Below are 70,399 nucleotides of genomic sequence, written 5' to 3'. Positions count from 1 at the left end.
AACGGAGACGAGACGAACAGAGATGAACTTCCACGACCACAAAAAAGTCCAACGAGCTTCTGCCAACCCCAGAAACCCATGAACAAAAGAGAAAATATATAGTAAGCCTATCTCCTTAACAACTCACTAAAATTTGTAGCTTGTTTCTTATACAAGTTGTGTTTATTTTATATCCCCTCTTTCGTTCTCTGTTCTTCCTCAACCCTAAGAACGATGGGAGAAAAGGTTTATATAGAAGGAGATTAGGGCTAATTTAATGGGGGAAATGGGAGGGATCTTGAATGAATTTGAAATTTGAAATTCAAATCTTTCACAGAGATAAAGAATATGCCAGCTTGAATTTCTGTACGAAAATCGTACAATTCCTCAACTGAACAACGATTAGATGCGCTTGATTTCTTGAAAAGGATGATGAGGCAAGGCGATTATGAAACCTGGAGATTCTCGAAGCTTCCTCGCGCTACTGGGCTGCTCCTGGGCTGAATGTTGTTGGACTGCAATTTGGATCGCGAGTTTCTGGGTTTCGGCTGGCTACTGCTCGCGTGAAAGAAGAAGAAGAAGTATGTGTAACTGGGTCGGGCGGTGTATGTTGTTGGTATCGTTGTATGTATGGGTTTACTGATTGTATTGGGATGGGTTTGAGTATAATGTTGTGAGATTGTGATATGAAAGTGGGCTGCTAATGTAGTTTAGGCATTTAGGAATCGGCATAAGTTTTGGTGTTTGAGAAAAGGCCCAAATTTGATCTTAAATTGTGTGGAAGAGAATGTTAGATTTGGCTAAAATTGTAATAAAAATTAATCAACAATTTAGCCAAACAGATTAAAGAGGTAACCAAAAGAATTAATTTTAGAAGATTCGGCTAGAATTTAAATAAGGCGAATTAATATAATTAATTTATGAGCTTCTTAATCTTAATGAAATAAAATATTTAACTAATTTATTCAAAAATTATAATAATAACTTAAAATGAAATAATTTAATAAAATATTTAAGTAAAACAAAATCTTTTGAGACAATTCTTTGAATATTCTTAAAATATACTAATTATATACAAAATTATATAAAACATATTTATTATTTAAAAATTATAAAATGACTAAAATTACTTTAAAATAATTAGAAAAATATTTGAATTTTTGTAAAATTAATTATTCCATATCATTTGAAATTAAAGACGCCCCTGTCGTGGAGGGTCAAAATTGGGTGTCAACAATTGTCCCTCGTTTAACTTGGATTGATGAAAGAAATTTGAGGCAAATGAAATTGACGAATCCAATTTTGACCAACCACACCTTTATCTTTAGGAAAGAGATTTTGGTACGGACTTTAGGAATTATGGCTGAACCCCGGAAATGGGTTTCCAACATATCTCAGGCTATATGAGAATTCAGGATAGTTGTAGTTCGATACGCTTGATTTAATGCATGACTCTGAAAGAATTCAAAAGTTATCCCAACACTGAATTATGAAGGGACTGGAATGCTCGAGAATAAGATTTAAGAGTGAGTGTTGGAATACAACCGAGTTTTCAACATCGAGCCGGCCAGCATATCCTTATACCTTAGGAATCAGGTTGTTTGTAGTTCGACTCGATTGGTTGAAAAGAAAATCTAGCATGCAAGATAACCTTTGGTTTTGAATGAGTGACAAGTATTTCGAGTATGAAAAAGAGTTTTGCAACCTCTTAGCCATGTGGAGCTCTACACATCCATAAGTCTGAACTTACACAACATAATTTCCAAAGCTCGTGTCGTATTGCCACTCAGATTAGAAAGTTGCTCCTGGTGAAAATCAAATTTTTCCGGATGCGAAACTGAAACTGATAAACCCAAAGAAAAACCCACATGCCTTCTGATATGGGTGTGGTTTGATTGTGGTGGAAGTCGCACTCAGCTCACGTCCTAAGAGTTTGATACTCCACTTCGGACTATGTCCCAATTCGCTGCTAAGAAAAAGTTTCACATTGTGTTGCATCCTTGTTGATGTCGTCCGCACAAGTGGTTTGATTTGAGAATTCATCCTCTTGGATGCTCTCGACAGAGACTGAAATAAACTTGTTAGTAGAAACTGTAATTGAAAAAGTGGTAGCATCTCTTATGATGCTTTTCGGTTATCTTTTTGCATGTTTCTGTGGATACACCCTCGTCTTGGTGTTTTAAAATCACTCTTGCTTTGAAAGATATCATATAGGCATGTTCAGTGTATGTCTGCACACTCAAAGTAAATAATCAGTAGACATAGTGCAGCTTTAGCTAGCGGCTTGAGTCAAAAAATAAAGAAAGCTCATTCATATAACAAATGAGTATATCTTAAAGAATAGGCATAAATATCTTTTCAACTAGATGAGAAAATAAAGTAGTAGTGAGAGTAAAAGGTAATGGATACCATTTCTGAACACCGTATGTCCATTACAACTCATGATTTATTGAGGATATGGAGATGTCATTGCTTGTTTTGAGCATGGCAAACTTCGATGATCTCTGCAATGAGCCAGATGACTTGATAATGATCCAACTGTAACGAGGTGGATATCTCGATGAATGTCTAACTGTAACGACGTGGAGACTCGATAATATTCGAACTGTAACGAGGTGGAGGCTCGATAATATTCCAATTGTAACGAGGTGGATGACTCGATAGTATTCCAACTGTAACGAGGTGGATGACTCGATAATATTCCAACTGTAACAAGGTGGACGACTTGATAATATTCCAACCGTAATAAAGTGGATGGCTCGATAATATTCCAACTGTAACGAGGTGGATGGCTTGATAGTAGTCCAACTGTAACGAAGTGGATGGCTCGATAATATTCCAGTTGTAACGAGGTGGATGGCTCAATAATATTCTAGCTGTAACGAGGTGGATGGCTCGATAATATTCCAGTTGTAACGAGGTGGATGGCTCGATTATATTCCTATATAGTTCAAAATATGAACCTGAAATGGACAAACAAATATACGAACCACTTATGGGGTGGATCGCCCAACAAAACTATATACTAACTGTCACGACCCGAGCCTACACCCTGGACATGGCCGGCACTCGAAGACCATTGCTAGTCCCCAAGCGATCCCTCATCCTGACTGACTACAAGCGGAAGACTAACTTAAGCATGCAAAAGCTTAAAACTGAATAAAATTCATGAAACTTAAATAGAAAGCTTTAACTCAAAAGAAAACTCTGAATAAACTAAATTATTCAACTCGCCATAAAATAGGCAACTTATGTCTTTAAAACATTTAATAAAATAAATAATACAGACTTCTCAACTATACTGACTATCTATGAAGCCTCTAATTGACAAAGATGGAAGTCGGGACAAGACCCACAACATCCTGACTAAACTGAAAAGTAAATGAAATTCTCCGGAAAAAAAGAGGCTCACCATAGCTAACTCGAACTTCCGGATGTATCGAAGCTCTTGTTGATGACCCTGAATACATGTGTTTGCATCATGAAAAGATGCAGGCCAAATGGCACAGTACGTGGAATGTACGAGCATGTAAGAGGAATTCTAAAGCATAAACATAAGCTTGAAACTTGATAAAAAGGAAACATACTTCCCTCTTCTCAAACTTACTCAACTCAAGGAATACTCAAGGATATTTAAAACTACTCAAACTTACTCAACTCAGAAGTACTCAAGGATAAGATACTAAACTAAGATATTAGATACTCAACTCAAAGATATAATATTCGACTCTGGGTACTCAACTCAATATAAAGCAACAATACACATGCAATATATGGAAAGCTTTATAAAACAGTAAAAACAACTTAGTTCGTTAAAGAAAATGCAGTAACAAACTCAACTTTACTTATATAATAAAGTAATATAGTTTCTGTGGGAGATTCTCTAACCGACAACCACCACTATGAGCCTAAGTGGTGATACAGTGTCTTACCCATGCTGCAAGAACTGTCCTATACTTTGCCGTCATATAGAACGCTTAACTTAGTGGATCCACTAGCTTAACTTATGTGATCATCTAAAAAGTATGACCCATTAATACCCATGATGGCTACATGGTTTATTGAGACTTGAGTTAATATGAACTCGCATCCCCATATCGGTGCTCAATATTACTCTAAAAAATACACTTAGCTCATATGTTTTTAAGACAACTTCTTTCTTTTGTTTGAGATAATTACTCAAAACATAGCTTAAAAACTCTCTTGGAATCGATGTTCCCTTTCTTGCTCAAAACTCTTTTCGAAATCTTAGTTTCCTCTCATCTTAAATGTGAAAATATTTACTCTTGGGAATACTTAGTTCCCATATATCATTTTAAAGAAAATGAACTTTACTCTTACTCTTTACTCAACTTCAAAGCTTAAGTCTTAAAACAAAGTTTAAACATTTGTAAAAGACTTCTAAAAATATGGTTCACATCGAATTATGGACTTGAACGACTCAATGCAAGGTTTTCAATAACCAGAGATAGACTCAAATACTTGGAACTCAAGAACTTCAATAATACTACTCACTTCAAGAATGCTCAACTCAGAGGGTTCGTGCGGAATTTATGAGCATGAACTACTCAGCTCAAGGACTCAAAGGTACTTCTCTTTTCAAGACTGTTCGACTTATAATGTTCATGCAGAATTATGGGTATGAACAACTCAACTCATCGACTTCATGGGTAATAGGTAATAGTCCCATGATTAGGATTATAATCTTAGAAGGGTTAGGAACTCGATACTCAAGACTTAGGACTTGAAGATACTACTTATTTCAAAGATACTAAACTGATGGAGTTCATGCGGAAATTATGGGCATGAAAGACTCTACTCGAGGGTCTACATAATAAAATGGAACTTGTGAATACAACTCTTCTCATTCTCATACTTACTTTTTCAGAACCTAGTTCAAATCGATAGTTGATCTCAAAGGATTCACAATTGAACTCAAAGTTTTGCTTGAACTCTACTCTTAACTCTCTCTTGAATGTGAATTATGAATTCAAAAGTTATGGTTCATGATATCAAAGGTCTCATGATGAAAAAGTAGACTCATGAATACATTCTCCTCATCCTCATACTCACTTGCTCGAGTTTTGAAACAAGTTACTTAAATTTGTAGAAGGTTCTTCAAAGAAAACTCAAAGGGACTATCTCAAATGTTCGGAGGAACTCTCCAAGCTTAACTCTTAACTCTACCATGAATTTGAATTTATGGATTCAAGGTTATGATTCATGTTCATGGATGATTTCTAGCTGTTTAGAAGTCATTTAGAGTAGTTAGATCCAATGGAAAGTGTTAGGACACTTTAGAATAACTTAAATAGGCTAAACGATGAAAAACTGGTGAAAAACACCGATCCGGCGCCCCCAATTTACTAGGGCTCGTTTCTGGCGCACTGCTGGCGCGTCACCCCAGTCTTCCTGGTGCAACGGGGGCACGTCGCGCCAGCATTACCCCAGGCAAAACTGACGAACTCTTCCTCTCGTTTTCTGACCTTAAATTGCTTTTAATCGATTTTTTTTCTCAAGTTTTCCTTAGATTCAATTACCCAACCTAAGTACACACTAATCCACTCAAAACAATCACTTTCATCTAAAAAAAAATCATCAAAACCCAACAAAACAAGATTAAGGATGAACTTTAAGAACACCTATCAAGAACTTAAATCCTTCAACTTTTTGAGAATGAAACTTCGCTGAAAATAATATGGTTGGCGTGTGGGTGAACAAACCCAACACTATGAAAGCTTACATACCTCTTAGGGATCAAACCCATGGCGAAAATCTGCAACAACACGCAAGAATCTCGACGAACGCTTGATCCTCTCCTCTTTTCTTCTCTTCTTTCTTCTTCTTTTCTCTTCTTGAACTCTCAACAAAAACCTTACGCGTAAACTAGGATTATAAAACTGAACCTAGTCAGATTAGACCCCTAAAATATTACTAAAAATGAATTAAATCTGATTGGGTAAGGAAAAGACCAAAATACCCCTCTCTATTTTCGGCTAACTTTCCTTAACTGGACAGCCTATCTTCAAAAGGCCATATCTCACTCATCCGACCTCGAAACTTAGCAAAATTAGCGGCGTTGGAAAGATAATTCAAAGATATTCCCTACGGTATCTGGTAGCACAGCTAACTCATCCTTTGCTAGGAGTTATGATCATTTCAAGTTGACCCAAAACTCATAACTTAAGCATAACTTGCAAAATTTCAGATTTTGCTATTTCCAATTTAGTTCTTTTTCAAACTCAAGGTGCTACAACTAGTGAACTTAACACTTAAGATATTTTAATTCCTCGGCAAAATCCTACTCACAACAAAGGATGGTTCAAATCTTAGCTCAAAATTTTTTTGGGGTGTTACACTAACGTCTTTGATCAGCCTATCAAAACACATAATCCACTTATGGGGTGGGTACCCAACAAATTTTGAAATCTTGATCCTGACACTGTCAAAAAACACATATGCCAAAATTGCTACGTGACAATCATACTACAAAATAACTATATCGACGTACACTTCGTGACTATGACTCTCTCTTTAAAACAAAGAACTATCGAGGTGAAGGACTTAATATTTTTTTGCACGAAGTTAAAGTCACTCCTTCCTTCCTTGACAAACTCAACAAAATTTGAGTTTGTTGCCGACATCTTCAATCGTTATCGAAAACTTGTAACTGTTTGATAACTTCGACTGTCATGAGGATATTTCAATCCCCAACATCTTTTCTGATGTGATGGACTTGGTGATTTTCCCTTGCAACACTTCTAAGATAGTGTCGCTTTTGATCATCTTCAGATTTGATGTCGATTTCACAGATGATCCTGACTTTACCAATATTATCACCTGCAAAGCCTGACACCAAAAATTAGTATCGACGATGAAGTAAAGAATAAAATTAAAGATAAAGCGCTAGATTAAGTCATTCGGATTATCAAGATCAGGCTGTGGTGAGCCTAATTGTGACTTTGATCGTGACTCGTCACTAGCGATCCTCCAACATGTTGTCACTTAAAACTTTGAAATAATCTATTAGCGTTTGTCTTCAATATTCCTAGAAAATAAAAAGAAACTGTTTATAAATCACTTGAGGCAACATAATGAAATGAAGATAAAATGAGATGGAAAGTTTTCTAAGTTTTGTCGATGAGGCCATGATGGGTGTAAATGACGCCTGTTACGACCCGATTTCAAAAACTAAGATTTTGAAATCATTTTCGCATCTGTGGCAATTTTGGCCATGATGGGTGTAAATGACGCCTGTTACGACCCGATTTCAAAAACTAAGATTTTGAAATCATTTTCGCATCTTTGGCAATTTTGTTAATTTTTGGAAGAAATTACAATTTGGAAGTCACCACTTAATTTTTAGGGAAAAATTAAGAAAACCATTTTAAAGGGGAATTTTTGAAAGAAACATATTAAATAAAACCAGAGTGGGTAAGGGTTCAAATTAATTCTCTAAGGAAGGGTTTAGGCATCTTAGAGAATCCGCTAACACACGATTGACTGACGGATTTAAAAGTTTGGCTAATTTTATAAAATAAAAGAATTACTTGTAAAAAATCTTGTTTGAAACTTAGATAAAAAATCTTTTGATGCTTGTAAAAATCTCAAAAATAATCCTAACTTGAATTTTTTATCCATAGTCAAGTTTTGAACCAAACAATTAATTCAAACTCACCAACATGGATCAAGGGACCTTGTTTAACAACTATGAAAGGATATAGAAAATCCTTAAGTCATTCATACAAAGTCTTAAGTTATTTTAAAAGAGAACTAATTTAGTTTAAGAAACTTAACAACTCCATCCTAGTCAAAATTTGAACTAAATAGTTAATTCAAACTCATAAACATGGATTCAAAGCTTTTCAATAACTATGAAAGTACATGAAAGGTTCTTAAGTTATTCTATAAGCTTAAATTACCCAACTTAAAAGAGGTTTTGAAAATTTGATTACTTAAAAATAAATGAGTAATGAAATATAACAGTCATTAAAAGCCTCCCAAGGATTCATCCAAGTTATTAAGAGGGTTAAAAATCACGATAACACAATCAACGGGGAAACAAAGAAAAGTTGCACTGAACAATATGAAAAATTAGGCTTTTAAGCCTAAATCGCTTCTTCCTGCTGCCACGATCAAATTGAACTCCAAAGTCCAAAAAAAAATTCCATTCTCTGTCCTTTGTGACTGCTGCTGTTCTAATTGAATTTTCAAAGTCCAAAATCCCATTGTTTTAGTCTTTTGGGACTACTGCTGAAACCTGTATAAATTGGACTTTTTATAGTCCAAAATTCCCAATTTTAGTCCCTTGGGACTGCTGCTACTGCTGACTTCTAGGGTGTTTAACCCAATAAAAACTATCTTTCCTTTCACGACTTGATAAAGGTTGACTCGAATAGAGAAGGATACAAGAGATAGTCTGGCTATGCAAACAATATCATGTAAGCTCAAAATCTCTAAGTGACATGCTTATAACTGCTGAAATTATACTAATCAATTAACTATAATTATCTATCAATGAAAATAAAATAAAGATAGAGATTTTCCAGATATTAGTTTAGACTTGATATCCCACAAATATGAACTAAAGAAAAGAACTACATCAAATAAGTATGGACTCATTGCTTAAGGAAACAAGCTAATGCCGACACTAATTTAATTTAAAACACGACACAAATGACCATATTTAAACACAATCAATGAGGAAATTCTACCAAAAGCAGTAACACGAGGGCTAAATTTAAACAGAACCCTATCAGGAGTTATCGAACCAGAATTGTAACAAAGAATATCTAAGAGTATTCAAGGATAGCACTTTGAAGATTTATGGCATTTTGAGAATAGATTAACAACAAACTGGTAAAGAAAAAAATCGATATCTTTGCACATACGAATAGTAAATGAACAGGGGAACACATCGTAATGTAGAAACTATTTGAACGTCATACCGTTTCATAAACAATTCGCAATTAGTATAAGCAAAACAACAACGACAATATGCAGCCACAACTTAAAATAAAGCAGCAACTAAACAGAGGCTTCTTAGCCCATTTTTCTATCAAGTAACCTCTTACTAAATACCGCTTTTGCTCAAACCAAAAAGGAATTTGAAATAGATTCAATCAAATGTCACGCAAAGCCAAAGCCCAACACTACTCACAGAGGTGTACGAAATTCAATCTCCTTTAGATTTAACATTTAAACATCTGGTAGGACTATGAATGAATAAGGCAGCATAACACAAAAATCACATAAGACTAATTGACATGTATTAACATAATTATGTCTAAGGTAGTGGAAATAACAGATCATAGCAAAGTACTTTAGGCTAACATGCTGAGTTTATTTAAATTGACAAGAAAATTATCCAAAAACAAGTGAAGCAAAAGCTATATCATTTTAGAAAATGAGCAAATCAAGAAATGATCACGATTAGTAAAGCAACACATGACATATGAGCTCTCAAATAACAACAAATTTAAATGAATAACCAACAAATAAGATGAATTCCAAACTGAGCCAGTGCACGCAATTTAGGATCTATAGCTCAAAGGAGTGACATGAGGATCTAAGGAATTTAGGAGCAACCAAAGAGAAGTTGAATTAAAACTCAACTTCATCTAGAGCTCAACTAATCCTAGGATCAAATCATGGCTCCTGAAAGAATAAAAACCTTAACAGGACAAACAGTGGCAACAATGGCAATAAACACTTGATGACACACAACAAACTCTTACAAATAAAGACGGTGAAACTCATAGTAAAGCAAGGCAATCAAACTAAGCTTACCAAAACCTTTAAACTTCTCAAATCAATAACATGATAAAAGCCAAATCTATAAACCCAACAAAAGACTAATGAACAACTATATACCAAACCCAACAGAATAACAAGATCACATATTTTGATATAAAAGCTAAAGTAACTTCCAAGAGAATAACAACATACATAATCAAAGACAAGGGAATCTAGCTTGAAACAACTGAACTAATCCACATGGAATAGTGTGAACACCATATTGAGATGAGGGAACCAAGTCTTCATGTGACTGACCAGAAGTGTAACTTTAAAAAAATGCTCATTAAACACGTAAAGGAATAACAAAACATTGCCAAAATACTCATAAAATCACGACCAACTTAGGCATTCAGCAGAAAAAGGATTCATCAACATATAGAAATCAGGAAACATAACTAACCTTAAATCGGCTCTAACACATAGACTAAAGTTAAACTAAATAGAAAAGGAAAGGAAAGAGTTAACTGGTTATGGGCAGCGACTGGAACTCGAATATAAACGTGACAAACTTCACCACCACTCCGACTCAAAATAGCTACGAATCAACAGAATTTCAGTGATGAAAATAAGAACTCCCAAAAACTTAGTGGGGTGCTCTTTTCTTCGCCTTAAAAAAAACTCCCTTTGAACAGTGAATGGGGTGGGTTTATATAGAGAAACTTCTGGGAGGAATTTGGAGATGGAAATCGATGTGGGAGCACTCACAATTCAAAATTCTTAACGGATAAGGTCGGGGACCTGGAATTTTTATCAACGGAATTGAAAGGAGAGTCATCGATTTGAGGAACAAGGACAATCGAAGCAACACATTTTCGACACCTATACCATTCGAGTACATTGCTCGTACGAGAGGATAAGGAGAGAGAGACTGGGTTTCGCACTTGGATTCTACCCATTGAGGAAGAAGAGAACGCAGGGGTCGGGTGGGTGTTGTTCGCTGGATCTTTTGGTCACTGCTCTGTATTGTATTGTTGCTGGATTTGTATGGGTCGTTTAGGATTGAAAGTGGGCTGGATATTGTTTAAGAGTTGGGCTGGAGGAAAAGGAAGAAAGAATGGAGTGGGCTGAAATGATTTAAGGAAAAAGGCACAAAATGATCTTGCAATTGAATTTAAAGGGATGTAAAATAGTGGCTAGATTCGCAATAGAATAATAACCGAATGAATTTCAATTGTAGCCAAAATAAACTTAATCGGTGAATTCAGTCGAAAGTTAAATATGATGAACTTATACAAATTAACCAATGAACTTCTTAATCTTAACGAGATAAAATAATAAACTTGATTATAAAATAATAAATTTAATTACGAACAAATTAATTCAAAATTATAACTATAATTGAAACCAAACTAAATTAGTGGAATGTTTAAAAAACTAAAATCCTTTTGAGATGGTTTTCGAATATTCATAAACTATACTAATTATACACAAAGCTATATAAAACATATGCATTATTTAAAAAATTATAAAAATGATAAAATTAGTTAAAAATAACTTCAAAAATATTTTGAACTTTATAAAAATTAATTATTTCAAATCGCTGGGAATTTAGGAAGCTCGATGATCAATACATATTGTGGAGGGCCAAAATTGGGTGTCAACAACGCCTTTTCTCACACTTGACAGCTTTACATTGCCATTTTTGTGACCTTGATGTTCCTGCATCCAAAGAAAAATTCTTAGTTTGAAAGACTGATTTGTGTTGGTCTTGTCTCCATGCTTCTTCATGCAGTTGACTTCCACACTCGTTTATTCTCCGAAATGTAGTCTTGGTGGAATTTTTTAGGACCTCCCTCAAAAATTATGTCACATTCTAAAATATAGAAGAACTTTTGTAACTTGCTTTGTTAACCATGAGGTTGCTCATTCTGGAATTTTGAGGTCCCTCCTTAAAATTTCCTCAAAATTCTTTCCCAGTTTGCCTCAATAGTAATAAGTATATAGTATTTTAACAAATGACATTTTTCTGGAATTTTTGAGAAATTTTGTCCCAGTTGAAAACTTGATTTTCTAGAAAACTTCATCTTAATTTTTTGAGATCCACTCAAAACTAACCTAGTTGCATTTTGATCTTCCGTCTTTCCTTGTTGAAGAAGTCCACCTTCAAATGAATTTTTGAGATCCTCTAAAAAATTCTATACAGTTTCCATTATAAAGAGAAATGAAAATCTTACGGAGAAAATGACCAAGCCATTGTGGCGGCTACGTAACCTGTTGAGGCAGGAATCAGGTCAAACGTAATTCCCCCTACTCAAGGATTAACAAAAATAAGAAATTTTGATAAGGAAACGATCGAGGCCGACATAGACCGCCTACGTATCTCAGTCTTGAGAATTCAGGTCAAACGTAGTTCATTACAACTAATGTGCGATAAAATGGGAAGAAAGAGATAAAATATGCATTTCAGAAGAAAGATAACAATAACTTCATATGCAGAATTTTGGCCAATGCTGGATATACTTCTTTTCGACCTTTGATGACGAATATCTTCAAATGACTCAGTTCAAAAATGTCTTGTTCTCACTCTTAATCATACAATATGTTATCCCTTGAGGTGGTTTCCTCAATATTGATCAAATTATTGTTGATCATGTTTTGAATCTTGTGCTTGAGGGTTGAACAATTTTTTGTGTTGTGTCCAACAACCCCTGAATGATAAGCACATCTGTGGTCAACCTTGTAAAATTTCCCCAAACGATTGGCTGGTCTTCCTTTTATAGGATGGAGCATACCCATTGTGTTTAACATTTCGTAAAGTTGAGTTTGAGATTCCCTTAGTGGTGTAAATACCATAGGAGCCTTTCTAAAGTTTGGACGAGCGATTTTTTTCTGATAGACATTGCGATTTTGATATTTCCTTTGTGGAGCTGACCACATTTGGGTAGCAGTGACCACAAATACCGCTTCTTCTTTTCCTTTTGACATATCCATATCACTAATTCTGATAGTTTTGTCATTAGCACGCAAGGCAGTAAGGTTTGTGATCTTTCCAATCTTGAAACTGTGTTCCAAACCTTCTCCCACCTTGACGATCTCGACAAATTTTTGTCCCATCATACACAACATTCTTTCATAATACTCAGGCTCTTGAGTTTGAATAAACATTTCAGTGATCTCACGTTCAGACATGGGATCTTGAACTCTTGCGGCCTCTTTTCTCCAACAAAGAGCATACTCTCGATAATTTTATGTAGACCTCTGTTTGATTTTCTCTAAATAGTAGCGATCAGGAGCAATTTCTACATTATGTCCAAATCTTTCAGTAAAATCCTTTGCAAGTTCATTCCAACTCATCCATTGTTTTAATTCTTGTGATGTAAGCCACTCCAGAGCTTCTCTATTTAGACTTCGACTGAAGAGATGCATCAACAATGCTTCATTTTTGCCAACTCCCACGAGTTGATCACAATAAACTTTCAGATGTGTTAGAGGATTTCTAGTTCCATTAAAAGTGATGAATTTTGGCACTTTGAACCCTTTCGGAAGGTCCAAATCCGGATGAATGCATAAATTTTTGTAGTTCAGCCCCACCTCTTCTGAAGAGTAATCAAGTTCTTTTATCACTTTCGCAATCTCTTCCTTCATAGTCTACTTAGTATTTTCCTCTTTGGCCCTCCACTCCTTCTCCTTCTCTTCAAAGTGATCAAGTTCAGAATAGGCAGTATAGTGAAGGTGTGGTTCGGTTTGGACTGGGATATCAAAAGTGAATTTTGGAGGTAAGGGTAGAGCGTTTGGTAGATTTTGAGTGCCTTTTGCAGGGGTCTGGTACATGAAATTGGATGTTTGAGGATTGTTGACATTTAAGCTTTGAAATGGATGGAATATTTGAGAGTTATTTGCATTTTGGTTTTGAAGGGGAGGGAAAACTTGAGGGTTGGTATTTACGTTTTGAAAAGGAGGCGGTGTTTGGTATGAAATGTTGGAGTGATGAAGATTTAAGGTAGTTAAGTCGATAGTTGATGGATTTTGAGCAGGGTTGGAGGGTTGGTTATTCAAGACATGTTCCGAGTTTGAATTCAGAGGAGGAAAATGGAGTGCAGGCCTTCCATCTCCTGGAGTGTTGATGGCGACAACCAGAATTGGCGAATCTTGGTTTTTCTGGAGCTCAACCCTCAACTCACCAATCTATTGCATCAACTGTGCAATTAACTCATTTGTTCGACGGTAAGGGGATGAACTATAGCAACTTCAGTCACGCCAGTATTCTCACTATACTGGGTCATTTTTCTTTTTCCTTTCAACAAATTTGATTGAGGAAGGAATCTTTGAGAACTTTGAATGTTCAACCAATTTCTCAACACAAATCAGTCTTGAATACCTGACAAAGAAAAATAACTCAAAAGACAAATGTGTTAATTTTTGTAGGTAATAGGTAATACAAGATATCACACACAACGTATTAATCACACAAGAGTCGCTTCATTTGAAGATAAACTAGGCCACAGGTATAGGACATGCTTAAATAGACAAAAATTTGTCTATTTGATTTTGGAATTAGTGAATAATAGGAAGGTTGACTTGGGTGGAGCCAAAGTTCTTTTGATACTTCTGATTTTCGGTTGAGATGAAATTTCAATCTCCTTGTAAGAGTTGGAAAAGATAAAAAAAAATTAAAAAGGGGACCGACCCTTGAAAGGTTTCCTACGTATCTCACGAGGGAGAATTCAGGTCCTACGTAGTTCGACCTTCCTTTTTGTCTTGAGGCGAAGAAAAACGACCCTTTTTTAGATGAGAGAGTGAGGACTTAGGGGTTTCTAGAAAATTTGCAAAAAAGAGTAGGCTAGAAAACCTCCAAATAAAGCAACATAATCACACAAGCAATTATAACACAAACATTTATTGTGTGTTCTAAACAGATATGTGACCCTTTTATGCCAAGGGTTGGCCTAGCGAATTGAAGGATGTATAACGTCAATTGAAACATTCTATTGCCCCAAAAACCCAAATTTATACAAACTCATGTAAAAAATTGAACGTGGATACATAATAGGGAAAAGAGGATACAAATAACCAGTCCCACACAGGGGTACAATCCTAAACTATAGTCCCATGGCAGGTTCTTCGATCTCGAACTTCTTTGCATCTCCAAATGTCGACGTCAGTGGATGGACTAGTAGCTTGTAAATCTCTTTTTTCGATTAGAATAAATTATAATCTATTCATTACCGCAAGGGACAATGGTTCTTTCAAAAAGGTATACAACCTTCAAATTTAATCACGTAAGTATGGTCGTCCTTTTAGGCCATGAGCCGTTTTGGACTCAAGGTAGTCTCTCTAATAGACCCAACACGCCTTGGGTGTTGGGTCATCTTAGGCCAATGCGCTAAATTTTGGAATTGGATTTCGTTGTACACAAGTTTGACTAAGAATGGGCTTTATTTATAGTGGATTGGTGACCCAAGTGGACTACAAGGGCTGGGACAGTTAATAACTGTTGACTAACCAATAGCCAACTACATTCGTCAGGGTGCCTCGAGAACAATTTGGTTAACGAACGACTGCGGCCTACATAATCGTCCCTTAAGTGAAAAATAAAAGAAGTGTCGTTTGACAGAATATGTTATGCCATGAATGCAACAGTTTAATTTTGCAGAAATTTAAACAAATAAGCAAGTAAACAAACAAACATTAGCCAAACAAATTAACTTTAAGGTTAGAATCCAATTCAATTCTCCAGCAGAGTTGTCATTCTGTTCTATTTTTTTAAAAACGACGGGTTTTTAAGAGTAGCCACTTAATTTTTAAAGTAAAATTAAGAAAATAATTTTTTCAAAAGATTGAAAATAAAAGAAAATCTAATGAAAATATTAAGGAGGGTTCGAGATTCATATTAGCATTTCGGAAAGGGTTTGAAAGCACCCGAGATGCTCGCTAACATATGGTTATCCAACAATTAACTATTTGGCTAAATAACTTAAAAAGATAAGCATGAATGACTAGTTTAGAAAATAGACAAACTTTAAAACTAACAATCATTTTTAAGGGAGAAGGAGTAATATTAAGGATATTACTAAATGATTAATTTCAAAGTAATTCAAGGAATAAAATAAGTATAATTATTTAGTCTTTAGAAAATCTCGAAATGACTCTTTTGGGGAAATCAAATTAGAAAAACCTTAAAATTGACTAGCAAATAAACAATTAAACAAATACGAAACAAATAAAATGAAGAGAGAGAGAGTGTTTTGGGCCCAAGTCTGGTTTTCTGTCCACCTGGGACAGTACTTGGGATTAATTAAATTTTGGGCTTTAGGCCCAATTTCACCTGTCCTAAAATCTACATCTAACATGATAGTAACACTCTAAATAAAAGGGCTTAGACCCAATAATAACAAAATACAAAGCTGAAAATTTGGGGCTCTTTTAGCCCATTTTCAATGCAATATACAGCGTAAACGACTGATGTATACCGCGGTATATTGTGCGTATCCAGCACTTTGATGCGCTCCGAACACCTGTACGTCAATGTCAAGGACATGTTCTTCGATCTTTCAAGGCTGACTGACTCGATAAAGGTGGAATTTGAGCCTCTATGGATCGTCTCGAAGATGCAAGAGAATAGGAGTCCGCCACGAACTTCAAAGAGGTTCATAGGACAAAAGAAAGAAACAAAACTAGCATATGAATCGAATAAAACAAATGAGATAAAACTCAATCGAAGTAACAACAACTTGAGTATTTCAAAATCCAAAATGAGACCCAAACCACCATCAGATCACAAGAGAAGATGACTCAAAATAAAAACGCAATGAACTACTCTATATCAGCTCGCAAACAACTAGCACTCAATAGTAATAAGAAATAAGAAAACGAACATCTAAGGCCTATACGAATAACAATGTAAATAGTGACTCCAACCACAAGCTAATGTCAAATTACAAGTAACAAACAGGAGCAACAACATTATAACCTCAAACTGAACTTAAAATAATAACATGCACAACTATCCCAAGCTAAACCCAAATTCCAAAAACCCCAAAGCTACTGACAAGAACACGTAATAGACTAAAGAGGAAATTAGAGTATATAAAGGATTAGCAAACCATTCACAACAAATAATCTAAGAAAAGAGAAGACAAGGCTCTTGAGAGTTAAAAAAAAAAGTAACAGATAACAGAACATACACTTGGACACATAAATTAATTCTTGAAAGCTCCTAAGCTACTGGAAAACAACATAAATAGTAATAAACCTAGTGAAAACACATAAATGAAGGATCATTTCATCAAGCTAACACATGTAAACAAAAGCTCACAGCTAATAATCTCATTATAACAGGGAAGGCACAAGAAGGGCGCTAGCACAGAATTGAATATTCAAGCCTCAACAAGTCATCTTTTAAGCCATTTCATTCAGTAACAATCAAAAATAACAAAAAGCTTAACGGATATTCTGCTAAGTCGATTCAAACACACAATGAGCAGCCGACAAGAGAACCAACATCTCTCACTTATACACAAACATTCGAATCATGCCCACACGGAATAACTCAAATCTAAACCTCTACCGAGAATAAATGAATGAAAGAAGTGAAAGTCGTATACCTTTTGAGGAGCAGCGAACGGAGACAAGACGAACAGAAACAAACTTCCACGACTACAAAAACTCCAACGAGCTTCTGCCAACCCCAGCAACCCACGAACAAAAGAGAAAATATATACTAAGCCTATCTCTTTAACAACTCACTGAAATTTGTAGCTTCTTTCTTATACAAGTTGTGTTTCTTTTCTATCCCCTCTTTCGTTCTCTATTCTTCCCCAACCCTAAGAACGATGGGAGAAGAGGTTTATATAGAAAGAGGTTTATATAGAAGGAGATTAGGGTTGATTTAAGGGGGAGGAATGGGAGGGATCTTGAATAAATTCAAAATTCAAAATACAAAATTTTCACAGAGATAAGGAATATGCTAGCATGAATTTCTATACGAAAATCATACAATTCCTTAACGGAACAACGATTTGAGGCGCTTGATTTCTTGAGAAGTACGATGAGGCAAAGCAATTATGACACCTAGAGATTATCGAAGCTTCCTCGCACAACTAGGCTGCTCCTGGGCCAAATGTTGTTGGACTGCGATTTGGATCACGAGTTTCTGGGTTTCGGTTGGCTGTTGCTCGCCTGAAAGAAGAAGAAGAAGAAGAAGAGCGTGTAACTGGGGTCGGGCGGTGTATGTTGTTGGTAACGTTGTATGTATGGGTTTGCTAATTGTATTGGGATGGATTTGAGTATGATTGTTGTGAGATTGTGATATGAAAGTAGGTTGCTGATGTAGTTTTAGGCATTTAGGAATGGGCCTGGGTTTTGGTGTTTGAGAAAAGGCTCAAATTTGACCTTAAATTGTGTTGAAAAGAATGTTAGATTTGGCTAAAATTGTAATAAAAATAATATTAAAGAGGTAACCAAAAGAATTAATTTTAAAAAATTCGGCTGGAATTCAAATAAGGCGAATTAATATAATTAATTTATGAGCTTCTTAATCTTAACGAAATAAAATAGTTAACTAATTTATTCAAAATTATAATCATAACTTAAAATGACCTAATTTAATAAAATATTTCACTAAAACAAAATCTTTTGAGACAATTCTTCGAATATCCTTAAAATATACTAATTATATACAAAATTATATAAAACATATTTATTATTTAAAATTATAAAATGACTAAAATTACTTTAAAATTATTTGAAAAATATTTGAATTTTTTATAAAATTAATTATTCCAAATCGTTTGAAATTAAAGAAACCCGAAAATTAATTCTTATCGTGGAGAGTCAAAATTGGGTGTCAACAAATATATTGCAGATTTTTTTGTGAATGTTCAATGTGGATCATCATATATATCTTTTATTCACGCGAACCTATGAAGATGGTCAGTGAAATTTTTTATTAGTTAAATGCATTTAATTATTTCAATTTGTTAAGGTTCAATAATGTAATTTGTCGTATCTCAATAATATTACCTTATAGACGATATTTGTTGTATATTTTTCTTGTCATCTTACCCGATGTGTTTGCACGTGTATTTCACGTTAAACTATTCAGATGTCATATGAACATGTAAAGAGAACAACAACATTTTATTTTTTAGAACTATTTTCTGTATATTAATTTTAATTTTATAAGTTATAACATAATAAATGATGTTCTTGTTGTTGGCTCGCATATTTGACTTCTCAATTGACTGTGTAAATAAATCAAAGCTAGTTATCTGACTGTCATAGTTAACTGAGAAATATTTCCTTTTTTTTATCGGAAAAACTAAAAACTGAAATTAAAGAATATATTCTATCTATGAAATCATATATATAATCACATTTTATCTTACACCCAATTACAAAGATGTAGTGCATACACTTGTAAACGATTTTCAATGTATAGTATGATTCGTCCAATGAAAAATAACAACATTGTGTTATCACATATATAGGTGCGGTATAATAATATGAAAAATGATTGGTCAAAAGTTAAGATAAGAAAAGATGAAAGAAATAATTAATGTAATAACTATGAGAATTCATAATCTTATAACTAAAGAATGTTAAAGAGTGTGAATAACATTTGCAACAATTAGTAATAACTAAGAGAAATTATAATGTTATAACTAAAGAATGATTGTGCAATAGTTGTATTTCTAATAAATTTTATACTAACATAAATAAATAGGAATTTTAATTAGTGTTGCTATATTTTTATATAGTTAATGGATTTTAATTTAGTGTAGGGACAAAATAAAAATGTTTATTCCATATTATTGTAAATAAATTTATTTTGTAAATGATAATATGTAAATGATTTACATATATTCACATATTTTCACATTTGTTGTGAGTTTTTTTTTTAAAAAAAAAAAAAGAACTCGGAACAATTTGAAATAATATATTTTGAAGTTAGAATATTATCTTGTTAACTTGATAATACATTTGTGACATATATAATACTTTAATTTAAATACAAATACCTACCCAAATATATATATATGAACTTTTCTTCGTCTAAAATACGGTAATATTAAGAAATAGTAAATAAGTAAAACAAAAGGGAAATGTTTATATAGTAATAACTTTTTGAAGCAAACTTCCTAACATTCTAAATCACATAATTAGTAACATTGATAAATAAAGTCATTATTTTGTCTTGAGCATCAAAAAAACAAATTGTGACAATTCTCTAACTCTTGAGAAGTTTAATAATTTTGGAAAAAGATATTCAGAAGCATGTATTCACATCACAAGAGATATTGTTAAAAAAAATAAACGAATTTAGACTACATCATGTTGACTTCATATGTTGGAAAATTACATACTAATGTATATATTATGCAAATTGATGGCCTCTCGGTAGTGCCAATCGAGAAGTTCATCGGTCAACAACTCTTAGGAAAAAAACAAGGCAGTTCACTTGTAACATCACACAAATTGAAATAACTAGGAAGAAGTCAAGAATTGGAAATAGTGATTTTAGAAAATAATGAAAATCTGGAAATTTGTTTAAGTTAAGTTAAGGATGAGTTTTGGGCAACTTCAAATGACCATAACTCTTAGCTCAGAATGAGTTAGGCGTATTTTCAGATATCGTAGGAAATATCTTGGAATAATATTTCCACCGTCAACGAGTTTGCACGATTCCGAGTTTGTATAAGTGAGATATTCCCATTTGAAGTTGGGCGGTTCAATTAAGGAAAGTCTAAACTGGATTTTGAAAGGGTAGATTAGTCTTTTCCTTACCTAATATATTAAATCCATTTTTAGTAAATTACTTGGGGTCTAAACTGAGTTAGTTCAGTTAACACAATTAAGAAATACGCTAGGGCTTTGAGAGAAGAGAAAAGAAGAGAAAGGAAAAGATGAAGAGCAAGATTCATTGCTTCGTAAGGAATTGATTTCGGGTTTCTTCAAGGATTTGATCCTACAAGGTATGTGAGACACTCATAGCGTTGGGTTTGTTCACCCACGCGCCAAACATTGTTTAGTTCAGCGAAATTCGTTCTAAAGAGGTTGAAAGTTTGATGTTCTTGATATGTATATCTTGAAATTGTTTTCGTTCCTGAATTGGGCTGGATTGAGAAGTTCTGAGATCTTTATGTCGAGTTTTATAGTTGTTTTGAGTTAGGTTCTTGGGTACATACGTTGGGTATCTGAATCTAAAAAGATTTTGAGAAAAGTAGTCGAGTTTAGGCGAATTGGGGCTGGAAAGCGAAGAAGAAAAGAGTCGAGCAGGTTTTGGCACGGACTTGCTCCCCCAGTGAACAAAAATTATCTCCGCGTCGCGGTTGGGACACGGACTCCTCTGTCTCAAAATTTAATTTCGTGATCAAATATTTAAATACATCTCTGCGTCGCGGACTTGTTTCCAAACAGTGATTTCTTGATCTTTACTTATGTTTAACTATCTAAAAACACTCCTAAACATCATGAGATCTTACCTATCACAAATCACAATCCTTGAATCCATAATTCAATTTAAGGAAAGTTAAGAGTCAAGTTAAGTAAAGTTAAGAGTCAAGTTAAGAGAAGTTTATAAAGTTTTCACAAGACTTTTACAAACATTTTAACTTTGTTTCAAGACTTAAAGTTCAAGTTGAGTAAAGACTAAAGAGTAAAGATTGAAGTTCATTTCTTCAAAGAAGTATATGGGGACTATGTATTCCCGAAAAGTTTTAAAATGTTATCACATTTGAACAAGAAATGGAACATCGATTCCAAGAGAGCTTTTAAGCTAAGTTTTGAGTAATTATCTCAAATCAAAGAAAGAAGTTTGTTTTAGAAACATATGAGTTAAGTATATTTTGGGAGAAGTATTGAGCACCGATATGGGGATGCGAGTTCATATTAACTCAAGTCTCAATAAACCATGTAGCCATCATGGGTAGTAAAGGATCATACTTTTTAGATGACTCCTTAAGATGCTTTTAGCATAGACTAGTGGATCCACTTATTTAAGTGTCCTATATGACGACAAAGTTTAGGACAGTTCTGGCAGTGTGGTCAAGACGTTGTGTCACCACTTAGGCTCATAGTGGTGGTTGTCGGTTAGAGTAACTCCCACATAAACTATAGTACTTTATTATATGAGTAAAGCTGAGTTTGTTATTGCATTTTCTTTAACAAACTAAGTTGTTTTGTACTGTTTTAAAAGCTTTTTATATATTGTATGTGTTTTATTGTTTTATATTGTGTTAAGTTATTCAGAAGTTTAGTAAAGCCAAGGTAAGTGTTTATTTCAGATTCTTTTCAAGCTTAAGTTGTGTTTAGCATTCCAACTCGCATACTCGTACATTCAATGTACTGATGTCAGTTGGCCTACATCTTGTTATGATGCAGACGCATGTAATCAGGATTAGCATCCAGCGCCTCGTTGATCCAGTTGAGCACTCAGAGTCAATTGGTGAGCCTCCTAGCTTTCCAGAGGATCCTTTTTATTGCTTTCAGTATTTTAGTTAATTAGGATGTCGTGGGTTCGTCCCGACGTCCATCTTAGTTGTTTAGAGGCTTCATAGACTGAGTTAGTGATGTTAGTTCATGAGTCTTTACTTTCACTTTTCAGTTAAGTTGAGACTTGAGTTGCCACTTTGGTAGTGAATGTTATTATAAAACATTCTAAGTTATATTTTGAGCAGTTCAGTTTACTTGTTTTAAAAGCATTTATCTTGAGTAAAGTCTTCTGTTGAATAACTAATCCAGGCCAAGGGTTTACTTGGGGCCAGCAATGGTTCTCGAGTGTCGGCCACGTCCAGGGTGTAGGCTTGGGGTGTAACAAATTTGGTTATCATGGCACAGAGTTCAAGAGTCCTAGGGAGTCTATGAAGTTGTGTCTATAGAGTCCTAGTTATCAGTGTAAAGCGCACCACATCTATAATTAGGAGGCTGCAACATTTAGAAAATTCCTTCATTTTCATCATACTCACTTCATGCGATAGAGTTTATTTCTATAAAAGTCTCTTTCTAACTCGTGCTTATGTGTAACTGATTTTGACTGGCTTATGGTCGAGAGTGCCTTCATGAGGCGTTTCTTTCCTCGTGAGCTAAGAGAAGCAAAGAGATGGTCTGTGGCATTCTTGGGCCATATAGTTTTCGGTGGAGGAATTAAAGTTGATACTCAGAAGATAGAGGCAGTGCAGAATTGGCCTAGACCCACATCTCCAACTGATATTAGGAGTTTCTTGGGGTTGGCTGGATATTATAGAAGGTTTGTCGAGGGATTTTCATCTATTTCGTCTCCTTTGACCAAGTTAACTCAGAAAATAGTGAAATTTCAATGGTCTGAAGCTTGTGAGAAAAACTTTCAGGAATTGAAAAAGAGATTGACTACTGCCCAATGTTGACCTTACCAGAAGGTATGCAAGATTTTGTTGTATGTTTTGATGCATCTAGAGTTTGTTTGGGTTGTGTACTCAGAATGGCAAAGTTATAGCTTATGCCTCCAGACAGTTGAAAGTTCATGAGAAGAATTACCCAACCCATGATTTAGAGTTGGCTGTTGTAGTATTTGCTTTGAAGATATGGCATTATTATTTGTATGGTGTTCATGTAGATGTATTCACTANATCTAGAGTTTGTTTGGGTTGTGTACTCAGAATGGCAAAGTTATAGCTTATGCCTCCAGACAGTTGAAAGTTCATGAGAAGAATTACCCAACCCATGATTTAGAGTTGGATGTTGTAGTATTTGCTTTGAAGAGATGGCATTATTATTTGTATGGTGTTCATGTAGATGTATTCACTGATCACAAGACCCATCAGTATGTGTTTACTCAGAAAGAGCTTAATTTGAGACAAAGGCGGAGGTTAGAATTACTCAAAGATTATGACATGAGTATTCTTTATAACCCAGGTAAGACTAATGTTGTTGTTGATGCTTTGAGAATGATGTCTATGGGTAGTACCTCCCATGTTGAGGAAGAAAAAAGAGAGTTAGCGAAAGATGTGCAGAGACTTGCATGCCTGGGAGTTCGACTAATGGATTCCACAGAAGGAAAAGTAGTGGTGATGAATGGGGCTAAATCATCATTAGTGTCAGAAGTAAAAGAGAAGCAAGACCAAGATCCCATTTTACTTGAGTTGAAGGCAAATGTTCATAAGTAAAAAGTAATGGCTTTTGAACAAGGGGGAGATGGGGTATTGAGCTATCAAGGTAGATTGTGTGTGCCAAGGGTGGATGAACTCCAAGAGAGGATCATAGAGGAAGCTCATATCTCCAGATATTCCATTCATTCGGGTTCCACAAAAATGTATCGCGATTTGAGAGAGGTTTATTGGTGGAGTAGTATGAAGAAGGGCATTGCCGAGTTTGTTGCTAAGTGCCTGAATTGCCAACAAGTTAAAGTAGAGCATCAAAGGCCCAGTGGTTTGGCTCAAAATATACAACTTCCGGAATGGAAGTGGGAGATGATTAATTTGGACTTCATCACAAGTTTGCCAAGGTCTCTCAAGCAGCATGATTTTATATGGGGGATTGTGGATCAAATGACCAAATCATCCAACTTTTTGCCGATAAATACTACCCATTCAGCAGAAGATTATGTTAGGTTATATATTCAGGAGATGGTAAGACTTCATGGAGTCCCTGTTTCGATTATATCAAATAGGGGTGCATAATTTACTGCACAGTTTTGGAAGTCATTCCAGAAAGGCTTAGGTTCAAAGGTGAACTTGAGTACTGTTTTTCATCCTCAGACAGATGTTCAAGCAGAGCGCACTATTTAGACCTTAGAGGATATGTTGAGGGCTTGTGTGATTGATTTCAAAGGTAATTGGGATGATTACCTACCTCTTATTGAGTTTGTTTACAACAATAGTTACCACTCCAGCATCCAGATGGCTCCTTATGAGGCTCTTTATGGGAGAAGATAAAGATCTCCTATTAGATGGTTTGAAGTTGGTGAAGCTGGTTTGATAGGACCAGACTTGGTTCATCAAGCTATGGAGAGGTGAAAGTGATTCAAGAGAGGTTCAAAACGGCGCAGAGTCGTCAGAAATCCTACACTGATGTTAGGAGAAGGGAGTTAGAGTTTGAAGTAGATGATTGGGTGTATTTGAAAGTTTCACCCATGAAGGGCGTTATGAGATTTGGTAAGAAAGGGAAGCTTAGTCCTCGGTATATTGGACCGTACATAATATCCAAGAGGATTGGCAAAGTAGCAGCGGTTCATCCAGTATTTCATATTTCCATGTTGAAGAAGTGCATGGGAGATCCTTCACTTATCATAACAACTTATCATAACAACTGAATATATTGGGATCAAGGATAACCTATCCTATGAGGAGATTCCTGTTCAGATTTTAGATTGCCAAGTTCGCAAGCTGAGAACAAATGAGGTAGCATCAGTCAAAGTTCTTTGGAGGAACCAGTTTGTTGGGAAAGCTACTTGGGAGGCTGAAGAAGAGATATCCACATCTTTTTGAAACCGAAGAAATTATAATTCTCTTCTTAGTACTCTTTAATTTTTGAGATTGCATGTTATAATTGCATTGCTTGTTGGGTGTTGAAGTTGAATGTTAAATGTTACACCCTTAGCCTAGTAAGAGTAATCTCATTCGAGGACGAATGTTCCCAGGGGACAGATCATTTGTAATATCTCACAAATCGAAATAACTAGGAAGAAGTCAAGAAATGGAAATAGTGATTTTAGGGAATAATGAAAATCTGGAAATTTGTTCAAGTCAAGTTAAGGATGAGTTTTGGACAACTTCAAATGACCATAACTCCTAGCTCATAATTATTTAGGCGTGATTCAAGATATCGTAGGGAATATCTTGGAATAATCTTTCCAACGCCGCCGAGTTTGCGCGATTCCGAGTTTGTATGAGTGAGATATGCTCATTTGAAGTTGGGTGGTTCAATTAAGGAAAGTCTAAACCGGATTTTGAAAGGGTAGTTTAGTCTTTTCCTTACCCAGTTTATTAAATCCATTTTTAGTAAATTACTTGGGGTCTAAACTGAGTTGGTTCAGTTTACGCAATTAAGAAATATGCTAGGGCTTTGAGAGAAGAAAAAAGAAGAGAAAGAGCAAGATTCATCGCTTCGTAAGGCCTTGATTTCGAGTTTCTTCAAGGATTTGATCCTACAAGGTATGTGAGACTCCCATAGCGTTGGATTCGTTCACCCATGCGCCAAACATGTTTAGTTCAACGAAATTCGTTCTAAAATGGTTGAAAGTTTGATGTTCTTGATATGTATATCTTGAAATTGTTTTCGTTCTTGAATTGGGCTGAATTGAGAAGTTCTGAGATCTTTATGTCGAGTTTTACAGTTGTTTTGAGTTAGGTTCTTGGCTACATATGTTGGGTATCTGAATCTAAAAATATTTTGAGAAATATAGTCGAGTTTAGGCGAATTGGGGCTGGAAAACGAAGAAGGAAAAAGTCAAGCAGGTTTTGGCACGCAAGTCCGCGTCGCGGACTTTCTCCCCTAGTGAACAAAAATCAGCTACGCATCGCGGTTGGGACGCGGACTCCTCTGTCTCAAAATTTAATTTTGTGATCAAATATTTAAATGCATCTTGTTTCCAGACCGTGATTTCTTGATCTTTTCTCATGTTTAACTATCTAAAAACGCTCCTAAACATCATGAGATCTTTCCTATCACAAATCACAGTCCTTGAATCCATAATTCAATTCAAGCAAAGTTAAGAGTCAAGTCAAGTAAAGTTAAGAGTCGAGTTAAGAGAAGTTTATAAAGTTTTCAAACGTCTTTTACAAACATTTTAACTTTGTTTCAAAACTTAACGTTCAAATTGAGTAAAGAGTAAAGAGTAAAAATTTCAAAGAAGTATATGTAGACTATGTATTCCAGAAAAGTTTTAAAATGTTATCACATTTGAACAAGAAAGGGAACATCGATTCCAAAAGAGCTTTTAAGCTAAGTTTTGAGTAATTATCTCAAACCAAAGAAAGAAGTTTGTTGTAAAAACATATGAGCTAAGTATATTTTGGGAGTAATATTGAGCACCGATATGGGGATGCGAGTTCATAATAACTCAAGTCTCCATAAACCATTTATCCATCATGGGTAGTAAAGGATCATACTTTTTAGATGACTCCTTAAGATGCTCTTAGCATAGACTAGTGGATCCACTTAGTTAAGCGTTCTACATAACGACAAAGTATAAGACAGTTGTGGCAGCATGGTCAAGACGATGTATCACCACTCACGCTCATAGTGGTTGTTGTCGGTTAGAGGAACTCCCACAGAAACTATATTACTCTATTATATGAGTAAAGTTGAGTTTGTTATAGCATTTTCTTTAACGAACTAAGTTATTTTCTACTGTTTTAAAAGCTTTCTATATATTACATGTGTTTTATTGCTTTATATTGAGTTAAGTTATTCAGGAGTTGAATAAAGTCAAGGTAAGTGTTTCTTTTAGATTCTTTTCAAGCTTAAGTTATGTTTAGTATTCGAACTCGCATACTCGTACATTCAATGTACTGATGCCAGTTGGCCTACATCCTATTATTATGCAGACGCAGGTAATCAGGATCAGCATCCAGTGCCTTGTTGATCCAGTTGAGCACTCAAAGTCAGTTGGTGAGCCTCCTAGCTTTCCGGAGGATCCTTTTTATGGCTTTCAGTATTTTAGTTCATTAGGAAGTCGTGGATCTTGTCTCGAAGTCCATCTCAATTGTTTAGAGGCTTCCTAGACAGAGTTAGTGATGTTAGTTCATGAGTCTTTACTTTCTTTTTTCAGTTAAGTTGAGACTTGAGTTGCCACTTTGGTAGTGAACGTTATTATAATTCATTCTAAATTATATTTTGAGTAGTTGAGTTTACTTGTTTTAAAAGTATTTATATTCAGTAAAGTCTTCCGCTGACTAAGTAAGCCAGGCCAAGGGTTCGCTTGGGGCCAGGAATGGTTCTCGAGTGCCGGCCACGTCCAGGGTGTAGGCTCGGGGCGTGACATCACTCAAACATCAAAGATCACTATCAAAAGGGGAGGTAAAAATAAGCACATTTTGACAATAATAATGATGGTGTGTTCCTTCACAAACTTTTAAAAAAGAAGAGAAAACGTGAAGGTACAAAATACAACGTAGAGACACCAGAGAAATATTGACGGAAGGGAAAAGACAGATACATTTTCTGTAATCCTCAAGATAAAATTTCTCCTCTTTTTGCTTAATTCTTCTATTGTTGGTAGAACATTGAAGCATATCATCAAAGGGTAGTTAACACCACAACCATGCACTTAGCAAGTTACCAATGGACCACTATTAGCAACTGATTTAATTTTAATATAATAAAATTATTGAAGAAAAGGCAGAACCAGGTTGTCATACAACTAATGGCACAAGTAATACACCGACAAAAATGTACATTTTCTGTTTTCATCAAAAAAAAAATCTTTCTTTCCACTCACAACTCGATAGTAATCAGCATATACTAAGAGCAAAGGCATCACTTGCAGCCTTATTCGAACTCACTCAATGACAATAAATCACACGAAATCTTTTGAAATGCAAGAAGAAGAAGATGAGTAGAAGAGTAAAATAAATTGTGGTTGAAAAAAATGACAAGAAGCCCCTATATTTATAGTCAACAAAGGGTGGTATGAACAAATATTTTTTGTGTCTTATCAGAAAAGTCATGACCTTTTGAAAAGTCACAACCATTTGGAAAAGTCACAACTTATTGAAAAAGTCACAATTCTTTGGAAAAGTCACAACTCATCGAAAAATCACAATCCTTCGAAAAAAGTGACAACTTATCATAAAAGTCACAACTCATCGAAAAAGTCACAACCTAATTAGTTAGGGATATTATAGTAATTTAACATTCAAATTAGGAGTTCATGCTTTTAAAGTAACATAGATTTATTATTTTATTCTATTTAATCCATTAAGCTGTCTGCTTGATTTCCTTCTTCAACCTTCTAATTTAATTCGTTTTAGCTTCAAATTTCTTCATCTTCACACCAATTTAATCCTACATATAAAATATACTATTAAGCACAATCCATAAAATTTAGACTCAAAAAGGACATATAAATACTAAATGTGAGGCAAATAATGATTAAAAATATGTATTATGGCCTCACATCAACACCCCACAATTAAAATCTTGCTCGTCCTCGAGCAAACATTAAAGCTCATCTCAAATAATCATTGCTACAAACACTTAGGCCATATACAAATTTCAAAAGATCAAGTACACTTCTCAATCATTATGCAAGATATAAAATAAACAACAAACTTCTAACCTCCTAACCTCAAGGAAGGACTCTGAACTCATCAAATTTAAGTTTGATCACCTACTCTCATCAAAGAAAGCTAATAAAATCACCTATCTATCATGAAATAAGTGCCCTCACAAGAAGAAATAGTCCACACACTCAAATCAAAAGATTGAATAAAGTAAGGACATAGCATCAAAGAACAACTCAAACTCATAAATGAAATTCATATGTATGCACAAAGAACCATAGGCTTGCCCATTATGTACATATCTACTAATTAAACATGCTTGAATAGAATCAAATAGGACTTTAACGGGTTGTAATGTAAGTTAGGGGACGGGTAGGAAAACTATATAATAGTGACTTACACTTCCTTAAGCACTTTGCACTTTAAAACTTTATCACCCAATAAATTCTTCTCTTTATTGCCAACCTCTCTTCAACAATTATTTCACAAGTAATTCTCATCATCTCAAGAATGCTTCAATCATTTTTTTTTTCAAAGAATAATTTTTTTTGTCTTGTTTTTCTCTTTTTTTCTTCTTTTTTTCATGTCACATTCTTTCAAAGAGGGCTTTTTAATCACTTTGTAGCTAACATTGATCACCTTTTACACTCAACCATCACTTTTCTTCAGATTTAACAATTAGAATAAGTCTATGCTACATTGCTCAAAGAAGCAGGGTGCAAAAACTAGGGATACAACAAAAAAGTCAAGGAAAAAATATGGCTACTAATAAAAAGCTACAGGCTCAAAGGGGCTACTAGTGATATGTATTTGAAAAGGCTAAAATTTACAAGACAAATCAAAGAAAGTCTATTATCATCCCCTAAACAAGCAACGCTTTTTCATTTCGCTTCAATAACATGCATGGCAGTTCTAGACTAAGATGCAAAACATAGAATATATAAATTCTCACCACACATGGCACAAGTATCAATCAAGATGGATCAATTCCACTTCTAAGAGAGACATGATCATAGTAAACTACAAAATAAAATGAGCTATGTACAAAGTCACTACCATGAGCTTAGGTGTCAAAAAGTCTACAATTTCCTTATCAATCAAACATTCCCAAGAAAGTACTACTCAAAAATTAGGCCTGAATAGCAAGTATCACACCATCAAATGGGTCTTTTCTTTTCTCTCAAAAAATTAAAAGAAAACTTATTCCTAAAGTATAAAACACACTCGGTTCAAAGGGACTATCCTCAGGAAAAGAACCGAAAACAAAAGCCAAGGAACCCATCCTAAAAAATAAAAGACTCAATAAGACAGTAAAAACTAGGAATTCATTCCCCCGCCCCACACTTAAAAAGATGATATATCCCCAAAGCATCAAATAAAATTTAAACAAGGGTTATGAAAACTCCCTTAGGCCTTGAGGCCTAGCTAGTAGCATGTTCTCTTAATTTCAAGGGTCATCACCCCACACTTAAGATCAAATATGCTCCTTTGCTTCAAACTTTTGGGTACTCAGACTTCCCCTAATCTGAAAAAATAAGATCAAAAGAAAAAAAATGACACTAACAAAATAAGATAACATAAGAAATTATTTTTTTATTTTTTTTATAATTTTATTTTTGTAAAAAAAAAACTAAAATAAATAGAAAAACTTGTTGCTTCCAATTGCACACTCAAGTGTACATGGTCGTGCAAGTAATATAGTGGCCCTAAAAGAGCCGAATTATCGAACCCAAAAGACTTGTCAATCAACTATTTACTAAATTATATTAATTCTAATTATTTATTCAAGGGAGGATTTCAAAAGACGAATATATATTAACTAAACTAAAAATAAAGATAAAATAACTAAAAAGCAATTAACTAAGAAAAGATAGATGTTTACACAATCAATAAATGAATTGATCTAGGATTATAATTTAATTATCAATCATATTTAGCATCAATTTCATCAACTTATTTGATTATCTAGTTATTGATTCACGGGGTTGATAATATAGTCATGAGCTCCTGACTTCTAACCGTCTACCACAATTTTTAACTTAACTACATCGTTGAGCGGGGATAGACTGAACCAACTACGGAGCATTACGTTGTATTCCCGTATTTAAGCCAAGCAAGGCACCTAGGTATATCCCTATTCTAGACACAAATCAATTCAAGTGATGTGCAGGAAAAGATCATGCTCCTTATATTCCACGTTCTATCTCTCTGTTCCTCTCCCGAGTTCAAAAGAAGACAATAAATTTATCCTAATGGTGGTCAATCATCAAAATAGTAATCACAAGAATATAAGAACAACCAATATGATCAATAATTATGTCGAATCAAAATCACTAAACAACCATTTTATAAGTAAATATAATCCAAGAACGAAAAGTTTAACTCCACATAGACATAGAGCAATTACAACGAATCATTCAAATAAAAGATGTAATATAAATAAAAGATAAAGAAAAGATAAAATCGTATATCAAAGTTATTTTCTACATTGTATCTTCCTCCCTTAATAATTATTCTTATGAACTATTTATAGATGTAGGAAACCCTAAATAAAATAATTGAGTCCAAAACAAATTAGGAACTCAAAACCAAAAGGAATTAGAATTATGCTTGAACTGTGCGCCGCCTCAATTGTTTTCGTTGTTGCTTCCGTCGCTAATGACACATGGCATGACTTCTACGCCAATTCAAATTCTTTCCTTCAATGCACTTCATATATATACTATATATTATATATTATTTTATTCAATTTAATCCATTGAGTTGTCTGTTTGATTTCCTTATTTAACCTACCATATATAATTCGTTTTAGCTCCAAATTTCTTCATCTTCACACCAATTTAATCCTACATATAAAATATACTATTAAGCACAATCCATAAAATCCAGGCTCAAAAAGGACATATGTAAATACGGGAAAAAGGTTTGAAATATATCTGAACTTTGATCGAAATTGTTGTAACAATACCGAACTTTGGAAAGGACTTTTTACCCCCTGCACTATTTAGTAGTGTATTTTAAAGGTATATATGTGTCTACGTGGACATCATAAATGTTGCATCATTATAAATATTAATGTGTCCATGTGGGCACGTATATACTTTTAAAATACACTATTAAATAATGCAGGGGGTAAAAGGTCCTCCATAAAGTTTGGTATCATAACAACAATTTCGGCCAAAGTTGGAGTATTTTTCAGACCCTTTTCCCTATAAATACTAAATGTGAGGCAAATAATGATTAAAAATATGTATTTTGTCCTCACATCACAAAGATACTTAAGTTCATTAACCTTCGTCAAGGAAATATGAGTGTGAAGGGGTATGCAATGAAATTAACACAATTGTCTAAATATGCTCCAACTATGGTTGCCGATCCAAGGGCAAGGATGAGTAAATTTGTGTCGGGTGCTTCCGACTTAGTGGCCAAAGAATGCCTAACAGCCATGCTTGTTAAGGAGATGGATGTCTCCCATTTGATGGTTCATGCACAACAAATAGAAGAAGAAAATATTAAGGAGAAGACTAGGTCGAAGAGGGCAAGAAGGGATAATGGTTATTTCTCACATTTAAGGTCCGATTGAGGAAATCATCATCAAGGTAAGGGTTCTAGTGAGTAAATGGTGTCCGAGTGTAGGGAGTGTGGAAGAAGACATGAGGGTGAGTGTCTAGCCGGTTCAAATGCATGCTTTGGGTATGGAAAGAGTGGTCACAGGATGAGAGATTTCTCATTTCTTACTGCTAAGGGAAGGAAAGGTAGAAGAGTTCAATCTAGGGGTTCCCGTACAAGTGCCCCAAAGGTAGATAGGTTTTATGCTCTTCAGACTCAACAAGATCATGAGGGTTTCCCGGATGCGATGATTGGTAAGTTATGGTCTATTAGCTTGTGGTTATGCATTGTTTGATGTTGGGTGTTTTGTTGGATATGGTAAGACTCCATGTATGGTTATTGTGTTAGAATTAGACCTTGAAATCATTGTGGAAACTTCTTAAGTGTTTACTTGTATCAATGGCTCCGTGGTTGTTAAGACTGTGGTGTTATGCTTGGGTTGAAGGAGGTGGATTTGAAAGGGTTAGTGAGGTTTGATCACAAGGGGGAGATAATGTGTTTTATGGTTGAAATACGTGAATTGAACTTTGTTGATTTTCGAAGAGTTCTTTGTTATGGTTTAATATGTGATAGTTCGGAGGCGATGTGATGTCTTCGTCTCCCTATCTTTTCCTTCTATCTTTAGGTCTAGCTTGAGGCCTCAGCCCCTCATAGTTCACTTTTTAGGAATCACCGGTCTTAGTCATTCTCATGTTCCCTCATTTATGCATGTTCATGAAAAACTTAAATTTTGAGATCTTGATTTAGCTTTGATTGATTTCGTCATGATTATGTGCATTTTAGTATGAGTTGCATATAGACCTTATGAAATGATGTTTTGAACATGCTTTAGCTTGAATTTGATGTTTCCTCCTCAGATATGTGCATTATGTGATTGCATTCATGATTGGGCTATTAGATCTAGTTCCTACCCTTCTTAAGGTGTCTTGAGTTCCATCCAAGGACAAATGTTCCCAAGGGGAGATATTGTAAGACCTCAGATTTGAAAAAGAGCTAGAAAGGGCAAACAAGCAAGTCCACAAATCCAAAATGGACCATGGATCCTTCATGGCACCCTAGACGGGGCGTGTAGAGGTCCACATCCCATTAAGGGCATCTTGAAAGCCACCTAGGACTGCCCTAGGTAGGAGTCACCTAGACGGTGCACTAGACAGCCTATGGTGACTTGGACGGCCCATCTAGGGGTCAGTACAAGTCACCCAGTCAATAAGGTTCCACCCCAGATCACTGTGAAAGACCACAGAAGCCTAGACAGTCTGTGAAGCTTCACACAAACCGTGAAAGAGACTTAGTAGACTTTGAATTTTGGATCAACTTCAAATGATCATATCTTTCAGCACAAAATGAATTAGGTTGCCCATGACATATCAAATTAAATATCTTTGATTCCTTTTTCCAATGCCACCACGCTTGCCTAATTTTGATCCCAGAGTAAAAATTTATGCCCGTGTTAGTCAAGCCCTTTGGGCAGGGCATCACCGTGCTAGACGGCCCGTGAAGCCCCTTTTGAGAGGCACTTCGTCTGCTTTAAGTCAAATTCATTTTGGTCTTTTCCCAATTTTTTTAACTCAATACTATGTCATTTTAACTTCTACCCTATGCCCTATATAAACATTTGAACCCCCAAAATCACTCAATACAATTCACTCTCTTAAATTCCCAAAAGTTGATCAACTTCATCCTCTCAAATATTTCTCTCTCTAAGGAAGAAGAAGAAATCTAGGGTTTCAAGATCAAGTCTCCAATCCACCATAGCTTTTGGTCTTTGAACTCCAAGGTATGATAGTCTTCACCTAGAGAGCTCTTTCTTAACTCCAATTTTGTAAAGCTATATTCCCCAATCAAATTAAGGTTTTATTCAATATCCATGGGTTCGTTTCAATGTTGATCAAATTGATTGTTTTATGTCTTCTTATGCATGAATTAAAGTAATTACATGATTTTAAGTTGAATTACCATGAACCCATGCATGATCCATGATTTTGATTATGGAACCATGAAAGATGAATTTATGAAGATATGCATGCCTTTTCTTTGTGAAATTGATGTAAATGAATTTGAGGATGCTTTGACTTTGAAAACATGATGAAACTTATGAATTATTAAAAAATGCATGCTTTATGAAAGTAATGCTTATGACTCAAGTAAGCTTATAGATGAAGATATCTATATGTTCTATGAAGCTTGGTCACATGACATGAATGACATCTAGATTTGCTCTTAATGCTTTTCGAGCTATTTTCCTAAATTAAGTCTTGATTAGTATGGTATCTGGATATGCCATCAATGATTATAAATAACGCTTTCAAAACTCAATCCATTAGTTGTAGGGCATTTCTAGCATGAAGTGAATGACTATGGGCCTTTAAACCTATTATGAAAAGATCATAGATAGTAAAAGGTTTCTCACGCATGGTCTAAGGAGTTATCCTACGATGTTTCTAGCTTGGATTAGTATCTTAATTGTACTTTTCCATGCATGATAAGACAAACGACGATTACCCATGTCCCATAATTAAAAGATAAGTTAAGATTAATAACTATTCTACGAGATTTATGCTTAGCACCGAGTGGACAAGTGGTGACTACTCATGTCCCATAACTATGTGCCACCATAGGATGATTGTCTTAGATAGATGATGATGGTATTAGATAGACATTAGCTAGTGGATCCACGTAAGCTAGAAGTTCATCATCCTTACCTTAGCAAGTAAGACACGGTCTTCTCAGTGTGGGAGAAGTACACTGGATTCCATATCACTACAACAAAAATAACTTTTAGCGGCAATAAATAGATACATTAATAAAGAGTGTTAAAGTCTTTACCGACCTTAGTTAAGTGCCATTAGATCCAGTGTCGCTAAAAGGCTTTAGGGACATATACAAAGAGTGCTAATTGCCGCCAAAAATACATAGTTAACGACAGTTAAGATATTACCATTAATTAATTGTTGCTAAAGATCATTTTTGATGTAATGTGTTATAGCTCATATGGCCTATATCGGTTAATGGCTACTTCCCACAACAATGAACTAAGGTTACTTCAAGAAGTATCGCAGATGTGTTTTAAAGATGATTTAAGTTATATTGACCATGATCACGATTTATGTTTTCTAACCTTTTTATCTTATGTATTAATTTGGTAATTGCATGTCATGAAAAGTCTTTTTATCATGATTTCATAACTCTTATGCATTTCTATCATACTTGGTATATGATATGTACTAACACATACTCTTCCCTATATTGTTTCACTAATGTAGGGTCAACGCTCCTATTTTGCATCCTCGTGGCTAGTGATCTCCTTAGTAGCTTTTGAAGAGTGGTGAATACTTGTGTTTCGAGGACCAAACCCTTTATTTTTTATTGTTTTTACTTTTCCATATAGTATGTGATGTATCGGTTACGTCCCAATCACACTTGATGTAATAGATGGTTTTGAGACTATGTTAGACTTCCACTTCATTTTGTCAAATTCTTTGATATAAAACTGTCTTTTGAACTCTTTTAATTCTATTATCTTGTATTATGTATTCTAAGTGACTTGTGTAGGGCCTCTTGGGGTCCTATACGCTATGTCACATCTAGGGTATACTGTGGATCGTTACAAAAATTAATTGATACTTTCTCCCAATGGTGAGATGGTGTGCTTCGATATCAAGGTTGTTTGTATGTTCCAGATGTAGATGACTTGAGAGAGCAATTATTATCAAAAGCCCATAGTTCTTAATACTCCATTCACCTGGGAGCCACCAAGATGTACCGTGACTTGCGGTAGGTCTATTGGTGGAATGGGATGAAGAAGGCTATTGCAAAATTTGTGGCTAAGTGTTCTAATTGTCAACAAGTGAAAGTTGATCAAAAAAATTGGGAGATTTGTCCCAAGATATCAGTATCCCTAGTTGGAAATGCTAAAATGTGAATATGGACTTTATTGTGGGTTTACCCTGTACCTAGTGACAATATGCTCGATTTGGGTTATTATGGATCGAATGACGAAAGCGGCTCATTTCAGTCTAGACAAGGTTTCCTATTCGGCGGAGGACTATGCTAAGTTGTATTTGAGAGAAATTGTTAGGTTGCATGGAGTTCCCTTATCAATTATCTCCGATCTTGGTACCCAATTCACTTATTTATTATGGAAATCCTTCCGAAAAGAGCTTGGTACTCGTGTTTAGCTTAGTACGGCCTTTCACCCACAAACTGATGGGCAAGCGGAGCATACTATCCAAACTTTGGAAGATATATTAAGATCTTGTGTAATTGACTTCAAGGGTAATTGTGATAATCATTTGCCTTTGATTGAGTTTGCATATAACAATAGCTATTACTCAAGCATTGGTATGTCTCAATTTGAGGCTTTATATGGTAGGAGGTATAGATCTCCTATAGGTTGGTTTGAAGTGGGTGAAATTTCTTTGATAGGTCCCAAACTGGTACATAAAGCTATGGAGAAAGTTTGGCTTATTAGAGAAAGGTTGAAAATAGCTCAAAGTCGACACAAGTCATATTGGTGAGTCTGGGATTTTGACTCATTTAGGGCTTATTAATCATAGTATTAGTGTCTTCTATGCCTATTTTCTGCTCTGAACTAATATTAAAATGCTAATTTGCAGCTATGAAGGTAAAAGAGCAAGACAGGGACATTACCGGGCAAAAAGGAGCGGAAAAGCTGAAAAAGTTGAAGATAAGGAAACCTGACAATCGCCAAGACCACTCGCCGAGTTGCACTTAAGCAAGCCAAACTTTACAGAGTGTCAGCCCTGGGGAAAATCCAACTTGGCGATGGAAATGGACTTTCGATGAACCACCGAACGGATCGGAGACAATGACTTTGATCGCCTAAAATTATAGAGTTTGAATGGTGAAGAGACAAGACAAGATGGCGATGGAGATGGATACTTGGCACATCGCCGACCTGGTCGACGAGGCTCAACTAACTCCGCTGATCAGTTCAATGTTGAAAACCTGAAGAAGTATAAATGCAAAAATTTAAAAGATTTCAGGGAGTTCCGAAATTTGGATGAACTATTCTGAGTGTTTGAGAGCTTAGACCTTGAGTTTTTTTATTCCAAACTTTGTTTTTAGAGTTTTTAAGTAGAATTCTAATTTGGGTTTTGATTTCAAGTTAATTTCACTCTTCGAGAAGACTTGGATTTTGTTACCCAGTTGATGGAGAACATAGTTGGTAATATTTTCCTACATTTATAATGTGTGGCTAAAACCTTCATTCTTGGGGGTGTGATTATGTGATTAATTATCTCAATTAGCATATGGGTGTTAGTAAATATTGGTTTAATGGTTGTTTTGAAGTAGGTTCGATTGATAATTGAGTTTTAACTCATAAATTGTAGTTGCAAATGAAATTCTAGTTTAGTATTATTTGCTTGCTTAAGAAAGAGGTTTTAGAATTAAGGTTATCAATTGATGATTTTAGTGATTGGGTTGTTGGGGGTTTAGCTTGAGAGAGTAAATTCTAAATTCGATCCTACCAATCAAGCTCGAGAGAGTAGATTAATTAAGGTTTTGGGTTGTTCATAATTATCATGCTTGTCGAGGTTCGAGAGAACTCGCTTGAATCGTAATAGTTGATCGAGATATGGCTATTGTATCTAAAGTCTAGTCTACCCACTAAGACTAATCGACTTTTGGTAATTAGTAATCACCCGTCTAGCGGAATTGGCAATTAATCGATCACATCCCCAAGGATCTTTTTCTACTTGATTGCTCCCTTATTTTAGTAGTTGTTAATTGACAAACCTATTCCCCCCATTTGACACTAGTTGTCAACCCCTATAATTTACTTTAATGGTTTCGATAATTTCTATTCCTATAAATGATTAGAACATGCATGTCACTTTGTGATTGAATTCTTTACTGTATCACTCCCAGTAGGATCGACCCCAACTCTTCATTATGTTCATACTAGATTGCAATCGCCTACACTTAGAATTGGATGAAGTGTAGTTGAGCGTTATAAAAAATGGTGCCACTACCGGAGAGTGGTGTTTAGAGTTCTTTTAGTGAAGTATAGTTGTGATCTAATCTTGTTTGTAGTTGAATCGACTTACTTTGTTTTGTGTTTGTTATTGGTTGTTTCTGAACAGGTGGTGAAATGAGTGTGAACGGAAGAAACAGCAGCCAACTTGGGCATCAAAATGACATCGGGAACTTAAATAATGTCAATGAAGCTCAATTGGATGGTGTAGCAGCTATTCGATTACCTCAGGTTGTGGGAAATGTTGTATTCCATGTGACTAGCATGATGTTGCAACTATTGCAAATGAAAGGATTATTCGGAGGGCTAGCTCATAAGGATCCCCATGACCATATCAGAAACTTCGTGGACGTGTGTGGTCCATTCTCGTTCAAGAACATCTCACAAGAGTCAGTCCGACTCTGGTTGTTCCCCTTTTCTTTGATGGTGGAAGAGACTAAATGGTTAGCTGATTTACTGAGGGAGTCGATTACATCTTGGAAAGAGCTTATCGAGACATTCTACATAAGATTTTTCTCACTTTCCAAGATGATAGCATTAAGAGACAATATTCAAGGCTTCAAACGTTTTGATGGTGAACCAATCCATGAAACATGGCTGAGGTTTCAGAAGATGTTACTTCAATGTCCAACCGATGGACTCCCAAACAACGTGTTGTTACAACATTTCTACCGGGGTCTTGATTTGGTAAACAAAGGTGTGGTTGATCAGCTTGTCCGAGGAGGTATTATGTAGCAAGCTTTCGAAATCGTTAACTCTTCTTGATGGGATGACGAAGATAAATCGAGCTTGGTATACTAGGGAGGATCAGGTGTCTCCTTTGACTTTCAGGATGAAAAAGGAACAAATAGAAAAGGACCAAGATCAAGATGAAAACATGGCTAAAATGATGACCCAAATGGATCTTTTGTCAAAACATGTCATGGGTACTGGGTCTAAGGTTGTGAACGTTGTTGGAGAAAGTGGAGTAAACCCTGATGATGCGCACTTTGAAGCTTTGTACAATAAAGAAGTACACTTTCTAGCAAATCAGGGAGGAGGTTTCCACCAAAATTATCTAAGGCCAGGTGGAAACCAAGGTTGGAATAGAGAGCGTGATGAAGGTTGGAAGGATCGTGATAGGGAGTGCCATGACCGTGGTACAAACTGGAGGGAACGAGACATCGACAAAGAGAGACAGTCCCTCCTCATCAAAAGCCAATAGAGCAAAGGGCTGACCCAGAAATTTTCCGCACTAAAGATATGTTTGCATGCATTCTCAATAAAGTGGAAGGGTCAGACAAAGTTCTTAAAGAGATGAAAGAGGACGTCTCAACTCTAAACATGACAGTTACTTTTCACTCAGTGTCCATCAAACAACTAGAAACACAAATGGGTTAGATTTCATCTCATTTCAACCCAAGGCAAAAAGCCGGCCTACCAAGTGATACATTGGCGAACCCAAAGAATGAACCATGAAAGCATAACCACGTCGTGCCACTATGTTAAATAAGGTGCTTCTTGGGAGGCAACCTAAGTTTTTGAGCTTTTATTATTGTTGTTTGAATAACCGATGTTGAATGTGCAGCTTGAAAATTTGAAATTTTGGGAAAATGAGCACTTAGGCGAGCCCAAGTACCGGTCGGCGACTCGTTGAACAGGTTGACGAGCCCGACCTAAATCGCTGTTTGAACCAGCTACCCAGCTTAACATTCTATAAAACTCACCGAGCTAAAAAGCCATGTGGCGCATCACCGAATGGGTCGGCGACATAAGTGACTATTGTCGACTAGCGCGCGAACTGAAGGGTCAAAAGGCAAAAACCATTTTTAAATTCAAAAGTCTTCCTCATTTCATACTTTTCGACCTTTGCATTTTTGCAACCGCATTTTATATTTCCATATTAGTTCTTCGTGCATTTTTGTGTGGGATCAATTGCTCAAGGTTGGACGTTGGTGCTTTTTGCTTAGATTCTTTAGCCTAGCACTTACATACTCGATATTGAGGTTGGTTAATCGAACCCCACCTTTAAATTTTGGTAAATTCAAATGCATGATCGTTGTATGTGTATAGTAATGATTGTTTAATTGTTTGTTGATAATGTCTGCCTTTGTCGTGTTTCATTTCGTAGTTTTAAGCTTTAATTATGAAAACCCGTGTGTTTGCATGATAAAATTGGGTGTTATGTTGACTATATTGTTGGGTCTAGTATTGGTGAAGTCTGAGTAACCCAAATTCTATCGATTGTGTGATTTTGCCTAATGATAGAGCAGGTGACGTCATTCTTAAGGGCAAAAGACGTCGATTGATCAATTTTGGCCAAATCGGGGGAAGTCTGAGTACCCCGAGGTCATGGGTAGTATGGGTCTAGGTTAAATTGCATAGAATAGGTGCTTAATTTTGTTCTTGTGAGCTGCGGGCTAGAAATAGAGGGTCGGGGCCAAAATATGGCACGTTGGACTATTCGGTAAGCTGAGTCGAGCTCGTCGAACGGTTTGGCGGTTCGCCTAAGGTCCCTTGGATTGCCTTTCTACCCTCCAAAATTATGGAAATCACTCTGTAACATTCAGCGATACGCTTGAGTTCGTCAAGTTCACTTGGCGACTCATCAAATGCCCCTTTAGATCGCCTTTGTGCGCCCCAGTTTTAGTAAATTTTCTATAACATTCGGCGGGCCACTTTTAGTTTGCCGAATGGTGTGGGCAATCCTCTGAAAGGCCCTAGACATCGCCGACTTGTGCTGATTTCTGAGTAATTTTATTTTGAAACATTCGGCGAGCCCGACTTGGCTCGCCAGATGGGTTCGGCGAGTTTTCCTGCACAGTTTTATAACTTTGAAATTTTTTGAATTAAGTCTAACGTATTTGGTTTTGTTTGGCAGGAATGGCTAGACCTAAGGTACCGGGAAGAAACCAACCACCTCGTAAGCGGGCTAGAGGCATATTCATCAATGAAAGGGTTGCACCCTCCCGAAACACACAAGGAAAACTTCCTCCAAAGGGGGGAAAGGGAAAAGGGAATGAGCCCATAGTTCCAACACCTGCGGTGGAGAGCTCTGATAGTGAGGGTATCTATGCCACCCACCTCACTACTTCTGACAGTGAGGGAAACTCAGGTGACAGTTCATCGGTCTCCACATCTAAGCCGAATGACGATCAGACTCTCCAGACTAGGAGAGCGGAGCTACTCTCCAAAGCCATGCATGACTCAGCCAAGATGCCAGTGCCACCTCGTCCACCTCCAGCTCCGATTGTTGAGTAGGTTCCTCCGATGCCACCGGTTCAGGCACCCCCACCCCGGTCATTGAATAGACTGAAGGCCGAGGGTTTGAGGGCCAGAAAAGAACATATGCCATTGAATTTTAAAAAAATTAAAGTACCACAAATAAGACTCTTCAAATTTTATTCGTGCCACATAAATTTGGACAGAGAGAATAGCATATTATTCAAAATTTATGTGAATTTTATAATTCACAATAATTAACAATTTAATTTTTTTGAAAATATATATTAAAAAATTGAGTAACTCTCCAAATTTCATTTGTGTCACATGAATTACGACAAAATAAGTAATATATGTTGGGCCCGTGCTGGCACAGGCTCATGTAGCTAGTATATATAGAGAGTGTGTAATGTCCTAAAATACTCATTCTCTCATAAGTATTGGGGAATGGGGGGGCACCTCTACAAGACTTTAATCTAAACATGCTGCCTGATTTGCTCATACCCCTCATTCATTAAGGTTGATAATTTTGGCGTAACTGATACTAAATCAGTCTCATATATTGTATTGGTATCATTAAGGCTAATAATTTTCTCTTAACTAATACTAAATCAGTAACATATATTGTATCGGTATCATTAAGGTTGATAATTCGCTTAACTTAATATTAAATCAGTATAATATATACTGTATTGGTATCATTAAGGTTTTTGTTCAGAAATTACTCATTAGTCAATGATACTATAGAGTATATGTATATTGTTGTGGTATCATTAAGGTTTATTGTTCAGAAATTACTAAATAGTCAATGATATTATAACAGTATAGAGTATATATATACTCTTATAATATCATATTTCTGAAAAAGAAACCTTAATGATACCAATACAATATATTATACTGATTTAGTATCAGTTAAGCGAAATTATCCGCCTTAATGATATTAATACAGTATCATATACTGATTTAGTAGTTAAGCAAAATTAGTTGGGGATATATAGTGTAATTATTTAGTGGGGTATGAATGTAAAGAGGTATATATTTGTAATTATTTTGCCTTTATAGGGTATTTGCTTAGTTTCCCCTTTAATATTTATGTTTTTTTAATTTTAATTAAGGAAAAACTACATAAATTAGCCACAAAATCCAAAATAATTACAAGTTCATACCCAAACTCAAAGTAATTCCTGAAATACCCATTCTCTCATAAATAATTACAGCACATACCCCCCATTCATTAAGGCTGACAATTTTCACTTAACTGATACTAAATTTGTCACGACCCAAAGTATACCCTAGGCGTAACATGGCGTATAGGATCCCGAAAGGCCCTACACAAGCCACTTAGTATGCATAAACAAGATAATAGAAAATCAAGAGATTTTAAAAGACAATTCATATCATAAAGAGTTTTGTAAAAACGAAGCGGAAGTCTACATAGTCTCAAAAGTCATCTATTACATCAAGAGTGATCGGGACGTTACCCGTACATCACAACAATAGTGAAAGTAAAGACAATAAGAAACAAAGGCTCAGTCCTCGGAATGAAAGGACTCACCGATCTTCAAAATCTACTAAGTGGTCCCTGGCCACGGAGATGGAAAATTGGAACGTCGGACCCTACATTTGAGAAACAACGTAGGCAAGAGTATTTGTAAGTACAAAAATGTACCAAGTATGATAGAAATTCATAGAATTATAAATCATGCTAAAAAGGACCTTTCCTGACATGCAAACACCAAGTTAAAACCATAAGAGAAGAGGTTAGAAAACATAATCGAAATCATGGTCAATGCAAGTAAAACTCATCTTTGAACACTTTTGAGATACTTCTTGAAGTAACCTTAGTTCATCATTATTGTGGGAATTAGCCTTGACCGACAGAGACTATGTGAGTTATAACATAGAATTCGATGTCTGCCCCACACTAAAAAGGGGTGTCCTTACTTGCCAAGGCAAGAACCTTAACTTCTAGCTTACATGGATCCACTAACTAATGTCTATCTAAGTCAATCTTCCTATGGTGGCACATAGGTATGGAATAAGGAGATTGCTACTAGAAACCCGACCTCTAGCTACGGGAGAGACTCCATCTCAATATCATCTCGGTGTTAAGCATAAATCCCATAGAATAGTCATAATTCTTTACTTGACTTATTTTTAATGGAAGGCATATCAAATTGCCAATCCAAGCTATGTTTCATTAGAATAGCTCCTAAATCTTGATTCAAACTCTAGTTGAGCAAACCTTTCAACTCTAAGAATCCTTATGTGAGAAAACTCTTTCACATGCATGTATTGAGTAGTATGTGAGAAATCCTTTCACAACTACAACATTTATGCTTCACTCTTAGAGCAATCTTAAATCATTTTCATCACTTTCATAAAAAATATGCATATCTTCATAAACTCATCTTTCATAGTTCAAAACCCACATTATATCATCTTAGCTTAGAAAACATGATTTAGGCATGGGTTCATGGGGATTCATCTTGAAAACATGGAATTATCTTAATTCATGCATAATAATTTGTCGTTTGGCTGTATGTGGTCCTTGATCAAAGGCTAGGGGAGAAAACCCCTTAAAGTGGCAACTTGACGAGCCCTTGGACAGGCCGTCAACCTCACCACAGGTCGTCTAGGCTTTCGTGGGAGGGACACCTGCATGGGCAAGTTCTGGAAACTCTTCACGAGCACCCAAACGGACCGTGGTCCCCTACACGGCCCGTCTAGGGCTCCGTGGAGGGTTCCATGGTCCACTCTTGGGTTCTTGACTTACCCTTTTTTTTACTCATTTCTAGCCTTTCTCTAATCCAAGGTGTTACAAAATTAGTATCATATATTATATTGGTATCATAAAGGCTGATAATTTTCACTTAACTGATACTAAATAAATATCATACACTGTATTGGTATCATTAAGGCTGATTTCACTTAACTTGATACTAAATCAGTATATATATATATATATATATATATATATCATTAAGGTTTCTTCTTCGAAAATTAATCATTCACTATAAAAAGTAGGGGGTATTGCCGGTTTTTCATACGTAATACGACGGTTCGAAACCATCACAATTCACTTTAATGGCATTTTATAAATACGTCGATATTCCGTCTGTCACAAACATATTACGATGGTTTTTAAAAAAATCATCGTAAATATATATTATACCGTTGCACTATAAACTTGTTATTGCGACATTTTGTATTGAATAGAGTGGCGATTTACAACTGTCATAATTGTAAAAAAAATTGAAATCTTTTTTATGTATTACGATGTTTTTAAAACGCCGTAATGTTCAATTCGTGACGCCGTAAATAATTATGTTTTTCAGTTTTGTCAATCAATATTTACATCCTATTTATTGCATCTTATATATTTAAATTTCTATAATCAATAATTTAATCACAACATAAACGATCAAATGAGCAAAATATTCATTACATAAAAACATAAGTACTTCAAAATTACATCATCAAAATACTACTGTTTTGAATTGTTATTCAAAATTCCAAATTTACATTATCAAAAATATTAATTTCAAAGTATCATTCAACAAGAATATCCAACAGAAAAAACCCCAAAAATGCTTAGTCCATTATCATTGTTACTTTCATCTGAAGATTTCTAATCGATGCTTGGTCCAATTGATGATTGATCATTAGTATCACCTTCTATATTTGATGCCTGAAAAAGAAAAAAACATTAATTAACAAGGAAGCTAATGATCATACTTTAAATCTATAACAGAAGTATCAAAGAATGACTAGAAGTGTTAAAACTTAGATAATTTTGACTAATCAATTGGTAAGTATCAAGAATTGAATTATCATTTGTTTATACTAGTGTTGTGGGAGTATATCATCGATGTTGGCACACATCATTACAACAATAATGCCAACATACTTAATGTCATCCCACAAAAGTCAAAGTAGCACACCAAACATATTAAAACTGATTAGCGTTAAATACATTAAAGAAACCGAATATCCAAATTTACTTAAAAGTGGGTATCATGAATATTCTGGATACCCAAAGCCACAACAACCTCAAGAACCAAACTAAACGAAAAGCCTCTCCAACATACAAAAAGTGTTGCTGTAATATGCATTTTGTTGAAACTGATTTCACAAAATTGTTTCTTGTTATCATCATACAATACAAACAGGGGAAAGAAAATACAACACATCATCATCAAGAATGAACCTTTATTGTAATATGCAAATACCATATAGTTGTAACACCCCGACTTTTTGAAACGTCTAAATTAACTTGTACTTTCATGGAAAGACAAAGAGGGTGAGTAATAAATTAAGAATGATGTGGTATGTCATATTTTAAGTGTTCAAGGGTTGTATCTCAAGTTTTGAAGTTAGATAAGTGGCAAAATAAAAGTTGGCAAAAGTTATCGTAACTTCCTTTTGAAAGATTTCTCTGAAATTTGGGTCAAATGTCTCGGAGGTTTTCTCCCAATCTATAAATAGTTATGGGGACCACTTCCTAACAAATCGAAGGTCTACGAGTCTAGTGTCCAACGCATCAAACCATTAATTCATACAACTTTAGAATAGATATTTACATTTTTGCGAGACTGCGCAAGCAGGCACATGAGGTGGGGACCTAGGTCGGTAGAACTTTTTATATATCTTTGTCTTCGACTTTTTCTTCATTTTTTAGTTAAGAACCTGAAAACTTAGAAAACCCATTTCTAGGATCAACCAAATTATAGATTTTATCGACTTAAGTCCTTGAAGAAAGTTGTTCTACGCGTTGAGCTCGTCATCATGGTATAATTTGTTTAATTGATTTCGTAGCATATCATACTTTGGTGTTGGGACAGCAAGGGTTTTGACATATTTTAAGGTTTTGATGTGTATTACGAACTTATGATCTAGGTAAGACCCTTATTTCATCGACTCTAGCTTTGATAAGCCGCAAATAGCAATTTGCGACGGAAATACATATCTTTTATCGGATTATCGTGGTATCTTCTATTTTTGTCTGTTGATTATGGTCCTGCCTTGTTGTAATATCGAAGGGGATTATGAGTAAAAGTCATTAGGCCACGTGAATTCAATGAAAAAGGTATGTTAAGCCTATTCCATTCTTACGTCATGTTTCCTTAAAGCTCAGGAGAAATGTAATTGGGTTGTTATCATTGTTATACTTGTAGCCATTATTGTTGATTGTTGGCTGCTCGAGTGGATATAATCCTCCCTTGTCGGGATTCTTATTCAGTTAGTAGCGTCCCTATGTTGGACACAACTTAGAGGCTATTCATATAGGTTGCTTATAGCTAAATTTCTCATTTTTAGCCTATTGGATTGTTATTGTTGCCCTTGGGGCTATTGTGGTTAGCTGAGGAATGTGATTCATGCCTAGAAGGGTTATGTTCTGCCTAAGGGGCTATATTGATGCCTAAAAGGGCTATGAGTTGTCTATGGGGCTATATTGATGCCTAGAAGGGCTATGAGTTGCCTACAGGGCTATATTGAAGCCTAAGAAGGCTATGTGCTTCCTACAGGGCCATGTTGTTGCCTAAGAGGGCTATGAGTTGTCTATAAGCTACATTGATGCCTAAGAGAGCTATGTGCTGCCTACGAGGCTATATTATTGCCTAAGAGGGCTATGTGATTTCCTACGAGGCTAGGGGACTACCGATAGGGATATATAGACTAATTGGCACCTTCTAGGCTTATAGGGACCTGGGTAGGTGGTCTTGTGTGTTGTTTGTACTTGCCGAGCTTTTGGGGGTTTGGTTAGGTTGTTGTTTTATTATTTTTTATATGTTTAGATTTAGGAGCAGATCATTACACTTATTTTATCCTTGATTTATTCATCGGATTACTCTAGTATGTTAGGATACCTGCTCATAGTCTATTGCCTTTCATAATCGGTACATTATTTCGTACTAATGCCTCATTGCCTGGGGTACTGCATTCATGCCTACAGGTCTCGACAGACGACCTCCTAAGCAGCAGGATTGACTTCTATCCGGTTGGCTAGCCCCTTTCCTCCGGAGCCGCCATAGTTGGTTAGTTTTTATTGTATATATTTTTATGGGTAGGCTGGGGCCTTGTCCCGCCAATATTTACTACTCTTAGAGGCTTGCAGACTAGTGTGTGGGGTGTATAGCTACGTTATGGTCATGCTAGCCTAGTTTGTTGGTTTGTTGAAGCTTGTTAGTTGTTTGATGTATTGTATTGATATATACTTGCTTTTAGTTTCAGTATAGAGATCATGGTGGCCTCGACGGCCCAATCAAGACTTCTGTGCTAGTTGGCTATTTCTTTATATGAACTCTTGGGAGTAGCTGTTTCTTTTATAGATCTATTGGCAGGGGCCTTGCCGGCCGAGAGCTTAATTTTAAGCCGAGATATACTTGTTTGTTTTCTTGATTGGGTGTGGTTGTCATGCGCTAGTAGCAAATGGTTCAGCAGGGTCGGCTCGGGCCTGAGTTTTGGCATGAGGAGCCAGTTGCCCCCCTTGAATTTGGGGAGTGACAATAACAAATTAACCATGCAATCAAAATGGTGCTGCTTCTCAACATATTCTCAAACACCACACACACATTGGTGTTGCTTCTTAGCATCACAATCACAACAGACACATGATAGTTCCATCAAAATATAATAGTAGTACTGCTAAACTAATTCTACTTCACCAAAAAAAAAAGCTTCACTCATGAATTCTTAAAGAACAATAGTAGCTCAGTCAGTGTGAAATTGGAGATATTACTTAACCAGCAAAAGCCCTCGTGTTTGCAAACTTTCACAGAGCCAAGCATAACAACCACACATTCAATTGCCTTCAATTACACAGTGAGGCATACGGATAGTTCAAACGTATATGGAAACACACATTATAGTTTCACGTACAACACAGTGAGACATAGTTCAAACATATACCACCAATTTCTAGGTAAGTTCGGACAAAAAATATGCAACATAAAACATACTGAAATAAAAGCTAAAAAATAAAAATTTATCAATTGACATAGCTAGAAAGGACAACATACCAATTCAACTTGAAGCTAAATGATATCAGAGTATTAAAATAAAAACAAAATCAACAAGTATCTATATGATAGTAACTATTTACATGAATTGTGAATCAATAATATAAAGTAATTTTATGCAAGTAAAAAGCAAATGTTGTTGTCAATTACTGAACATCTTATTACAACCAAGTATCTTAACCAACTTATGACATATGCAAAACTAAAACACTAGCATACATAAATATACAGTGAACTAATAATCATATTAGCAAGTTATGTCTACATATTAATTAAGTTATTTGCAAATCTGAAAATTAAAGTAAATAACTTACAAAAATAAGTACACTTGATGTCCAAAAATTTATTTTATTAGCGTATGCTTGGTTTAAACACATTACAGAACTATAGATTGAAAAAAGAGTTGAGCTAGAGTCTTTAGATAATCAACAATCCCATAACAGTCATAAATTCATTTCGTTCATCATTACAGGGACAACAAATTTAAAAAAAGTATTCGAATACTTCAACACAAAATTAAGTATTAGATAAGTTGTCATGTTTTTCAAACACACAAAATTAGTTGAAACATTGTATATGTGAATCAACAACAATCCATGAGTGTCATATATCTTATTTATACCTTCTCAAATATTTTCGAACTTAGTAACACAAAAACATCTTTATTTTAGTTCCATCAATAATATGAGTGTCCAAAAAATAGAGATGATAGACAAGTTTAAACAATAACACTTCTTCATCATTAAATCATCATCACATTAGTCACAAAAAATAAAAAATTATACTATCAACATTGATCTCAATAATAAAAGATACTTGTCAAAGGATTCCTACCAATGTTGATTTTAGTCCTCACCAATAATTTTTGATGCCTAAACAACCTATCAAGCCCATGTATGAAAATTAGGTTAATAGCAGTAGTAACTCAATATAGAGCATTATAACAAATTTAAACTAATTCACCCACAAAAGAGAAGTGAAATTTTCAAATTCTCTTGCAAAATCCAAATTCTCTTGCAAAATTCAAAAGTGAGATATCTACTTTGTTCTTATCCACAAAATGAAATATCTAAGAAACAGTGCTACTAAGGCAAATAAAAATTAATTAAGGTTTTACTCTATTACAAGCAAAAATCTAAAGACAACAATGATATTTCTCTTTAAGGCAAAACAAAGTTAAACTATGACATGCAAAATCACTTTAGTGGATGCAAAATCACAAACCCTATATTCATGATAACAACAAATCTCTACAAACTAACAACAACAGAGACATTTAAGTTAAGAACATGCATAAACAAATAGATAATACATAGATTCAGAAAAAAAAAATCAAAAAACTGAGAGCTTAACCTTAAAAAGAAACTTATTGAGAGCTTGCATAGAAAAGATTACATTGAATTAGAACTATTTAAAGTGAAAGGTTCACAAATAAACTTACGGATTGAGAGCTTACTGTAAATGTAGAAGCTTGATTTATGAGAATTTTATTGATTGAGAGCTTACCGTAAATGAAGAAGCTTGATTTGTGAGAATTGAGAGCTTACCATGAATAGATGAATCTCTCAATTCAGAGAAAATTGAGATATTTAAGCGATTTTGGGTTATGGGTTTCTTTGTATTTTAGGCGATTTTGGATTTCTTTGCATTTGTGAACAACTTTAATTTCCTGAATGACAACAATTTTCTTTTTATGTGAACTGTCCTAAAGCTAATTCAGGAGATTAATTAAATTGTCTTATTTTTAATTAAGAAAGAAGATTATTTTTATGTAAACAATCAATTAAAATTAATTTAATTGTTTTTTCTTTTAGTTAAGAAAAAGAGTATATATAATAAATATTTAATATACTAATACGTTTTAAACTATTAGTGGCAGTTCAAACCATCGTAATTTAAGTCTCAACCGTCATAATTAAAATATTTAATATGACGTATTAAAAAAATGTCGTATTATTTGTTAGTTGTGGCGGTTCATTGGAACCGCCGTAATACATTCGTCGTAATATTTTCGTTATTTTTTTAGTGATTAGTCAATGATACTATAAGAGTATATGTATATTGTTGTGGTATCACTAAGATTTCTTGTTGAGAAATTACTCATTAGTCAATGATATTATAAGAGTATATATACTCTTATAGTATCATTGACTAATGAGTAATTTCTCAACAAGAAACCTTAGTGATACCAATACAATATATATATATATATTGATTTAGTATCAATCAAGCAAAATTATCAACCTTAATGATACTAATATAATATATGATACAAAATTAGTTAAAGTATATAATATAATTATTTAATAGGGTATGAATATAAATGAGTATGAATATTTATAATTATTTTACTTTTATGGGTATTTGCTTAGTTTCCCCTTTAATTAACCCAAGTCCATAATCCATAGAGGAGGCGCTAAAAAGTAAGGCCCAAAATCTTATCACAGCAGAGTTTGTTGTTGGGAAAACAAAGAATAGCCACAGCCACACTCACTCCTCTGTCTCAGCCGTAAACTTGGCATATCTTTCTCCGGCGAATTCCTCGACGATCTTTGTTTCTCCCCAAAAACAGGGCTGGTAATGTTCCCTTCTCTCTCTCCTCTTATCTTTTGTAGATTTTTTTTTACATCTGTGTATTTGGACTCAGCTTCAGTAATCCCCTACAGTACTGAGTAGTTCTACCCAAACTCTTCAACCGCTAGGGCACCCCCTTAGTTCCAATCATTTTATGCAATTCTCTAAACATTTATTTATCTTTTGTATAAAAGAAGAAAATTGGAATTACACAATGAAACCCTAAAATGTGAAACTGATAAATTTTACACTTTATGTGAGTTTGTTTTATTGGGTACCAAGTTTAAGACAGGTCTATGAAACATGGTTGTCCAAAACAGGCTATACAAGTGTCTGTGGCTATAGATTACTATCTCATTAGGGGTAAATGAAAAGTTTAGAGTTTAATTCTTTCTAAATATAGACAAGTGTCCTCTGAATTAACCGTGGTGCACTTGCGGGAAACTCCTTGCCGAGGGCCTGTGCACCCCCGGGATTAGTCGGGGCTCAAAGAGACTCGGACACCCGGTGCAAATCAAAAAAAAAAAAAACAAGTGTCCTTTTTGGGACAAACTTAAAAGGGAAAGAGTATCACATAATTTGGGATAGAGAGTAATTCATTTTCCGTATCTTGTTATATAATACAAATAATTTCATGGCAATTTTTTTATTTTTTGGTAACCTGCCTATTTTCATTCATAACCAAAATTGTATCTTTACAAACAGAGTAGTATTGGACTAACTACTCACTCATCAATACAAACAAAATCTACTAACCTATAACCTTCTATACAAATACATCCTAAATAGATCAGCGATTCAATTATATATAGCTAATCCGAAACTAAGGGTAGATTTCATGTCAATTTTGGTCTTGAATGTTGAGCGTTGTGATGTTGTGAGATTAATGTATAACATGTTGTGATAATTATCACCTATAATGACCAAAAAATTTGTTGCCAACCAAGATCATTAATTATGAAGTATTAATAGCAGGGTCTATATTAGTTGGAAATGGAAATGTAAATGAAATTGAGATTATTCTTTTATAGGATTAGCAAAAAACCTCTGCTTGGGAGTTGAAATAGCCATTTGATAATATCTATAATGGATTTGGAACTTTATAGTTATTTTTCCTTGCATTACTTTGTAGTGTTAATAGTTACTTATCTTAATTTTTTTCTTCATCGCGCCTCTTTTACTAAAGTTCGTGCTTTAATTGAGTTTGAATTTAAAGCTGCAGCAAAACTTGGCACTATTTTACTCTCTTCTCCTTTGACAACATTTCTCAATCATCTCATCTACTTCAAATGTAAACTGTTTTTGCACACTTCCCTCTTTGAAAACCATGTCAATGTGTAACAATCATATGTTCCTTCACTGTAGAGTTATTGCCCAAATATAGTATGTGTTTCAAAACCTTATCCAAGATCCTTGGGTGATGCTTGTGCATATTGCAGACCTACTAAGCTGCTGGATGAGAAGAGGGGGGAGTAAAATGCAGAAAAAATGGTGGAATCTAGTTCCATCTTGCATATGGTGGTCAATTTGGAGGGAAAGAAACAATAGATGTTTTAAGAATATTACTAACCCTATGCAGAAAGTAAAAGAAAGCTGCATTAATACTCTTTTTTTGGTGTATAGAAGAGGGTATAGATGAAGTAGATCAGTTAGTAGATTTCCTAGGCTCTTTTGTAATTTTTGTTTGGTTGCCAGCATACCTTCATTGCCGATGAATACAACTTTACCATTCTCAAAAAAAAAAAAAAAAAAAAAAAAGTCAATGGGTAAGATTATCTAAGTAGGGTGCAATTGATTATTCTGTGCAGAATTTTAAACGGTTTTGATTCCAGAAAATGTGATTTGAAATAGAACATTAAAAATGTTTTTTGACACATCTCAAATGCAAAGCGGTAACAGAGATCATACAAAATGTTCATGCGATATTGCAATTTTTTTTGGCATGCCAAAATTTAGTATTGATTTCAATATTGTGAGCGGGAAGTATTTATCTTTTGAAAAGAAATTTGGTTGTTACCAACTGTGGGCATTTTTAACAATTAAGATTCACGTCTGCAGTTAAGGAATCTGCTTGTGGAATATGCCGTATCTGGTTCGTGATCATCTGTTTATTGGCAACATAGGCGATGCAGCGGAGGTTCTTCAGCATGGTAGTGATGAAATTACACATATCTTGTCCGTCCTTAGCTCAGCTTCAATCTCCTTTTTCTCAGAATGGCGTTCTGGGATTTCGATACCAACCAAGGAGATCCAGAAGGAATATGTTGGGTATTCGGGAAATGCAGATGCTATAACTGATGAGACTAAGAGCTCATCAACACCTAAGAAGCTCCTGTACTTGCTTGAGAATGCAGGGAAAGATTTGAAGTTTATAAGGATGGCTGTGCCCTTGAGAGACATGGAGAATGAGAATTTGCTGGATTCTTTAGATGTTTGTTTGGATTTTATCGAAGAAAGTAGAAAAGAGGGGTCTGTATTGGTGCATTGCTTTGCTGGTGTATCAAGAAGGTATTGCTTCTACATGGCTCGTATGCTCATTCTTTTAGGGGGTTGGTTACGTCCCAACTTCTGGGTGCAGTAAATTAGACGGGGCATTCTACTAAGTCCTGATGGACCTTCACCCAGTAGAATGGTCATATATTACAAAAAAAACATTTATGAATGAGGAAGCTTATACTACATCTTAGAAAATGGAAATACTCTTGCAAAGTATGTTGTGTGTGTGTATGTGACTTGGCATGAAGTTTTAAAAAGAAAGTAATACTTTTGAAACTTGTGGTAAAACAAGCCATTGAGGTTTGTGTGACTATAAATCATCTAACTAAGGATAACATGAGAAGTTTAAAGTTAAATTATTTGTAGATAAGAAAAGGTGATATTCTTTTTGTAATAGACTAAAAAGGAATGTATGCCACATAATTTGAGACTAAGAGAGTATTGTTTTTTTAAGAAGTTGCAGTTCCTTTCCTGTCCACACAAAAGCAATATATTCAGTTTTTCTCCAACCTAAATGTGGATTAACCAGCTTAATTTGGATGTGTACTGATTCTTGATGTTCTCAAGTCTCATTTCATATGGAACCCTTTTTTTTAAAAAAAAAACTTGCTGATATTATAACATGATCTTCACTTTGACTTCTAGTACCAATGCACCATCTGTTTTTGGACCCTATTCCGTTATCAGGATTCCTCTGTAATTGGATGTACTAAAATCTGTTTTAAGTTGCTTTAGCTGACCTGGGAAGACTTCTCACCAGTTGAAAAAGTGCAACTCCTCGTGAAATGAATATAGGTTGAATGATACAATAAAAAAGATGTGCCAGATGTGGACATCTACCTTTTAGTACATTGAGCAGTCCGTGAGCTATTCATACCTATTGCAGAGGATTCAGATTCATACAATGGTTCCTTTTGCTTTTTTTCATGAATCAGTTGAAGTTAACTTACTGCATAGGCTGCTGCTTCGCTATAAAAATGACAACAATTTGTCAAGGCTTAGTACCTGCTACTTTAAGCAGTTACATGCATGCTGAACCTTAACCTCGGGTTCTTTCTTTCTTTTGTCAAGATAAAACTCATCCATTAATATCAATTATTGAGTTTTGGAAGATGAGATAGGGTATATTGCTTATCAATTAACTTGCCAAACTAGTAAAAATGAATTTAGTTTCATTTCAATGTAAAGATACGAATGGTTTGATTTGTTACCATTAAGAGATAATATGCCGCTTTCAGAGTTGAAACATAACTTTGGTAACAGGCTACTGAATAGGACTATTACAATGTACAATATTTTTCCTTTTCTTTTTGGGTTGAAGATATTTATGTTACTCTCTTTTATATATTTATCAATAAGACAAGCATAAACATGGGGTCTAAAATGATGATCCTTGCTTGGCGAAGATGAAATTGGTCATAAATTAAGATTCCATGTCAAACAACTTGGTCAAAAATCAAGATTTTCATTGGCTAATACTGTTTGTTCTTTTTGGGTTGGGAAGGGGGGATAAGGACCTAGGTTCTAGGGCCTAACTCTATCATTTATTCGATCTTTCTGCTTAGATGCAAAAACTCCCCTGCCCTATTAAATTTTGACTATAGTAAAGTTTGAGTTTTACCCATAGCGGTCAATATGATCAATCACCAGCATAAGTTTGTAAGTTTCTTTCTAGGTTCATTATTTGGCTTCATTATAGTCTCTGGTTATGTTACAGTGAAGTGGAAATTCTGATATATTTGGCCTAACCAAACCTAAGAAATTCATCTATAAACAAATGAACTGCTGCTCATTTCATTTTCAGTTAAATTGTGTTTGATGGTTGCCTAACTTTTCACCTACTTTGGGCATAATTCCATACATATTGTTGCACGATGTTTGTGGTTGTGTAAAAGAACAGTAATTAAGTTATCTCCAATAAGATTCTTTTCCACTGCCATGGTTATTATGTACCTTTCCACCTGAATGTAAGAATGCTTGGAGATGCTTCCTGGCCTATGGCTCTAATGGAGGGCAAGCAGTCTAGGTTTTCTTGGTAAATTTTCTACTGCTTACAATATCCTGCTAATTTTTGACCAATTGACACTCTTGTTTGCTCTTTTGGTTTCAGTGCAGCCATCATTGCAGCTTACCTGATGAAAACTGAACAACTATCTCAAGAAGGTTTGATCAATCTCTTTATTCTGTTTCTACTTTGGGCCTTCACTATGGAATACCGGAGAGCATAATTTCAACACAGTAACTGTTGGTGGCTTCCGTTTGAGCTGCCTGAAAAAATTGCACAATTTGCTAAGAATTAGAGATTATTCTTCTGCTTTTATGCACCTTGAAGATCATCCCTTTGTCCTTATTATTGTTTGAAATTTCTTCTGCTTTGTTTCTACAGATGCGATTGAATCTCTACGTCAAAGCTGTGAATTTGTCTGCCCAAATGATGGTTTTCTAGATCAGGTGAAATAGGCAGTAAGAAGTGATTTGTAAGCAACACTTTATGATCATTAATGAAATTAGTTTCCTGCTTTGTCCAGTACCTGACTGGATTCTGAGTGAATTTTGTATCTTTTGTCTGCAGTTGAAAATGTTTGAACAGATGGGTTTCAAAGTAGATCATGCAAGCAGCGTTTACAAACGCTTCCACCTTAAAGTCCTAGGTCCACTTTCTCACTTTTCTTTGTCTATCGTCAGATTATTATTACTTATTACTTAACTACATAGAAGATAGAAAATGGGGAAAATCCTGAATATGCAAGGTACGTTAGGTAGGTTTGTTTTAGATCAATCCAATAATTTGTACAAACTTAGAGTGCATTGACTGAAGGATATGGGAAATATTATCTCTCATAAATCTCTTCTTCATCGATCTCCTCTAAAATATTGGATATCTGATACAACTCAAAGTTGATTGTCGCCTTGATCACCAAAAAATTTCAGTTACTACAACTTTCATCATCAGGATTCACATGGAAAAAAGGTTATATTTCAGATCAGGGGGAAATCTTATGATCTTACGGAGACAACTTCTTTATCAGAGACATGGTATGATTGGGTGGAGACGGCGAGAATGTCGATCAGCAGAATGGTGCTTACTGCTTAGTAGGGGAGCTTTACTCTGTCTATGTAAAAGGCTCAAGGAAGCTTTTGAAAACAGAGGGAAGAGGTTAAAATATTGGAGATGCCGAGAGTGTTCGACTTATATTTATTACCCCCAAAAGTTCAATGAATATGGCCGTGTTTTTTCAGTTATAACAGTGAAGGGATAGGCTAGAACAGTAATCATTTTACCAGAGAATGCATTCAATGAGGGATGGGGTAGCCTGGCCATTAAAGTAGAAAAACTTCATTAAGAGAGAGACAGAAACATGCGGTGCATTTATTACAACAGGGGAAGCAACTATCAATACAGGCAATGGGGGAGTCAATTACCAAGAGGCATTACAAAAAAGTAAATGGAATCAAAAGGAGGCAAAAGTGTTTGAAAATGAGAAGCTTCTGATGACAACCTCGGGCTCAGAGGAGAATGAGCTTCTGCGCAGATGCCTAGTGAGGAGATTCTGTGGTGGAGAAGAGGCTCCTGCCTGCAATGAAATTCAGGAGATGGGCACAGCATACTTAGAAAGATGCTGCTAATATTTAGGTTTACGACATGATAGACTATAGCTATGGAACAGGGTGTTATAGCTATGGAACAAGGAGGTCATGAAAAAGAGTAGAGCTGATTGCGGTGGTTGGTTGGAGAACGAGGAAGAAACTGAACTCAAAATCATCTGTGATGGGCTAGAATCAGAGTTCAAGGACCAAAAGAAAGATACCGTCGAAAATAGAGATCGCAGATTGTGATTTAATATATACCTTGCCGATATGGTGTGGTGTGGAACTCCGGTGACCTACAGATCGGCGATGGAGGCTGAAACCTCTGATTGAGGTGATAGCCAGGCTACAACAGAAATTGTAGCGGACAACTATACTCTTACAATAGACGGGATCTTACATTGAAAAGGAGAAGTAGCAGGAGAGGATAGCTTAGGGTTTGACATTAACAAGGACAAGGGAAATTTATCAGGGGCAAGTCATGTGTCAAAGGGGTGTGGGGTCCCTGCTGATTTATTAATAGCGGAATCCTCTTTTATTTTGATTGGGTAAGAAGAATCTTTTCAAGAAGGAGGTCCGATTCCTTTTTCAGAAACCAATAGACCGGTTGGGATTTTTAATTAAGGAAGTCCAATGGATTCACAAAACCCTTTACACATTCCATTTAAAGAAAGTTGGGCAAATCAGAAAAAGCCTATGAACATTCCAGTATTGATGGGGACACAGAGTTCCGCATGTGAATGGCAATAAGTCAGTAACTCCCAAGAACTCTCAGAGCCTCCCTGTGGATAATATGCAGATCAAAGCAATTACTTAAAGATGTGAAATAGTTTCAAGCGAGCTGGATAGCACTAAGAGAGTTGGCAGTGAGGGGGAAGAAGGCTCTATGAAGTTCTTTGGAGAACAACTGGTGGAGTATGAGGACCCTAAACCGTTAGCAGTGGATGACAACATTGTCGAAGATGTCATCAAATCACAAGCCACACTAAAGTTTCATCTCAATCTAATCAAACGTAGTCGTTTCTTTGTAGTCTCTACCAAGGGGTAAAAGTTTTTTTTAATTTTTTTTTAGTATTGTGCGGTACGAAAAAAAAAATTCTCTTTAATCATGAAATTGGAGCAGAACATGCCAAGGGAGAATCAGAAGTCAGAGGATAGCTCATCAATCAGTAACAACAAACAACAACAGTGTCCCAAAGAAATTTAGGGGGTGTTTGGATTAGCCTATTTTTAGGTGCTTTTGGCTTTTAAGCACTTTTTAGTTTGGAGGTGTTTGGAAAAGTTAAAAAGTGCCTTTAAGCACTCATTTTTAGGCCAAAAAAGTTATAAAATAAGCCAAAAGTAGGGTATCCCCTACTTATGACTTTTAGCTTTTGACTTATAAGTTACTTTTTATAAGCTTATCCAAACGGGCACTTAATTTTCAACATGAATTCAAGGATGGTGAGCCAAGAATAAGAAGGAGAGGACTAACTATTATGGAACAATGAGGATGAAATTAGTATCATCGAACGTTAGGGGTCTAAATGATGAAAGGAAAAGGGATTAATCAGAAATCTAATTTAGTCAATTGGGGGTAGATATCTGTATTTGAGTAGAAACTAAATTTGAGGGCAATGTTAGTAATTTGTTGCATACTATTTTGGAACAATCAATTGGGGGGGGGGGGTTGCATTTGGAGGTAGTGGGGTGCAGTGGAGGGATCCTAATACTATGGAACAAAAGGGTCTGGTTAGGGGAGTTAGTAGAGAGAGAGAGTGGTGAACAATGCATTACTTGCAAATTAAGAGGTTAGAACTAGGATCTAACATGGTATTTGACGGCTTTCTATGCCAAGTGCAAAAGAATGGAGAGGAGGGAAAGGGTTCTTTTGATGGTAATTAGGAGCTATGAGAAATCTTTGTGAAGGGTTGTGGGTAGTGTGTGGTGACTTTATTGTCATCAGATATCCATCAGAAAGAGCAAACCGTTCATCAACCAATAGGGCTATGTTAAAATTCTCTAATTGTATTGAAGAGGTGGAGCTTGATCCTTGTATATTTGGAGGGTCTTTCACTTGGAGAAGAGGAGAGAACCATACAACTGAATCAAGAATTGAAAGAGTTACGCTTCCTCTCAATGGGAGGAACTTTTCACCCTCATTAGACAATCGACTCTTCCAAAGTTGGTAGTTGACCATAACCCAATTCTACTGACTTGTGGAGACATGCGTCAAGATATCTTACTTCAAATTTGAAAATTGGTGGAGGCTTCAAGGAAAAAGTGAGTATCTGCCTTTTTGGTGGTCATCATTTGTAGTTACTTGTACAACCAGGTTTGTTTTAGCTGAAAGTCGAAACTTCTAAAAGGGAAATTGAAGGAATGGAGCAAGCATAGGAGCAACTGGTAACACAAGGAAGAGATCCTTAACCAATTGTCCAAATAGGAGATTCTTCAGGAGCAAAGATCACTTACAAATGATGAATTCATGCAAAAAATAAATTTGGTAATGTCTTTGAAGAAGTTAAAATGAAGAGGTAGGGTGGAGACAAAGATCCAAAATACAATGGTTGAAACAGTGGGACAAGAACACCAAGTATTTTTCGTAGAATAGCAACATCACACAAAAGGTACAGCATCATAGACTCTTTGAAAGTGGAGGGAAGCAATATCACTGATCCTACCGACATAAAGATGGCCATCAAGAGTTTCTATCAATATATATAGAAGGAGGCGGAAGCTTGGAGGCCATAATTACAATTGTAGGGGTTACTTGTATTAATGAGGATGAGAAGGAAGAGTTACATAAACAAATTGAAGACAAGGAGATTCTAGAATGCACTAAACTTTGTGCTATGGATAGGCCCGATGGTTTTCTCATGTACGCCCCTGGTTCCAATGGTTTTCACATGTCCTTTTATTTTTATTTTCTGGGAAGTGATAAAAGAAGACATCAAATGTGGGATACAAGGGTTCTATGATAATCAGAGGACTGACAGAAGTTTCAATGCAACTTTTGTGGCTCTCATCCCAAAGAAAGCGTGCTTCTAGTGAGGAAGGAACCCTATGGAAGGAGGTGATAGTGGCAAAGTATGGGGAATTGAACCCATGGTGTACAGAGATAGTGTCAGAACCCTATGGATGGGGAGTATGGAGGTCAATCAGAGCTTTATGGAACTCTATGGAAGAATGTGTGTTTCTCAAAATTGGAAATGACAACAAGATCAAGTTTTGGAGAGATGGATGGATTGATCAAATTCCTCTAAGTGAGTCATTCCCAGATCTTTTCTCAATCTGCAACAATCCTGAAGCCAGAGTATGTGAATGCTGGACAACTCAAGGCTGGGACCTATCCTTCAGAAGGCTATTGAATGACTGGGAAGTAGATAGAGTGGCTTCTTTCCTGGGAAAATTGGGGGGAACCAATCTAGTAACAAATGCACCAGATAGAGTTATTTGGAAGCACAAGAAGGATGGCAAATTCACAGTAAACAGTGCTTACAAGAAAGGCATACAAGTTGGGGTTAGAGGCTACCATCATCACTGGAAGAGTATTTGGAGAGGATTGATCCCCACCAAAGTGAAATGCTTCACTTGGTTAGTCATCAAAAGAGCCTGCTTGACTCAAGAAGTGCTTCAGAAGAAAGGAAAGCAACTAGTCCCTAGGTGTTTCCTATGCAATTTGACTGGGGAAACAAACAATCACCTATTTTTACATTGCAAATTCACTGCACAGTTCTGGGAGCTGTTTCTCAACATCACATGTGTAGCTGGTCTATGCCAGAACACACCTCTGATCTTTTTAAATGTTGGATCAGAAGAGGGGGTAGCAAGACTCAAAAGAAGTGGTGGAAGCTAATACCATCATGCATATGGTGGTCAGTGTGGAAGGAAAGAAATGGGAGATGTTTTGAAGATAGATCTAATTCCATTCACAAAGTAAAATGGAATTGTTTGATATCTTTACTTTTTTGGTGTAAACAACTCTGGATAGAAGATGTAGATCAAATTATAGAATTAATAGGGAGCTTGTAATTTCGCTTAGGGCTGTAAATTTTGAAGGTGGCCAGCATGTCCTTAATGCTGAAGAATACAACTTTACCAATGTTCAAAAAAAAAAAAAAGAAAGCAGGTGCTTCTGTATTGAAGGACTTCAAACCTATAAGTCTGACCACAAGCATATACAAGGTGATAATAGCAAAGATACTAGCTGAAAGACTGAAAATGGTGGTGGGTAAGTTGGTCAACAAGGATCAGATAACCTTGATTAAAGAGAGACAGATCACGGATAGTGCACTTATAGTTGGTGAATGTGTGGATTCAAGATTGAAAGGTGATGAGCCTGGTGTAATGTGCAAACTGGATATTAAAAAGGCTTATGATCAGGTAAATTGGATGTTCTTGTTGAACACCTCTCAGACAAATGGGTTTTGGAGAGAAGTGGTTGGGGTGGATTAATTTTTGCATCAGCACCGTCAAATTTTCTATTTTGGTGAATGGTGAACCAGTGGGCTTCTTCCCTTCCGAAAGGGGACTTAAACAGGGTGACCACCTATCCCCCTTTCTTTTTAGTTTGGCAATGAAAGGTTGACAGCTTGATGAGAATAGCAATTCAAAATAGGTGGATTAAAGGTTTTCAGATAGAGGGTAGCAATGGACAAGTTAAAGAAATCTGTCATTTTATATATGCAGATGAAACTATCATTTTTTGTGAACCTCAGGAGGACCAGCTAAGATTCATCAAAACAATCTTACTGTTTTTGAAGTTGCCTCAGGTCTGAAAGTGAATTGGGGAAAAGGCAATTGGAGGTGGCCAACATTTAGAATCTCGTAGATATTCTGGGATGCAAAGTGGAGAATACGCCTACAGCTTACTTAGGCAGGCCTTTAGGCAATAAACACAAGTAAATAGATATTTGGGATGGTTTTGTGGAGAAAACATCAAGGAGATGAGCAAGATGGAAGGCTCAATGTTTGTCTCTGAGAGGCAGACACACCCTCATCAATTCAGTGCTAGACTCCGTTCCTACTTATGTCATGTCATTATTCCCATTACCTGCCAAAGTTTTGAAGAAACTGGACAGATTAATGATGGACTGACTTTGGCATGGATGCAAAGAAATTAAAGGTTATAACTGGTCAAATGGGAGATAAGTTTTAACATAAGAGACAAAGGGGGTTTAGGTATCAGAGATTTGAGGAAACAAAACAAAAGTCTTTTGATGAAGTGCTTATGGAGATATAATGAAGAGGGACAAGCCTTATGAAAGGATGTCATCAGATCCCAAGTATGGTGAGCACAATTCTTGGTGCAGTAATATTAGTGCTTGATGCCTATGGGGTGGGGGTCCGAAGAACTATCGGATACATATGGACAAAACTTGAAGCTAATATGTACATTGAAGTGGGAGATGGTTGGAGAACTAAATTCTGGGCAGTTACCCGAACAAACAGATCCTCTAAAGGAATCCTTTCCAGATATGTTCTTACTATGTAGTTAATCCAAATGTCAATGTCAATGAATGTTGGACAACACGGGTGTAATCTGGTTTCAGAAGGCTTTTGAATGACTGAGAAGTGGAGACATTTTCCAAATTGCTAGAGCTATTTGAAAAATTTCCTGGCACCAGCAGTGCAGTGCTTTTGATTCTTTGAGATGGAAACATAGTAATGATGAGGCTTTCACTGTTAGCAGGGCATACAAAATGGAAAGCCCCCAGCGAAGCAGCTGTCAGTAGAGTGGAGAAAGGTATGGAGAAACTTAGCACCAACTAAGGTAAATTGCTTTACATGGTTGGTTGCTAATAGGGCTTGCCTGACACATGAAGTGTTGAAGTGAAAGAAAAAGTTATAGTATCTTGGAATTCATTATATAGAAAGGCAGAAGAGCAACAAGCATCTATTCCTGCGTTGCAACTTTACAACACAAATTTGGGCCATCTTCCTTAGTCTCACAAAGACAAATTGGGCCATGCCTGAGCATACTGTAGACTTGTTGAGTTGCTGGATAAGAAGAGGGAAGCAAGGGCCAAAAGGCATGGTGGAGGATAATTCCACACTGCATTTGGTGGACAGTAAAAAAAGGAACAATAGAAACTTTGAAGATAGGTCCGATTCCATTTAGAAGGTTAAATGGCATTGTATTGTATTTTTCCATGTTTGATGTAAAGAGAAAGGTTTAGAGGAAAGAGAACTGATTGTAGAATTATTAGGATCTTTGCAAATATTTTTCTCTTTTCCTTTTGTTCCTCTCTGTTTTTTGAAGGTCGCCAGCATATCTTTATTGCTGAAGAATTCAACATTACCATTTTCCAAAAAAATGATGTAGGGAATATTCAATATTCTAATGGAGGCTTCAAATCCCTTGGGCGCCCTATTCTTGATTTTTACAAAATGAATTGTCTCTAGAGTTTGTAACCATGCACTAGTCGAACAACCCATGCTACCAAGATTTAGTTCTTAGTACAAGATTTCTTGAATTTGCTATTTGTTTCCATTCTTCTGATCTCATGACTACTCTCTAAAGGTGAACTGTCATGATTTATTAATACTTTCAAGTGTTTGAGGATGTGATATCTTGTTCTAGTTATTTTGTGGATTATGAATATTTAGGGTTACCAAATCATTGATGCTCATATTTCCCTCTTTTGGTTCTCAAGTAGGGACTGCCTAAGAGCTGGTGGTCCAGCATTAGATATATATGAAATGTGAGACCTCCAAGACTCATCATAGCCAACTATTATATGAAGAATTGATGTTCTACATGTATTGTGCCACCACCTGTGAGGTAAACGATGCCATGAAAATGTGAGAACTAGAAAAACCTGAGGTCCAAATGGTATCTCATAGTGGTTTGAAAGTGTCTTGGGAGAGATTGAATTAGTATGGCTAACCAAGCTATTCAATGTTGCAGTATGGGGTAGAAAGGTGCAAAAGGAGTGGACAAAGAGTACCTTTTTGTCTGTATATAAGTACAAGGATATCCCAAGAAGTGGATAACTTACGAGTCATACAATGTAACTTTTGGAAAGAGTGATAGAGTGTAGAGTTGGGCACATTACAAAGACATAACTATTTTAGATTTAAGCTCGATAGATCTACAACATAATTTATATTTTTTTAAGAAGATTGTGGGAAAATGATTAGAAAAAAAGAAGTATTTACAAAGTGGTATATTCATTGACATAGAGAAAGCATATGATAGAGTGCTGAGAAAAGTCCTTTGTTTTGAGAAGGTAAATTATTTTTTTGAGAAGGCGAGAAAAGTCCTTTGTTGGAGAAGGAACTAATTGATAAATACAGAAGATCTGTGCGAGAGCGCGGTCACAAATCTAAAAACAATGAGAGGAGATACAGAGGTGCTTCCCAGTGATGTGCATTTACAGCAGGCCTTTGCCTTGAGCTTGTATTTTTGAACTTTGTTGCGAATGAAATAATACAAGAGATGAGGTTTTATGGTGCTATCTGCAGATTGTATCGTGTTAATCGACGAAACTGGCAAGGCAGTCGATCAAAAGTTAGAATTACGAAGAATCACTCTATAGAGTAACAATTTTAGAACTAGTAAAAGTAAGACTAATTGCCTGTTTGGCGAAACTTTTGGGAGGTCAGAAGTGCTTACTTTTTAGAAGGGAGGTGTTTGCCAAGCTTTTAAGAGAAGATAAGTGCTTTTAGGTAGTAGAAAAAAGTAGCTTTTCTCCAAAACTGCTTTTTTGAAAAGCACTTTTGAGAAAGTACACTTAAAAGCACTTTTTAAAAGCTTGGCTAAACACTACTTGCTGCTCAAAAGTGTTTTTCAAATTGATTAGCCCAGCACAAACGGCTTCTCACTTGTGGTCCAAATAGGGTAGAATAGATATAGATGATTTGTATTGCCAGCCTTGACCAGTTTGGCCTTGACGAAGAGTTGATTGACAAGATTTATTGAATTTTGAAACTTCACCTTACTCAAAAAAAAAAAAAAGATTTATTGAATTTTGGATGATTTGTGAAGAAGTACTCCTTTTGTTTAAGGGTCCATCTTTAGAAACATATCTACTTTTTTTTTTAAAATTAAAGAAACATATCTACTTTTCCCTAGTTTCTATGAGCTGATTTTTAATTATTTTAAAAATTGCTACTGGTTTTATCAGTAAATCATTTTCACAAGTTATTCCCAAAACCTTTTAGCTTGTTTGTGTTCAAGGGAACAGAACTTGATTAAACCTGTTCTTCATTTTATGGAATGACTTCTACAATGATTTGGTAAAAATATTACTCCTACTTCCAATTTCAAATTTTTTTTTTTTTACTCCTGCTAGCTTGTATCATTGGTTAGCTGATTAGAAGCTTTATGCAAGATTTCATTGTTGTGGAGGTTGGAAGAAACCAAGCCGTTGTTTAGCAGTCTACAACTCAGAAAATTCGACTAGAACCATGAGGATAAATACTTAAACTTTTTCCCGTGAGAGAAAGATGAGCATTAAATAAACCTTCCACTTCCAAAGTAATGATGATCCAACCACCACCAGACCTCCAGTACAAGACAAATATATTGCTGGAAATAAACCATATCAGATGAATGTAGACTTGTGGAAAGTTATTTCTTTTCTTTTCCTTTTCTTCTGAATATTCTCTGAAGTATACAACAGTCTCAACTGTTGGATGGTAATGCAACATCTTGAACTTTGCATAAATACATGTTGCCGAACAACATTGCATGTTATAGTTCTCCCTTTGAAATAAATAGTCTTTTTAATGTATCAGGTGACTGTTATAATCGTGGAGAAAGAATAGACACCTCTAAATTTGGGGCTGATCCAGGCTTCGCAGCAGAAAATATTTCCTCAGATGTGGATGTATCCTTGTCTAAGGAAACAACTCCTGCTCGAACTTACCGCTGCAAGAAATGCCGGAGAGTTGTAGCACTGCAGGGGAATGTTGTGGATCATGTTCCAGGAGAGGGCGAGATGGCATTTGAGTGGCATAAAAGGAAAAGTGGCAATCCTTTTAACAAACCTGATGAGGAGTGTTCATCTGTCTTTGTTGAGCCTTTAAAATGGATGAGGACAGGTACAGCATACTAGATCACCTCCATTTATTGCTAGCCAACATTACCTATACATGGTTGTCACAGTTCATGGAGCAATAATTAAGCCAAATTGTTAAGTTAATGTAAACTTGGGTCACCACGAAGGATGGGATTAATTCAGATCAATATTGTTAATATATCTTGAGAAACCTTTTCAATGGCTATACTCTCTCCCGAGTGATGGTGGACATAAAACTAGATACATATGAGAGAACACATCTGATGTGATGAATACCTATTCATGAACTTTATAGGCATTATATTTGCAAATGAGTGGACCTTCTCTATGCAGAACATATTTTCTTAGGACAGAAATGCAATAACTAGGACCCTATTTTAGCATCCTTTGTGTTGCCCTTTATGAAATATTCTATACATGGTTTAACATGTGAAGGCTAGCTGACTCTTATTAAACAGAATATATTGCTTAGCAAACATCCCCGCTTTCTTGGTCATATTTTTGTACAATGTTGGATTTCTGCATTGCATCTTTTTTCTGATCTGCCTCTGAAATGTGGCGTGCAGTTGAAGAAGGTGCCATGGAGGGCAAGCTTTTATGTGCGCATTGTGAAGCTCGTTTGGGTTACTTCAACTGGTCAGGCATTCAATGCAGTTGTGGAAGCTGGATAACACCAGCCTTTCAACTCCATAAAAGCCGAGTGGATATCAGCAGCATGTGAAATTTTATGATAGGGAAAGCTCCTACTCAAGTCGAGACATTGAGAAAGTTCTGGCATTTCACCCTGTCACACACCCAGTGCTTGACGTATTCCTGGAAATACGTTGGGAACTTATTATACATTAAAACCAAACTAATCTGGCTATACAGTTTTGATAACATCTGCAAAGATTAAAAAAAAATATACTAGGGAACCAGTCCCTCTTTACCTGCTCTTTCATGATGATCTGGATATAAATTACTTAGAGGCCTGGGATTGGGCTGCTGCACATCTTATAGGATTTATACTCATTAGCTGTAAGAGCGTGTACTTGAGCACTTTCTTGTCCAATGGAAGTGTTATCTGCATCAGTTTATGAAATTGTATGAATTTATCTGTTTGTCAATTATGTTTGATGGCTTTCTACATCACATTTTAACACCCACATTTCACTCATTGTTGGGTAAGATCTTTAAAACATATTTTGTATTGGAAATTGAACCTCCAGATTAGGGCATCTCCAATCCTACAATCTATTTTACTTTTCAAATATAGAGTTCTCTATTTTTTTTAGACAATCAATTCCTACTCAATTCTTTATTTCTCTCTAAAAATGAATCATTTTCTTTCTCCTCAATATTATATTATTATTTCTATTTCACTCTTATTTTCTTATTTCATAATATAAATCCTTTATTTCTTTTTCCGATATAATTTTCATGTGAGATAAAATTTTATTTTTTCAATTTTTTATTTAATATAAAATTATATTTTATTCTAAATTTTTAAATAATATAAGTTGCAAGAAAACATTATATAATATACAAATTAATGGACACATTTTTTAAAAAGTGAAATACACTTTCATAAACACTCAATTTTTAAAATAATTGTGTTGCTCCCATAACTGCCTATTAATGCATTACAGAGTTCAAAATGAGCATTTTTGTCCTTAATTTTTTTATGTCTACCTAAAAGTTGTTCAAATCGGAGATTTTCATCTATCACCATTTCTATCGTTGGAGTTGGAGCCTCTACGGCATCTTGAATTGGTGCATTAAGATCACGTTCATCCTTAATTATTATCATGTTATCAGTACAATACATGTTATTATATCATGTAGCACTTTTTTTCTCAAAAAACGTGACAGTCCTACAATAATTGCAAACGTGATTGCAAAACTCCGAATGCACGTTCAACATCTTTTCGGCATGATTCTTGTTTCATCGAAAATTAATTATTATGTTATGTATTGTATTTTATCTTGTATTTAAATTATTATGTTATGTATTGTATTGTTATCTTGTATTTAAATTATCATATTATGTATTGTATTTTTAAATTAAATTTTTCATCTTACCATTTTAATTTTGTGTATTCTTTATAGTGAAAATTAATAATAAAATCAAAATATATTATTGATCAAAATTAGAAAAAATTAAATACTATTAATTCGGGATGAAAGTAGTATATATTAAATAATATATTTTATAAAATATTATATTATATTTAAAAATAATTATGAATATTAGATATTTAATTAATGACATTATATGTAAAATAATATGTTAATTAGAAAGTAATAGAAATAATAATAAAATATTCAAAAAGTGAAATAGAGAGTGTGAATAATAGTTCTCCAAATTTGGAGAACTATTATTCACATCTCTAAATATGAAGAATAGAGAGTGATATGGAGGTGGGTTGGAGTGCCCATTTTCTATTTTACTCTCCAAATATAGAGAATGGAGAGTAAAATAGAGGTGGGTTGGAGATGGGCTTAGAGGTGGCAATTTCAACCCATTTAAGTGAAATGGAACCATTTTTTTCATATTAAATTAAATGGATCACTCATATTTTCTTAAAAGTTAAATGAGTAAATGTGGACTTCAACCTATTTAAACTCATACAATATGAACAAAATGGGTAAACATAAGAATCCATATATACCCATATGTTACTCACTTATCATAAAAAATCACTAATGCACCATTTGTTTTTAAAAATAAAAAATTAAAAGTTTGGGGTGGAGGGTGGGGGATAAGATGGGTGGGGGCAAAAAAAAATTCATTTTTTATAAAAAATAAAGAGAAAATACATAAAAAAAATTAAAAAAAAAAACCCCTGAACTTGGCAGCATAACTTACTTTAGCACTTAAACTACACGAGTGTTTATTTACCCTCCCTAATTTCATTTCGTGTGAATTTAATACCACCTTAACAGATGACGTGGCAAAAAAAGAAAAGCAAAAAAGTTGAAGGCGCGTAAATCTTTTTTTTTTTTAAATAATGGTCCCACTAACATAATGAAAAAAAAAAAAAGCCCCCACCTACCCCATTCTTCTTATTCTTCAAACCCCTCCACCTCTTTCTCAAAACCCCACTTCTTTCTCAAAACCCCACCTCCCCTGCTTGTCTCTTCTTCCTCAAACTCCCACCGCATCCTATCCCAACCCCGACCCATCCTCTTTCTCCTTCATCAAACTCTACATCCTATACATGTTTTCGTTAAACAAAAATAGAAAATCGCATTCAAGACCCACATAATTTTCTTTATTCTTTACTTTTGAGATTCGATCTTTCTTAAAAAATAATTATTCATCTAACTTTAAAACGTTAAACGTTACTTATTCTATACCTGAATATGCATTAAGAAGTGAAACAAGAAAAGTAATAGCAAATCTAAAAAATTAGCATATCGATTTTGCATAAATTTAAAATCGCCATTGTTGATATAAGTTGATAGTTTCACCTAGTTGGGTAAAAAAAGTATGGTGATTGATATAAGTATTGATGGAAGTAATAGTGAATAATTACAAAGCAATGAAAAATAAAATGAATCAATCAATGTGAAATTTTGGATGTTAAGAAATCCAAATGAAATAATGAAGAGGGTGGGTGAAGAGTGAAATTAATTTTTTTTAAAGATGTGGGAAAATAAAAATATATTTTTTCTGACATGTCATCGATGTGGCACCGAGGTGTCACTTAGGTGGTGCGCGTGCACTTCACCCATGAGTATGAAACTGGTATTGTATATGTAAGGTGCTATTAAATTCACTTGCAATAAGATTAGGGGGGTAAGTAATTACCCCTAAAATTAAAGTGCTAAAGTAAGTTATGCTGCCAAGTTCAAGGGAGATTTTATGTATTTTCCCAAAAATAAATAAATTGAGTGTCAGTGGGAGGTGTCCGGGGGATGGGGAGGTTAGGGTTGGCAAAATACTATTTTCAACAAAAAATAATAAATTTTTTTGGTTTTTTTTTATGGGGGGGGGGGGGG

The 70,399-nt window shown here is 35.3% G+C and overlaps 1 protein-coding gene across 1 annotated transcript; it reads left to right on the top strand.

Annotated features, from left to right (window-relative positions):
• The first annotated feature begins 51,167 nt into the window (after positions 1 to 51,167).
• LOC125863128 (uncharacterized) lies at positions 51,168 to 67,611 on the top strand. Its single transcript, XM_049543277.1, has 7 exons — positions 51,168 to 51,326; positions 53,382 to 53,831; positions 55,930 to 55,982; positions 56,206 to 56,270; positions 56,392 to 56,470; positions 66,132 to 66,437; positions 66,982 to 67,611. Exons 2-7 carry the CDS (start codon positions 53,404 to 53,406, stop codon positions 67,134 to 67,136), a joined length of 1,086 nt encoding a protein of 361 aa, XP_049399234.1. The 5' UTR covers positions 51,168 to 51,326; positions 53,382 to 53,403; the 3' UTR covers positions 67,137 to 67,611.
• Positions 67,612 to 70,399: the final 2,788 nt, after the last annotated feature.

The sequence above is a fragment of the Solanum stenotomum genome, chromosome 4, assembly GCF_019186545.1.
Source record: "Solanum stenotomum isolate F172 chromosome 4, ASM1918654v1, whole genome shotgun sequence".
Taxonomy (NCBI): Eukaryota; Viridiplantae; Streptophyta; class Magnoliopsida; order Solanales; family Solanaceae; genus Solanum; species Solanum stenotomum.
This window is presented reverse-complemented; position numbering and strand designations above follow the sequence as displayed.

What these genes read in the sequence shown, in the direction of transcription:
- LOC125863128 (XM_049543277.1), top strand. Translation starts at nt 53,404, where the DNA reads ATGCCGTATCTGGTTCGTGATCATCTGTTTATTGGCAACATAGGCGAT. An exon ending in CTTCCACCTTAAAGTCCTAG is followed by an intron (nt 56,471 to 66,131) that starts GTCCACTTTCTC and finishes TTAATGTATCAG; the next exon opens with GTGACTGTTATAATCGTGGA. An exon ending in TTTAAAATGGATGAGGACAG is followed by an intron (nt 66,438 to 66,981) that starts GTACAGCATACT and finishes TGTGGCGTGCAG; the next exon opens with TTGAAGAAGGTGCCATGGAG.